This window comes from Lactuca serriola, chromosome 8 (genome assembly GCF_051521515.1).
Source record: "Lactuca serriola cultivar US96UC23 chromosome 8, Lser_US96UC23_V15, whole genome shotgun sequence".
In the NCBI taxonomy this organism is placed as follows: domain Eukaryota; kingdom Viridiplantae; phylum Streptophyta; class Magnoliopsida; order Asterales; family Asteraceae; genus Lactuca; species Lactuca serriola.
The window spans coordinates 193,944,308-194,016,396 of record NC_136415.1 but is presented as its reverse complement, the minus strand read 5'-3'; the positions used below and the strand labels follow the sequence as shown (position 1 = coordinate 194,016,396).

Sequence of the window (72,089 nt, the reverse complement as noted above, 5' to 3'; positions counted from 1 at the left end):
TACCCTGAGACCACAATCAAACAAGAACAGGAGACAGGGTAGACTAGCAGTCCTAAGCCCTTTCAATCCTACTTATATAACTATATCTATACAAATACACAGAATATAAGTTCAAAAGAGTTTAAGTAAAAGTATTTGACCAATAAAGGAGTTTGTGAGACAGTTTGAGGTAAAACAGTTTGATAAATAGTTTGGAAAGTAAGAAAAACCATTTGCTTGGTAGTTATTAATCACATGTGATTGATATAATAACTATAATTGTTCAACTTGTATTCCCCCATAAGAGCATTTAAAAACATTTCAAAGGTTAATTTAGGGGTATGAACTCACCTGTAGTGAGTGGTTCTGAAGAAAATGTTGGATCAGTTGCTAAGTGCCAAGTGTTGACTTGAGTACACACGCGAATCCTATTTAGCATATATTGATACATATATGAATATAATTAGTGTTATGAACAACTAATTAATGAGTTGTGACCACTTTAGGGACTGGTAAACACTTATTTTGAAGTGTTACAACCATAAATGATTCTACGAATGGTTATAAGGCTATACAAGAGAGTGTATGGCCAAAATACACACTATATGTGTGTGCGGCCATGTGTGCGGCCAGGTGTGCTACCAGCACCTGTGTGCGGCCTTGTGTGCTTCCAGAACATATGGTGTTCTTGGTGTTCTTTGTGTTCTTGGTGAAGGATGTTACCTTTCCAGATGATACTTGAGAGGATTTTCGAGTCCTAGCTTTGTAGAAGTGTAAGAATTGATCAAAATGACCAAGGATAGTATATATAGGAGGGTGTGTGCGGCTGGAGGGGTGTGTGTTTGGCCTGTGTGCGGCTGGCTGGCCTAATTTTTCGATGCTACAACCAAACTAACCCATCCTCCGACATGTATTTCAATTATACTAAGCTTTAAGCACTCTTTTAGACCTGAGACTTCATTATAAAATAGCAAAACGAAGCTAACTTTGATAAAAATGAAGAATGTAAACTAGAAATTTCGGGTTGTCACAGTTGTTAGGACCGAAGGATAGTCAGCACCCCAGAATGGCTTGACATGGGTAGGTCGGCACCCCAGAATGGCCGTACGGGTAGGTTGGCACCCCAGAAATGCCAGGCAGTATGTATGTGATATGATTGTATGGTATGTGGTACGATGGGAGGGGGGGGACTCACTAAGCTTTGTGCTTACAATTTTCAGTTTTGGTTTCAGGTACCTCTTCAGCGAAGGGGAAGGAGCTGGCGCGGTAGCGGCACATCATACACACACACATGGGATTTCCGCATTATGAGATGTTCTGGGATTGTCCTCTGACATTATTATTATTTTCATGTTTTGGGTTTTCAGACACGAATACGTTTTATGAAATGATATGATCGGATGATGTTTTACTATAAATATTTTACAAACCACTTATTTTAAATGAAATTTTTGGGCGTGAAAATTGGGTCGTTACACAACACAATAAGATGCAACAAGAAAAGGGGTGATGTTTTTGATGTTACCACGCCGTTATAGGCGGCCACATCAGCCTTAACGGCGTTGTGGTAACCCATACCACATGCTCTAAAACCAAGGTTTTCATTATTTGTTACTTCTTTTAACATAATTAATGTCTATTTGTTAACAAAAATCAATGACTATATGGTGTTTCAAACAAAATCAATGCTTTTGACTTTTGAGTAACAGCTAATAAAAAACAGAAGCTTATTTCACTTTCAGATCACTAATTTCTAGTTTATATGGCCCGCTACTATGATGGACCTTTTAATTGCTTTTCACATTATAATTTGATAGTTATGTTTTTAATCGCCTCTACCTCACATACATCCCTCTCACCTTCGGTGTCTCCACAACTCCAGTAAGCTCTTTCATCCCTGTTTTGGATCTGGATGTTAATTTTAGGGTAAATTACACCAATCGTCCCTCGTGCACATGCCAAAAAGCGTGTTTAGTCCCTATTTTTAAAAACTAACTTGGACAGTCCCTGGTTTGGTTAAAAGTTGCACATGTCATCCCTTGTTGGTTTTTATTAGCATGTTTAATCCCTTTCAAGACATGAAATGACTATTCTACCCTTTTTATTCTTTTTTTCATTTATTTTATTTTTCTTACTACTATTTATTATATACAAAATAAAATAAAAAACGCAACCCCACCCGTCTTATACCGCCTTCCCTTCTAAACCATCTTCCCCCCCCCCCCCCCCTAAATTCTTTGACAAAATCACCACCGTCGGGCCATCACCAATACCCACAACCATCAACCACCACCTATTTTTACTCGAATTAGCCTTCATCACTCAAAAAAAATTACACAACCACTGGCATCACTAAAGCCATCTCACCTGGAACTCATTAGCACCATAATCACCTTTATATCCATCCACCACCAACCACCATCAACACTATACATAACCCACTGCAAACCACCACCTTAATCGTCACACCCCCACCAACCCAGCACCTTATGCAAGTTAGTGATCACACAAAGAATTAAAAAACTAAATTAAAACTCCCCTGTTCGTCGATTTTATACTCCTTAACCTCCAATTCGTTGTCTTCTTCACCTCACTAGAAGAAAACAATATCCAAATTATAAAGGTGTGTTCCATTCTCGATCTTCACCTCACTAGAAAAAAACAATACCCAAATTATAAAGGTGTGTTCCATTCTCGATCTGTATCTAAAAGAAACAGGAAAGAAAGAGGTTGGTTCAACTTAAGTTCCAAACGAGAAACATATTCGAATAAATATGGCCATGGGTTTGAAATGTGTTGTCATCATCAAACAATCTACGCTTTGTCATCACCTGAATCAACATCGGTTGCACCACCTCGTACATCAAATCTAAGATGGTTGCTGCCTAAGTTTTCGACCCGCCACCTGTTTCATGACAAATTTTACTTCGGGGGTCTCAGATTGAACACCACCACCACCTGTAATCTATGCTTCCATCATGTGTCCCCACCGCAATTGGAGTTGGATCGACGATTTCAGGAGTTTGTACATGGTGTGTGTGACCGGTGTTTGTTAGACCAGTTTTAAGTCAACTCAAGAAGAGAATCGATGGTGAAACGGAGATGCTAAGTTGAGTTCGAAACAAGAATGGGGTGGAGGTGGAAAAGTCACCGGTGAATCGCCTAAGGGTATTGATCGGAGGTGGGGAGTTTTCTTTTAATTATTAAGAAATGGACATTGGGGAAAGGGAAGGAGAGAGTGGTTATGTGGAGAAATTTATTTATTTATTTTTTTTAAAAGTTAAAAAAGGATTAAAGAATAAAATAAAACTAAAAAAGAAAATATTAAGGGCAAAATAGACTTTTTATGTCAAGAGGGATGAAGTGTGCAACTTTTAAATAAATGAAGGACGATCCGAGTTAATTTTTAAAAATACACATGCTTTTGGGCACCTACCCTTAATTTTATTTCCGAGTCTAACATTTTAGTATTAGGGTTTTTTTGGTACTTTTCCGATTCGAAGTCAAATTCTTTGTTTTGGATGAGTACATTTTGGTACTTCGATTTACTTTACTTATCTTTTCACTATTTGGGGTTTCACAATTCCATTACGAAGGATTTTGGATGTTTTTTGATAATTAAATATCCAGTTTGAGCATGGTGGTAGTGGACTGGATTCCACAGCCATTGAATTTGCTAATGATCATTCTTTCTATATTCTGCAAGTAACATCCCAAAATCTCTCTTATGACTGTTACCTTACTAAGTTCTCTGTAGAGTTTCTTCTAGTTGTTTCACGTCGTGTTTGTATTTATTAGCAATATATACACATATATATTGAATTCATTTAGACAGAAATTACAATAAGTTAATCATTTACATTTAAAGAGGACAAAATTCTTGAAACAATTATTGAGATGAGTTTCTTCCTTCAAACTCCTAATCATCTGAAAATCGGAAGAAACAGTCGTTTCCTAGTTTTCACAGAACTCAACCACATAGGGCCTATTTCTGCATTATATTATAAAATTGATACATTGGACTTTTTCAGAGTTGGTGGATCGGTGGGACCATAACCCTATTTTGCAAACATAAACCCACCTAATTTTACCAGGAAAATTCAAAAAGGATCTAACCTACTCCTGCTCTTCACGAGAGGAATAAACAAGATGTATGCAGATGTGCAGATGTTCATGGGAAAGTTGCAGCAGCTGATAAACTGCAACGATAATGAATTGATCAACAACCAATCAATTTTATGTGAAAGGCCTCAATTCCATCTGCTTTATGAAGAACTTGGCTCCATGATCCAAACCCTTTTCAACCACGAAGACCAAGATCTACACAACTTTGAAGAAATGAGAAAACTGAAGAAAAGATTCAAAGCTGCAGCTGAAGAGGCAGAAGATATCGTCGATATCTTTCTATCCGCTGTCCACTGTAGAAACAACAGGTATTCACCTATATCTAATGTCTTTCAGCCCTATCTCCACCTTGGGTTGTTATGAGATCAATCGAGTCTATCAAGATAGAGTTTATGACCATGAACATCGATAACATGAAGATGGACTCTTCTCTGACAACTGACAGACTTCAAATGCAATCTTCTGGAACTTCCCGCAGTAGAAATTCAATCGGATCGAAGAAAGTAAAGAAAGAAATGGTTGTGGGGTTTGATCGTGATGCTGAGATAATACGGGACAAACTTGTTGAAGATGGAAAGCATCTGGATGTGGTCTCTATTGTTGGCATGGGTGGAATTGGTAAGTCAACCCTTGCTAACAAAGTGTTCACTGATCCTTTTGTTGTTTATCATTTTCATGTCCGTGGATGGGCAACTGTGTCGCAGACATATGACAAACGTGATCTACTGATTCAAGTTCTTTCATCCATTGATGATCGGTTAGAGCTTGAGGAAGCAACAGACTCTCAACTTCATCAAATCTTGCACAGGAGCCTATACTAGCCTATACTGTAAGAGATACTTAATTGTCATTGATGATATCTGGAGTACACAGACATGGGATAAGTTGAAGTTGTTTTTCCCTGATCATAGCAATGGAAGTCGGATTCTGCTTACTAGTCGCCTCACCGAAGTTGCTTGGCATGCAAAATCACATGGACTTATTCATCATTTACAACATTTGACAGAAGAAGAAAGTTGGAAGTTGCTGTGTGAGAAGGTGTTCAAAGGAGATGAATGTCCCAAATGGTTGATAAAACCTGGAAAGCAAATTACAAAAAACTGTCATGGATTGCCGCTTTCTGTGGTTATAATGGCAGGAGTTCTAGCAAAAGAACCAAGAAGAAAAGATGTATGGCTAAAAATTTCTTACAGTGTCCATTCGTACATGGCTAGTGACGAGAAAGGATGTCTGGAAACAATAGCATTAAGTTACCACCATCTACCTCTTCACTTGAGAGAGTGTTTTCTCTATCTGGGAGGGTTTCCAGAAGACTACAAGATCCATTCACCATGGTTGCTTTGGGTATGGATGGCTGAGGGATTTATACAAGAAGATGGAAGTCAAAGCTTGGAGGAAATTGCCAAGGGTTACCTGGTGGATCTAGTTGACAGAAATCTTGTAATTGTACAAAAACGATATCTTTCTGGTGATATCAGACGCTGTAAAGTCCATGATCTTGTGAGGCAGCTATCGGTGGAAAAGGGAAAAGAAGAAAGATTCTTCCTAAAAATAGAACCACCATCTATTGGTCTTTGTGATATCATAAGAAAACAAATCAACAAATTGAGAAATCAGAATAAGGTAATGACCACACGTAAGCATCGCCGTGTGGTCACAATTCAAGAAATCGACATTACGAGTTTGTCTCATCCGCCCACCCCAAGTATTCAATCTCTTTTGTGTTATCCTAAGAAAACAACCTTAACCGACAATATCACAGAGTTTTTCCGTTCCTTTTCACTTCGAAGGGTGTTAAATTTAGAAAAGTTTTATCGTTCCTTTGCACTTCTTAGGGTGTTACATCTAGATAAAAGTAAATTAATTGGTTTTCCCCCTGGTTTAGGATTACTAATTCACTTAAGGCACATTGAAATTTGGCTGCCATCATTCCCACAATCAATATGCAATTTATGGAACCTTCAAACCCTCTTTGTTAGCACAAGTTCTAGTTCTATGGTTTTACCTAGTAACATATCAAATTTGGTGAATCTGAGGCATTTAACCTGTAACGCAGAACTTTATCTTCCTTCTATTGAAAAACCAATGAAATTGGAAGTTACTACGAAAGTGGTGTTGGGAGATGGGGTAGATAATTTTCAAAAATGTTTTCCCTGGATCAAGAGACTTACATCTACTCTTTACTCTAGTGAGGAAAATGACTTTGAAGTACTCCATTACCTTCAAGTATTGATGTTAATTGGGTCAGGCTACAGCAGAAGGAATCACATTATTAGGTTCCCTGCAACACTGAAAGAACTTACACTTGTAAGGTGTGGTCTACTGTGGAGCGACATGTCGATCATTCAATCGTTACCTAATCTTGAGATTCTCATACTAAAAGACAATTGCTTTGAGGGAACCCTGTGGGAAACAGGTGAGGAGCCATTTCAAAAACTAAAATTCTTGTGTCTTGAAGAGTTTAATATCAAAAAATGGGAATCCTCAAGTATCAACTTTCCTTGTCTCAAAGAATTACAGGTGAGCAATTGTGTTGATCTTGAAGAGATACCCCTTGAGTTGGGGGATATTTCAACGCTTGAGTATATTTATGTTTTTGACTGTGGTGCTTCTCTTCTTGTATCTCTTCAAAAAGTACGACAGGAGCAAGATGATGTGGGAAACTATGAACTTGAGATCATAATTGATGGAAGGAAAATGCCCTCTTGTGTACCCAAGTGTGAAGATTAATACATTTTACTTGACACCATGAATGTTTAGTACATAAATAATTTGTCTAATTGCTACCTAGTACAATGTATTAATTGCTCAATGTGTTTTTTTTTTCTCTTAAATGGTTGAATCTTTGTTTAGTCAAGTCTTCTTAGCTGAGTTAAAGTGAAAGAATAAGGCAATCTGGTATTATTTGTCTTGTATGAGGGAAAAGATTTAATTACTCCAATCAAATGGATTAAGCATCATCAGGAGCACATGTTTCATTTAGCTGTTAGTTTATTATTGTTGACTGCATATGCTTCCTTCCATCATATAGATGACCTTTGTTATAGTGTTGATAAACTTAGTACCAAAGCAAGATAGTGTTCTTTTTTTAAAAATCATGAATGCAACTCTTTGATATGAAGAAATAAGATGCCATATAATGGAATTTCATTTTCAACACTTTTTAATTTACTGAAATTCATGATTCAACACTTAAATTCTGGTAATTTGTGGAAAAGCACATCTTCTACAAGTTTTATTACAATGTTGTATGCAAGAAATTGCAACGTACTTTCTTTGATTTGTTTATTATAACATCTTACTTCCATTTTTTACAATTACAACATTCTACTTTGAAAAATCTAACCCAATTATACCAATATCCAATAGAGCATCTTTCACTATTATAATTGGGTAAAATTTCAAAGTATAATGTCCTAATAAAAGAAAAATCAGAAGTAATTTTTAGAGTGCAACGTCTTAATAAGATTAAAAAAAAATGGATGTGTAATATTGTAATAAAAAGAAATAGAAGTAGGATGCTATAATACACAAATAAAATGAAAGTACATTGCTATTTCTTGCACTTGGCCCTAAACAATGCTAAAATCTTAATTTTGCTCATGTATTTCTAAACAATGCTATTGGTCTACCACTTGCTAAGAAGCATCTAGCTGCCAGATACAATTACACCCCATGTTGAGATCGTTTCAAATCTCTTTTCAGTTATTATAAAAACTCAATCTTTTGTACAAAATGTTTCTTCTTTATTTATTCAGATATTATATTCTTGGAGATTTTTGTTAAATGGAAGGGATTGCAAATGAAGCATGTTCACAGGTTGATTGCCTTTTATGACCATAACCACATCTCGATTATTAACTGAAGCTTGATTTGGTTTCCTTTGGGTTTGATTTGGATGTTTGATCCTAGTTTGTGAATTTTCTATAGAAAGGGTAGATATTAAAGTTGATTTGATTGTAAAAACTTTGAATTCTCTTCCTTTTGAAGAAAAATGCTTATATATCATTAGATTTTAGAACCTGTCAACTTTAAAACTTGTTGGATAGAAGGGTAAAATAGTCATTTTTATTATTCAGCACAACAATTTAGGACATATTTTCATTCAGAGCCTCTAAATCATACGAGCCTATCATTTAGAGGTTGCCAAACAACCCTTTAGTTTATACTCTTTTAACGTAAAAATTATTTATTTATATGTTTCTAATAGTATCCAATATATTAATATCAGCTGTGGAGATATATTAAAAATTGTTACAAGTCCATAGATTCTATTTATATTCTAAATTTATAAGTTTATATAAGGTAATAAAAGTATAAACTATTATTGGAAATGGAATGAAGAAAAAATAATTTAAAAGAAGACCTTGAAAAGTTTTTAAATGAAAATTAGTATGTGGTGTTCGGATTGGTGGGACCATAATCCCAGCAGACAAGAGCCAACCAATTTTTACAAAGAAAATTCAAAGGGTCCTAATAATCTGCAAAACTCATCTTAACTGTTTGGCTTAATTCAAAACTTCAATATAGACCACTACTGTTCTTCAAGAGAATAAGAAACAAGATGGCATACACAAGTGTCCAAATGTTCATGGGAAAGTTGAAGCAACTGATATACTCCAATGATCAACAACCCATCAATTTTATTTGAAAGGCCTCAATTCCAACTGCTTTACGAAGAGTTTGGTTCCTTGATCCAAACCATTTTTAACCATGAAGACCAAGATGTACGCAACTTTGAAGAAGTCAGAAAACTGAAGAAAAGATTCAAAGCTGCAACTGAATGTGGTCTCTATTGTGGGTATGAGTGGAATAGGTAAGACCACCCTGGCTAACAAAGTGTTCACTGATCCCTATGTTGTTTATCATTTTCACGTCCGTGGATGGGTCACTGTTTCCCAAACATGACAATTGGGATCTGTTGATTCAAGTTTTGTCATCCATAGATGATCAGTTAGAGCTTGAAAAAGCAACCGACTCTCAGCTTCATAAAATGTTGCACAAGAGCCTATACTGTCAGAGATATCTAATTGTCATGGATGATATTTGGAGTACAGAGGGATGGGATAAGTTGGAGTTGTTTTTCCCTGACCATAACAGTGGAAGTTGAATTCTGCTTACTAGTCGCCTCACTGAGGTTGCTTGGCATGCAAAATCACATGGACTAATTCATCATTTACAACATTTGACAGAAGACGAAAGTTGGAAGTTGTTGTGTGAGAAGGTATTTGAAGGATATGATTGTCCCAAATGGCTGATTGAACCTGGAAAGAAAATTGCAAAAAACTGTCATGGATTGTCGCTTTTTGGTGGTTGTGATGGCAGGAGTTCTAGCAAAAGAACCAAGGAGTAAACATCTGTGGCTACAAACTTCTTGTAGTGTCCGTTCACGAGGGTTGCTTTGGTTATGGATGGCTGAGGGATTTCTACAAGAAGATGGAAGTCGAAGCTTGGAGGAAACTGCCAAGGGCTACCTGATGGATCTAGTTGAGAGAAATCTTGTAATTGCAGAAAGAAGGTATATTACGGGTGATGTCAGTAGTTGTAAAGTCCATGATCTTGTGAGGCAGCTATGTATGGAAAAAGGAAAGGAAGAAAGATTCCTCCTGAGGATAGACTCGCCACCAACATCTAATCATCTTTGTGAGGTAGTTACCACTCATAAGCAACGCCGTGTGGTCATAAATCAAGAAAGCGACGTTATGAGTTTGTCTCATCCAACCACCCAAGTATTTGATCGTATTTGTGCTTTAATAGGAAAACAACGTTTACCGACAATATCTCAATGTTTTACTACACCTTTGCACTTGGAAGGGTGTTACATTTAGAAAAGTTTTTTCATTCCTTTGCACTTCTTAGGGTGTTAAATCTAGAAAGATATGAATTGATTGATTTCCCTCCTATTTAGCATTACTAGTTAACTTAGGTACCATTTGGCAGAAGAACTGGATTGGATTGGATTGGATTGGACTGAACTCCATTGGATTAGATTGAATTGAACTGAACTGGACTCGACTGAACAGAACAAATAATTTGTATAGTGTTTGGTAAGACTGAACAGATCAGAACAGAACAAGTTGTCTGAAATTGTTTGGTAACAATAGAACTGGACAGAACAAGATGTAAAAATAACCATATTACCCTTTTGCAAAAAATATTCATAATAACTCTATTTACCATACATAACTTCAAAATAAACATTTTTCTTAAAAAATTACTTAACATTCCCATATTAAAACAAGTTCAAATACCAAATAATCAAAATTGCTTCAAAATTAACAAAGTTCTAAACCAAAATGGTTTCCAAAATCCTTAATTTTAAATAAAAAAAATAACAAACTTCAAATGTCATCTTCCAATATAGTATTCGCAAAAAGTGGTTTGGTAGTTGCGTCAAGCTATTCCACATTGGTAACAAATTAAGAAAAAAACATACCTTCAAACAATTGGAATCAGATACCCCTACCCTTGATAAGAAATTGTCAACATTGTCAACAGAAAAGAAATTGTCAACAGAAGGAGAAGTAATCAGCACTAAATCGAGAATCAAGATCCAAGAATGATAATATTTTGTGATGGGAGAGGATGATTAATTGAAGAATAAGATAAATAGAGAAGATGATGGATAAGAAGTGAAAGCGAGAGAAGCGTTCCAAGGTTAATTTCGGCAGATGGAAACAAAAAAAGAATGTGTTCCACTTAGTTGCACCTATTTGGGTGGGACTATTTTATTTACTGAGTTGTCCCATTGGAATTGGTCAAAATTCCATTTAGTTCTTGTTCTAGTCTTGCCAAACACCTTCCAAAAAAATCAGTTATGTTCTGTGACTTCTGTCCCATTTAGTTCTTTTCACCAAACGGGGCCTTAACGCACCTTCACATTCGGCTGTCATCATTCCCACCATCAATATGCTATTTATGGAACCTTCAAACCCTCAATGTTTACACAAGATCTAGTTATATGGTTTTACCTAGGAACATATCAGATTTGGTGAATCTGAGGCATGTATACTGTGACGAGGATCTTTATCTTCCTTCTATTGGGAAACCGATGAAAGTGCAATATATTTCAAATGTGGTGTTGGGAGATGGGGTAGATAATTTTCACAAATGTTTTCCCGGGATCAAGCAACTTACATCTACTCTATACGCTGACAAGGAAACTGACTTTGAAGTACTCCGTTACCTTCAAGATTTGAGGTTGATTAGGTCAGGCTATAGCAGAAGGAGATCAGTTGAGCAAAAATTTCTGAGAGGTCAACCGAACTTGGGAAAGAATCACATTATTACGTTCCCTAATCAATTAAATGCCTTCTAGTGAACCCAAGCATGACAATTAAATTACATTTATTGTGGAGTCCCAATTGACACCATGAATGTTTAGTACGTAATTAGTTGGTCTATTTGCTACCTAGTACAGTGTGCTACTATTCTTTACCCAAAATTCCTATTCTTCAAGTATTATTTGTCTTGTATGAGGGACAAGATTCACTCCGATTGAATGAATTAAGCATCCCTCGGGAGAACATGTTTCATTTAGCTGTGAGTTTATTACTATTGAATGCATTCGTCCTTCCATCATTGGATCAATGACTTTTGTTTTTGTGTTGATACACTTGGTATCAAAGTAAACTTTTGATATGCAGAAACAAGATGATAAACAACATGATGCCACACTTGGATCAACACTTTATATTATTGAAAATCATGATTCAAAATTTAGGCAGACAACTCATGTACCAAAGGTCAGATTTATGCAATGGCAAATACCATCTTTTTAATAGCGCTTCTGTTTATTGAATCGGATTTTTAAAAGCTATAAACTAGTTTTAACGTAACCAAATAAGGTCGATTTAATTGTTTTTAGGTTATTCGGTTTGATTACCCAATTAAACAATTAAAATTTCTATTATAGATTTTCTAACTATGTATAATATGGGTGTGGGATAAACCGGAATACACCTAAGTTGTAACATTAGTTTAGTATCAAAAACACACCTGAAATTTGCAAAGTAAAATTATAGGTCCACTTTTACAACTTGCAGAAAGTTGTAACATTAGAGAAATTGCAAAGTACATTCCATACCTGTTTTTACATCTTATATATGATACGTTATAAACATTTTAATATTAAAGTAAATTGAAAAGTAAGTTTTATCTATATAAAAAATTAAAAAATATAAACATTAATCTACTTGCTTATTTGGTTTTGTTTATTTTATGACACCCATACAAAACATGACGATTAATAAGCACAGGAGATGTTGCTGCCTCTAATCACTCTTCTTTCACGTGTAAGGGTAATACTAGAACCAAACTCTGTGTTAATGTTGGGTCTCTGATTGAGGTTGTGGATACATGCATTGAGTTTGATCATAATGCTTTGGGGTGTGAAATGAATGGATGCAAAGATGATATGCAGAAGCTGATAAATAGAATGGGAGAATCGAAGAACATGGTATTAATTTAAACATTTGTGGTATTAGTGTTTTGGGAGTTCAAGAAACTAAAGTGACACAGTTAGATTTATTTAAAGATACTCTTTTTAGAGGATTATAATATTGCATGGAATCAAGTTTTAGGTTGGGTCTTTTAGTTGTTGCACATTTTATTTTCCTGTAGGTACCACTAAATAAAGTTTTAATGGAGAAAGAGATGGAATGTATATGGCATTATTACATTAAATAAAAAATTTTACTTCAGGTAGCTCAAATACATGAATTATAGTTCAAGTGATTATATACGAAAGACTCCCCCATAAGATCATTGCATGTTTCTCACCAGGGGTTATTTTTCGTTACATGTTGCACCGTCTTCTTCTTTTCCTGCTACACCTTCAACTTTTTTCGTTATTGGTGTTTCGTATGTAATTGATATTTTTTTTTGATTTTTTAATGAATTTTAGGGTATGACATCTACCATTTCACATATGTGAAGCTTTAATCCAGTTTCCTATTTCATTTAAGGAGGAATTCTCAAGATGAAAATGTAAGTCTGTATGTGTATCTATGATTTTTTTGTTAAATATTTCTAAAAAGGTATTTCAATTAACCTTCATTGTTGCATCCATGTAGGAATTCTTAATGATGTATGTTATGCATACTAGATTATGACTCGTGTTAAATGCGGGGAACACATAAATAAAATGCAAATTTATATAGATATTACAAAATAATTATAAAAAAAGTAGGGTTATTGGTATTATTGAAATGTGTAGAAATGACACTAAAATAGGTAAATATATATAACGTTAAAGGACCTCTTTATAGACAACATTTTTTGTTTTATTAGTTCAATGACCTTGTTTGTCACATATAAGTACCTTCAAACATTTTTTACTTGTGACACGGAAAACAACTATATATAGCCAACCATGCGTGAAAATGGGTCTACACAAGTATAATCCAACATTTAACAATGTACTTTCAAAATACATTGTTATTTTATGGCTATATTGCGAAATATAACTGTTTATTTCAAAAAATAGCAACTTATTTATGTTCCTTCAAAATGAACCACATAAAACCCTCCACAATATTAAATATAAAGAAACTATAACCAATAAATCTGCAACGAAGCTAATCATCTCCCTCCACTTCATCTCTAATATCATATCTTTTTTCCTTGATCTAAGTTATTGTCACTATCATCGACAATGTTAAGATTCATTGATGGCTTCTTTTTTATTTTAGGGATAATATGACAGAAATCATTTATCAGGTCCATCATTTATGTTTATATATTCGTTTTTTTTTTTGTTGATTTTGATATGCCTTCTTCGGTTTACCACTATCTTTTTTTAGGCTCCTTTTTTATGAAATAACATTTTTTTTCTGAAATTCTTTCTACGGTTTTGAGTATGTGCAGATATGTTCATTTTTTTTAAGTAAAGAAAGTAGGGTTTTTGTTCGATGTTGGTTCCTAGGTTTGGTTCTTATTTTTTGTGATTTCTCATAATCCATTGCGTTTTATTTTTCATCTTTATCTACAATCTTTATGTATAGAACACTTTATCCATATAGTTATTCACTATAGAGTTTAATGAAGGAAAAAAGAAACACCCCTTTAGTTTTATTTACTTTGCAAATTATCGAGCCTCCATGCAAAGCTTACAACATAATGAAAAAAAAAACAAAAAACCCTTATGAGGTAAATGCCAATTACGATTCTACCCATTTTCCTCTTGTAACAATTATCTCACTTCTAAACATCTACTTTTGTGTTTCAGCATATTATTGATAGCATGAAAGATCCAAGCATTGTTGCATTTTGGTTAATCACAATGCCTCAAATTATGGGAGGATTTAAATATGGTGATGAAGTCAAACATAAAATATGGTGGTAATACAAGGTTCTTCTATTTCTTATTTATTTATTTATTTATTTATTTTTTAATTCAACTTTATTACGAAATTAAATAGCTTCTTTTGTTGATAGTAGTGTTTCTTATTTAGAAAAATATGCGATATGATCAACTTCGTGATGCTATAGCAATGAGAAAACTTGGATGAGCAGGAAGTGAGATAAATTTATAATTTATTAACTTCAATGAGAAATTAATTAATTACAATTTTGTTATTGAATTTGAAATACAACACGTATTATATCAATGGATCCTGAACGTGCAAGAAATGATCCAGTGGTAGTAAAGAACATTCCTTACTATAAAGCAAAGAGCAAATTAGGGGCAGAAGTGATGAAGCTCAATCTACCACCATGACCTCAAAACGGGGGGGGGGGGGGGGGATCAGTATAAACAAAAGTTTTTTCATTTATTTTTAGTGATTTACATATTTGGTCCCTATGTTTAGTTGATTTTTTTGGTTTTGGACCCTAAAAGAATCAGGTTGAAGTTTTTGGACCTTGTTTCACTGTTTCATAAAACTTTTATGATTGCCTAAGTTAACAGTCTAGCTATTAGTTTTTTTTAAATCACCATTTTGCCTTTGAACAAAAACTAAAAAACATATAGCATAACAACAAAATTTATATATATATTTTTTTTTTACTTAAGTTTAGAGTAGATTACATTTTTCGTCCTTGAGTATACCTGATTTTTTTCAAAAGGTTCTGAGGGGCGGTTTTGGTATTTCAAGGTCAAATGTTGACTCTTGTTGAGTGCACACTTCTATTATACCGTGCATTATTACCTGCCCATGTATGGTACCGATTCTTTTTGAAAAAAAAAATACAGGAGCCTATTTTCATATTTCACAACATGCTTATATTTAACTCTAAAGCTCACATCAATTGTTGAGAATGTATATTTCTTATTCTTATTTTGTTACTACCGGAGACATAAAAAAAACTTTCTAATGAGGGCGTTCATGTCTTTTGTACAACCCGTCTGTTATATTATGTCATGTCATCTCTTGTCTTGTCTATTGATTTTTTACAAAGGTATACACACACATGCAACATCATAATTTCATTATATATAACATCTAATTTTAACATTGAGTTTACTGTTTTCGAAAATAGGATCATAGTTACCGATTAAAGAGATGGAACCAAGAACCGAACACAACATCAAATAAAAAATTCAAAAACAACATTATACATCCAAATAATAAGTATTCAACAAAGAACCATATGAATGAGTAAAACCATATAATTTCGAAAACAATATCAAACTTACAGATTAAAATGATTTAAGGAAGAAACACATACATTTATTCGACTAATCAGACTGATGGGAAGGTTGAAGTTTTTTTTGCATTTGTTTTCTACGTGGGAATTATGACATAATGTAACGTCCCAAAATTCAAGACTAAAAATTTCTTTTAATAAAACATTACTTTAAGAGAAGTCATCAATCCAAATCATAAACAAAGTATTAATTTCCAAAACACATGTTCGTTATCAGAGTAAACATTCCTAGGCTGTCTAATCTATGGTGTGTGCCATGCGATCATCCCGAGCTCTTTCCTCCGCTACCGGAAGTACCTGAAACCAAAACTGAAAACCGTAAGCACGAAGCTTAGTGAGTTCCCCACCCTACCACATACCATGCATAACCACATACTACACATACCGGGCCACGCCCGCTATCCTGGGCCTCGCCCCCTACCTCGGGCCTCGCCCACTACAACAGCCCCGCCGCCCCAGGCCCCACCTGGCTTCGAGTCCCGCTCGGATACATATCTGTTTCACTTAGGCCTCGCCTGTCACAGGGCCTCGCCCGCCAGCAAATAATAGCACATAAACATATCACCACATAAGCTAAACACATACGAACTGATCCTGTCCTAAGGCCTCGCCTATTCTGGGCCTCGCCCTTGTTCTGCTAGTGATGAGTCATGGAACCCCGTCCATGCTCCTATTGATTGTGAGATATGGGCCCAGCCCACACTCACTCTTTTCCTAACTCGGGCCTCGCCCCTAATTTGCTGCTAATGAGATGTGGAACACCATCCACACTCTGCTATTGGCGAGCTACGGGACCTCGCCCACACTCACCTCCCTACCAGGCACATACAAGTATCACACAGACAACAAGTATAAACTATCACATAAACCATTCCTTGGGCACCCGCCTGCTATCATTGGACCTCGTCCTGAATATCATACTAACATACTGTGCCTAGGGCTAACCCCGGGGTCTTCTACTCATAACTACATGGGCCGGCATTGTGGCCTTAGACCCATTCACACAAAGGGAAACTCACCTGCACCGGCTGAACTTGCTGATGATCCCACTAGCCGCTGCCCGGCAACTCTCTGAACTCCTGCTCCACTCGCTCCCCGAGCTCCAAATGCTCAAAAGTATCTTCCCAATCCCGGATCTATAGCCCCTTCTTGCACCTCCAAGGTCCTTCTTCCTTCTCCAAGCTTTAATGCACTCTTCAAGGCAACAATTGGCTCAATCAATGGATATGACGGCTAGGGTTTGGTGTTCTGGGTTAGAGAGGCAGTAAAGGAACCCTAGGGAAGAGAATGAGGCGCTTAAATAGGCTCCAAGTCCCGAATTTAGGGTTTTCTTCGCACAGACCAGACTCGCCCTCCTTGGCCGACTCGCCGAGTCGGTCACTTACTCCTCGACCCGGATCCCGCTCGGACTCACCGAGTTCCTCCTTGGACTCGCCGATTCGTCCCTTAAAATTAGGGTTTTCTTTCCTTTCTTGGCCTTTCAGACTTTGGGTGTTACAACTCTCCCCCACTTAAACTAAACTTCGTCCTTGAAGTTTGCTACGACCCACCGCCTGCGATCTGCGCCTAATACCCTACTAATTACCCCAACTCCAGCTGCCCACCTTCGTTGGCCTTCCTCCCGGTCATTCTGACTAACATCAATCCTTGCGGATAAAAATCTCGGGTCAACCCTGACCCGGAACATCCTGGAAACACAACTTTCTTAACCGACAATCATTCAGGTACTCTCCGAGTACTGCAACTGAATCCATAAGGGTTCACCCCCTATTTCCTTGTGCGATTTCCGCCCTTTCCAGGGCAACCTTCCATAACCAACTACTTCCTCTGCCACTGTGAAGATCCTATCTTCACCAAATCCATTACTCCCGCTACTTCCAGTACGGGTCATTATCGCCAGTATCCACTGGGCATTTCTTTCTACAATAATTTAGTGTCGAGCACCCCACGATCAACTAACTGAATTCCACCATACGCTGCATACTCGCACTACTACTGACTGGAAATTCTGCTATTCCTCATCTGACTTCCGGATGAACTGAGACCACCCTGGTCCTTACCAATCTACCAATATCTGGATTACCGGATCCCACCGGTAACTAGACCCAACACAACTCCTAGTCGCTCCCAGCGACTTTCGAAGAAACTTCAACCACCTATAACTGCTCAATCTATTCTGCCATACAGGCATTAAAATTCCTGGGATCCCCGATCCCCTATCTTGACACTAAGGTCCCTACTAGGTCCCACCTGTGCTGCTAAAACTCACGGGCCTCGCCCATGGGTCTCACCCGCCTCTATCCTTCTAGTCCTACTTGTCTAGCCATTCTCACTCGGGCCTCACCCACGGGTCTCACCCAACTATATCCTAGAGCGGCCTCTCCCAAGGTCTCACCTCTCTAGGGCTATACAGGCAAACTCCCTATCATTTTCATCCACTACCCATTCCTGATCCCTATCTGATCACTAGGAGATAAGGGCCTCGCCCTAACTCCGCCAACGAAGCTACTATGGAATGCTACGTCTTGCCCGCAGTCTTACATCACCTTCTATTACCGTCTGCTAGTGAATGCTACGGCTGCCATGTAGTATGACAACACTTCCCACCACTGACTGCTAGTGAATGCTACGGCTGCCCTGTAGTCTTACAACACTTTCCACTACTGACTGCTAGTGAATGCTACGGCTGCCCCGTAGTCTTACAACACTTTCCACTTCTGTCTGCTAGTGCGAAAGCACCCCATGCTATCAGTTCTCAAGATCTTCCTTCTGGCTCACCCGAGCCCTACAGGCGATCCCCCATTCTGAATTCCCAACCACATACTAACCATCACCAGTACACGCACTGGCTGAGGGGGAAGTTTCTCAAGCTCCCAACCCTGAACTTCTCAATCCATCAATGTTGTATCACTCCCTTTTCCTTCTCGGAGGATTCTCCCCCACTTCGATCCTGCTTAACCCTTGCTGCTCAACGCTCGAAAAGAAATCCCCATCCTTGCTACCAACCATTCCATAAACAACCTGCTGAGGAATCCCCAAGCTCACCATAGCTAGGGATCTAACCAATCCAATTCTAAAATCATATGGCTCCGAATTAGCGAGACATACCAAGTCCCTCCCAGGCATGCTACAGTCACTGCATCCTAAGCAACCTTCCCCAATAGAGCGCATCCCTTAACTACCATTCAAATATCCAAGATATGCAGATGGCATATAAATCAATCACAAACGAGCCGCACAACAAAAAAATACTCATACCGATAATGATGCAGAACCATAACCATATAATCATGCACGAATAAAAGAACTGAAAACGGAAATTGCATACCTGCAACGTCCGATGCTGCTCGCGCCTCCAAGGTAGTCATCTGAAAAGCCCTGCCTCCTACTGCAGGCGCCTCTGCACGGCCATGACGACCGTCTGTGATGCTCAAAGTTGAAAGGGCAGGTGTCATCACCCGTCCTGCTGAAAACAAACTGGGGCACTGGGCCTTCTTGTGGCCCCGCTGATTGCAATGAAAACATATCAAGTTTGATCCCTGTGTGGTGGTAGCAGTACAATCCCTGCTAAAATGACCAGACCGACCACACTTGAAGCAGCTAGACTCACCACCGCTACCACTCCTGCACGTGCCCCCGTGCGCCCTGCCATACTTCCCGTACCGGCTGCGGTCCTGATAATCCCTCGATCTCAAATCCGATCCCTTGTGCCTTTTGCCCGACCCTGAGGCTACCTGAACCTCATCCGGCTTCCTCTTCCGAATCTGCTCCAAGTCAATCTCCCTCTCTCTAGCCTGAGAGATCATATCTTCCAGCGTCTTACAACCGGACCTGCTCACGAACTCCCTAATGTCAGCCCTCAACATCTCGTGGTATCGGGCCTTCTTCGTCTCCTCATCCGCGACATACTGCGGAACAAGAAGGGCTCTCTCCCTGAACTTGGCGGTGATCTCCGCCACAGTCTCAGTGGTCTGCGTCAAATCCTGAAACTCTCGTGCCAACTGCTGCACCTCAATAATTGGCGAAAACTCCGCCCTGAACCTGACTGAAAAATCACTCCATTTCATCGCATCCAACGCGGCATCATCACCCAAAGCATGACCATTCTCTTCCCACCAATCCCTCGCTCTGTCCTTCAGAAGACAGGAAGCGAGTCTGACCTTGTCCCCCTCGGGACACCGGCTCGTACGGAATGCGTTGGCAACATCAGCCAACCATCTGCTGCTAGTGATGGGGTCCCTAGCCCCATGATACTCTGGTGCCCCGCAAGCCCTGAACTCTCGAAATGTCAAAGTACGTGCTCCCATCAATGCCATCATCTCAGTACGGAAGGCTCCCAGCCTCTCTTCCAAGATCTCTAGTATACCCTCCTTGACCGTGCCAAAGATCACAGGAGTCTGGTCTAGTATGTTGTGCGTAACCTCAGTCGATATCAACTCCCTCATTCGCTCCTCGAGCTGCTCGGCTCCTGAACCCGAGCCTGATCCCTCTCTGGCGCCTGATCCGCCCACTGGTCTCTCTTGCAACGTCACCGTGCTGAAACATATAACACAACCACTATCAAAATACTCATCACTGCTGCGAGACCAAACACATGCACTACCAGGTTCCCGGTCTTGTCTCGGCCTTTCCCGAATCGAGTACGGATCCTCTACTTTTAGTAGTACGGGCCCATACTACCTTCCACATCTATCCGTACTTTCCTCAACAACTGCTTTGACTCTACCAGATCCCTTTTCCACTACTACTGCTCCCAGCACTACCTCATCCTAGGCTTGCCCTAGGGAAACTTCTGACTCAAACCAAACCAGTCCTCAGCTGCTAAAGGACTCCTTGTGATGCCAATTAGCCATCACCTGGATACCATCACATGTGACGAGGCTCAGATAATCCATCGAGTAAAAGACTCGTCCCTACAACGGTTGGACTCAAACAAGAGCTGCACAATAGGACCAAATCCAACACTCTGAGATTATTCAACCCTGATCACATGTGACGTGTCGTATCCACCTAATGGCTAACTCCCATCACTCAGAATCCCACAATGCACAAAGCAAGCAGCATTCAGACAAGGGAAAATCTAACCATAACATACTCAAGCAATCATATCCACATAGCAAGAATCTGAACTAGCATGCAACACAAACTCATAGACTCACATGAACTCATAAACTCAGGCATAACCTAAACAGGCTATCCTACTACCGTCTAATCAGCACTATCATGCAACTCAAAAGCACATATAATAGGCACATAAGGCATCATCCCTAGATCCTTAGTCCTAATCTAGCATGCTGTTCTATTATCTGATAATCATAACATAAACTTGTATGGGTATTTTGGGGTACTTACTTGAGCTCGGTTGATTGCATGCACCACACCCTTTTCTCTTATCAAAATTCTTTTCTTTCCGAATTCTTTTTTGTTTTTCTAAAACTGTTTTCTTTCTCAAAACTCTCTTTTTACAATCTGTCTTTTCATTTTGAAAACTTTTATACCAATTCCTCAGTTTGAGTTCAGACACACCCGAGAGCATGTCCAAATCCCTCAAACCAAGGCTCTGATACCAACTTGTAACGTCCCAAAATTCAAGACTAAAAATTTCTTTTAATAAAACATTACATTAAGAAAAGTCATCAATCCAAATCATAAACAGAGTATTAATTTCCAAAACACATGTTCGTTATCAGAGTAAACATTCCTAGGCTGTCTAATCTATGGTGTGTGCCATGCGATCACCCCGAGCTCTTTCCTCCGCTACCGGAAGTACCTGAAACCAAAACTGAAAACCGTAAGCATGAAGCTTAGTGAGTTCCCTACCCTACCACATACCATGCATAACCACATACTGCACATACTGGGCCACACCCGCTATCCTGGGCCTCGCCCCTACCTCGGGCCTCCCCACTACAACGGCCCCGCCGCCCCAGGCCCCGCCGCCCCAGGCCCCGCCTGGCTTCGAGTCCCGCTCGGATACAGATCTGTTTCACTTAGGCCTCGCCTGTCACAGGGCCTCTCCCGCCAGCAAATAATAGCACATAAACATATCACCACATAAGCTAAACACATACGAACTGATCCTGTCCTAAGGCCTCGCCTATTCTGGGCCTCGCCCTTGTTCTGCTAGTGATGAGTCATGGAACCCCGTCCATGCTCCTATTGATTGTGAGATATGGGCCCAGCCCACACTCACTCTTTTCCTAACTCGGGCCTCGCCCCTAATTTGCTGCTAATGAGATGTGGAACACCATCCACACTCTACTATTGGCGAGCTACGGGACCTCGCCCACACTCACCTCCCTACCAGGCACATACAAGTATCACACAGACAACAAGTATAAACTATCACATAAACCATTCCTTGGGCACCCGCCTGCTATCATTGGACCTCGTCCTGAATATCATACTAACATACTGTGCCTAGGGCTAACCCCGGGGTCTTCTACTCATAACTACATGGGCCGGCATTGTGGCCTTAGACCCATTCACACAAAGGGAAACTTACCTGCACCGGCTGAACTTGCTGATGATCCCACTAGCCGCTGCCCGACAACTCTCTGAACTCCTGCTCCACTCGCTCCCCGAGCTCCAAATGCTCAGAAGTATCTTCCTAATCCCGGATCTATAGCCCCTTCTTGCACCTCCAAGATCCTTCTTCCTTCTCCAAGCTTTAATGCACTCTTCAAGGAAACAATTGGCTCAATCAATGGATATGACGGCTAGGGTTTGGTGTTCTGGGTTAGAGAGGCAGTAAAGGAACCCTAGGGAAGAGAATGAGGCGCTTAAATAGGCTCTAAGTCCTGAATTCAGGGTTTTCTTCGCACAGACCAGACTCGCCGAGTCTCCTTGGCCGACTCGCCGAGTCGGTCACTTACTCCTCGACCCGGATCCCGCTCGGACTCACCGAGTTCCTCCTTGGACTCGCCGATTCGTCCCTTAAAATTAGGGTTTTCTTTCCTTTCTTGGCCTTCCAGACTTTGGGTGTTACACATAATGTTTGTGTAAAATTAGGGTTTTCTTTCCTTTCTTGGCCTTCCATACATTTAATTTCCTAATATAGCGGATTGACTTCTTGTTTGATCAAGGTGACATAAGCAAATTGATCTAAGGGTGTAAAACCTATAAGAAAACCCAATCAACGATCTAGATTGTTTTAGATGATGTCATAAGGTTTCTCTTTTAATAACATTTAGAGATTTGTTTTCTACGTGCGAATTATGACATAATGTTTATGTAAATCGATTATTAAAACGGTTTGACATATATATACAAGTCAATATGATGAAAATTAGTAGGTAATCAATTGAAATCTTATTTAAACTTAAAACAGAAGATATCATGCTTGAAAGTGTATTGGTTCATAAAAATATCCGAAACTTTTGAAATTTGAAATTAATAGTTTCCGATATTTCAACATATAATATAATTTGGAAATCAATTTTGAATGGAAATAGAGCCTAAATTTAAGGTTTACATTAATAAGGAACCAATTTTGTAGTTGTAAGTTTGGAAAGAATTCAAGTATCATTTTCATTCAATTCTTACATTTAATTTCATAATATAACGGGTTGACTTCTTGTTTGATCAAGGTGACGTAAGGAAATTGATCTAAGGGTGTAAAACCTATAAAGAAAACACAATCAACGGTCCAGATTGTTTTAGATGATGTCATAAGGTTTCTTTTTTAGTAATATTTAGAGATATGACATATGGGAGCATATGAGCTACATGTGAGATAGGCGGAGAATGCTTTTTAATTGCTTACTATTTGATACTTTAGTTGTCATGCAACATCGAGCTGCTTTGTTGGATAATGTGAATGTGTATTACACAATAGAAACTGAATGAAATAGAAATGGTTTTGACTATTTTTACCCATATGAGGAATATACTTTGGTTTTTACATGTAATAGCAACTCCTTACCTATACTTGGTTGCTCTGTTTAAGGGAAAAGTAGTTGGAGGAATCGGTGAACATGTTCTTAAAATATTAATCTTTTGATGGAAATACCCTTTTTTTTGTTTAAAATGATGAATATGCCCTTCCTTTTTTAAGGTCGTATCCCTTAATAATTTAAGAGGTCTGCACCAAAATTTCAAGCTAAAACATTCAAGTCAATTCATTTTACACACCTAATTAGTGGCACTTATGAAAAAAAACTAAAAAAATCAAATGTTTATTTTATGGAAAAAAATTAATAGAACTTAACATAAATAACTCAAAGTGTATAAGTTTTCTTACATGATGGTTTAAAAATAAAAAATCACCCTCATTTCCTTGATCTCAATCACCATATCAAATTTTAAATATTAGAACCTTCCACCCTCTCATCCCAAAATTTTAAAACTCCACTTTACATTATATCAAATAGTTGTAATTAAAAATAAATGAATGTTCAGTTATAATTGTGATAAATAAGCAAATATTTCAACACACTAGCATCTTATTCACTTACAATGATTATCTCTTTTGCTATTTTTGTATAATGTCTACTTATTCTTTATTTCAATCGTATTCTGTTCAAACTTCATAAATGGTTCTGGGTTTTCCGGTTTTCGGTCCTACAAAATCCCCTTAACTGGTTCTGGGTTTTCCGGGGTCCAGGTCCATCCGGACCGGGTTTGGACCTGCTTTCATCCCTAACCACAACATTTGCACTAAAATTGTCTAAAACCGTTGGCACGTAATCATGTTATCATAAATAAATGAAGATAGTTAACATCCAGTCAAATCATGCATGGAATTGTTGTAATTTGTAGAAAAACACATCTTCTACAACTTTTATCACAGGGTTATATGCAAGAAATAGCAACGTATGTTCTTTGATTTGTTTATTATAACATTATGCTTCCATTTTTTACTATCACAACATTTATTCTGAAAATCTACCCAATTATACAAATATCCAAATACAGACCATCTTTCACTATTATAATCTCCTAATAAGAGAAAAATCATAAGTGTTTTTCAAAGTGCAACATCTTAATAAGAAATATATGAGAGTACACTATTGTAATATAAAAGAAATGGAAGCGGGATGCTATAATATACAAAAAATGAAAACAAGTTATTTCTTGCATTTGGCCCATTTTTTCATAGTAATTAACTATATATTATTCTAAAATACAAAGGAATGCTCTGTTACTTTATCCCTTTATGTCACTTATCATATTCGGTGTGAAAAGAAAATAAATTTTTGATTCTTGATCTTGTTTGATGCAGTACAAAATCAAGAAAAAATCCACATGATGATGAAAGAAAGAAAAAGAGGTAACCAAATAGAATGTAAAAAGAAGATACACACATAAGTTTCAATAAAATTCCATATGTTGCCCTTGTTTCCTTCACCAAAAATAAATTTTGTTTATGATGATGGATTTGGGAGGGACACCAACCAACTATATATACTTTATCTATACACATCATCCTCCACCCACTACCCAACTAGCCACCTCCATCGAGACCTGAAATTTGCAAACATGTATCATCAAACACCAAATATAGCAATGTTCTTTTATCTGTTTGGGTATTACATCATCCTACTTTCATATATCTCATTTTCCATTAAGTACAAACTTCCATATATTTCTATTTTACTATTGTAGTTTACAAAAGTTTCTTATTCAGGCATTGTACTTAGAAAAATATACCCAATTATAGCATTCCATTTCCAAGGTTTTCTTATTAAGGCATTTTTCTTTGAAAGGACTATCTAATTATAGCACTGTACATCTAGTGTTATCTTATTAAGGCATTGCATTTAAAAATCTACACAATTATGGTATTATACTTTTATTTTTAATTTTCTTATTAACACCTACTTTAAATTTTTCATCTAGTTATAGCATTGTAATTCAATCTTTTTGCTAATTATGGCGTTTTACTTTGAAAGTTCTACCCAATCATAGCATTGTGTTTTCGATGTTTCTTATCAAGGCGTTGTACTCTGAAAGATTTACCCATCTATAGCATTGTACTTTCCATTTTTTCTTAACAAGGAATTGTTTTTAAAACAATCTAACCAATATAGCATTGTACTTTCAAAGTTTTCTTGCTAAGGCATCATAGTGGTAACAAAAGAATTAGGGCACAAACTACTTGATTATAGCTGAAATATTACAAACTAACTACCATTCGAGAGGACAGACTCTCCCCTATTAATACTGTTGGAACACACAAGGAACAAAAAATGAAAGAAATACCCTTAGGCCTGTTAACACTTATTCTATATTCAAGAATTAGGGTTGAGAGTCATAAAGTTGTCGACTTTCATCAAAGACTAGATCCATAACATATAATACTCTTAGGATCCAGGAGAGTCATAAAGTTGTCGACTTTATGAGCCCATTCATTCCAAACTTGCTCAAACATGAGGAATAAGGGATAATATTCAAGATCTAACAACTAAATGACATAAAGCAAGGAACTTGGACACTTATAAAGGTCCAGAGAGAGATAATATGAGGTGATGATTATGTTGACTCCTTGCAAGCTCCACTAAAAGGTCACCTTCTTCCTATTATCTTCTTTTTCAAGCCAATAAAGCTCCAAAAAGACCAAGAATCAAGCAATGGATGAAGGCTAGGGTTTTTATAAGGTGAATGTGAAATCCCCAAACAATCAACCCAATTACCTATCCCCATTATCTTCTTTATTTCTGAAGGTTTTACCCTAAGAATCAACTATCCTTTATTCATTCGTTCCTAAGGATTGACCTAAGGAATTGGCACGAAGTTCATTGCTGCCAAAGTTTATGTATAAAGTACTAAATCCATAGCTATCAGGCGCTAACTCAATAGTCACCAAGGTTTACTCAACAAGAGCTAACTCCATAGTCGCCAAGGTTTACTCAATAAGTGCTAACTCCATAGTCGCCAAGGTTTACTCAACATGCGCTAACTCCATAGTCGCTAAGGTTTACTCAACATGGATCTTTCATCACACGTCAACTATTCCATCTACCCATGTTCCACCCAACATATTTGTAGATATCAAATATATATACAGGTCAACTCATTTAAAACCTATATAAAACATTCATTCCACCCATCTCAAATAAACAAACAATATATAAACACATAGCACGTATTTCATAGCAAATACTTCTTTTTTATGTGTTAGAAGAAAGTAACTACACACTCACTCATATCATATATCAAATACATTCATCAATACTTGTATTAAAATTGTGTATATGAAAGGGACTATACACTCACTTGATTAGACGATTCTCGGAAAACACTACGGCTCGTAAAGTAGTATTCTTTGGTAAAACTGAAAGATCTTCACACACCAGACTTCTCGCGGGCAGAGCTTTGGCTCGGAAACTCTTTTCTTCTCGGGATCTTCGAGGCTTCGGGACTTGCTTCGGGTCTCGGGATGATATCGGGGCTTCGAGGGTACTTCTTTGCACGAAAATCAAGGTAATATGGGTGAGAGAACGGTGAATTAGCAACCTTGGCTGGCTGCCCCTTCAAATCTATTTATAGGGCTAATTTCTCATTTTCCATGTCGTGGGTACTTTTTCCACGTCGTGGGCTTGGTTGTCACTGCATGCGTCATCGTAAGTTGGGTATGGCAGACTCCAGGAGGCGTCAGAAAACATGCCACGTCGTGGGCATTGTTTCCACGTCGTGGCCACTGACACAACTTTGGGGTTCGCGCCCCGAACTTCAGAAAGTCATAACTTTCGCATACGAACTCTGTTTTCAACGTTCTTTATATCGACGCGTAGGTGAGAATATGCTCTACAATTCTCGTTTAGACTTCGTTGGCAAATTCTGACTTTATTTTTAATATATTATAAATATATTGCTTTTATATTATTTTTAGTAGGTCGAGACAGGAAAACTCTATTTGAAATTCATAACTTCTTCATCCGACGTCCGTTTTCATCTGTCTTTTTACCGTTGGACTACTATCGACGAGATATTCGATTCTCGTTTAGATTGTTTCGGCTAAAAATCACTCGATCTCATATTCGAGTATTCGGGCTGCTTACCGCTAAGTCGAAACTTCGGAAAATCATAACTTCCTCATACGAAGTCAGATTTGGGCGTTCTTTTTATGCACGCTCTCAGTTTAACATATTCTACGACTTTCATTTAGATCACTAAGGCTAGATATCGTTCTATCTTAAATTCATATTTTACGTCATTCATCGTCGTACCGGTTCTGTCGCGAAACTTCGAGAGGTGATAACTTCTTCGTTATAACTTGGATTTCAGCGTTCTTTATATATTCGGAAACCTCATGACATATACTAAAACTTAGTTAAGATTAATCTTTCTAAATAATCTTCCATCAAAAGTCATTTTTGATGCTCATTATCTCTAAATTGACTAGCTCTGATCTACGGGCGTTACAATTATCTCCCCCTTAGGATGATTACGTCCCAGAATCATCAACGAAATAGGACTCGTATATTGACTCCATACGTTACCTCTCCATCCTAATAATAACCTTGATGCTCAATCCTTCACCTGCTCTTTGTACTATGTTGAATTTTCAATCGTAACTTTCGAGTTACAAAGCAACTCCTTATTGAGGACTCCTTCTTCTTCTTAGGATAAATACTTTCCTTTATCTATTGTAACAGACCGATGGGTCACGTTCTAATGACCTTTCATTATATAATACAATGCTTAGACTCAAGTCTCTTAGAGTCAAATTCTGAAATGGAATATACATTCCTTCATATTCTAATATGATATAATCACATCTTAACTTGTAGCATTTCTAGCTACGAACCTATTTAACAACGAGCGCGATGCTATCGGTCGCATTGATTTCAATCTTCTGACCTCAGTCAGATGCTACTTCGAACTTGGTTCTCGGAACCACGTAACAACTCATCGTAGTCGGACTCAATTTGATATGACCACTAGGGTCGGAATAAGAACAATCTTACTAGTCATTACCGAAACAATGGTAATGACATACTTGAATAAAACGGAATCAATTACTAGCTTCTTGGTAACTTTGTGACTTTCCCTGATCCAAGCGTGAGTCCTGTGCTTCCAATAGTATAGATCTCTACTACTATTCACACCTACTCATACTCGTCCCAAGTATTGTCTCGTAGTCCCCAAGTCCTAAAATCACAAAACAATTTAACACATAAGAATGTGTCCAACTAATCATAAACATTTTCCTAGACTCTACTAGGACTTCTTCCATGTACATCTTCACTCATCAATTCTACTTCAACTCGGTTGGTGATGGACATTCCAGACGATGGGACAACTTTAAGAATTACACCAATCGTTCTATCATCCCGCCAATCGAAGGTGTACTTCAGACGTACCGTACCCCTCTAAACGTTCCGTTATTTTATCAGACATATACTAAAGGCAAGATACCACCTTCGACATCTTCTGATAGGTGTCATTCACTATCATAAGCCTTTCATTTGCTCCATTTACTCACTTCTCTACGAGTCTTCACCATGACGTTATTTTCACAGAAGCATGCATTCATTGCATCGAGACGAAAATATAGATAGAGAAGATTTAGACGTGTAATACTCATTATTACTCCAAAAAGTTACATGCCAATTCTAATACCGTAATTAAACATTTAGAAATCTGAACACATAAAATTTCCAGATCCGGTCGGCAACAGACCATAGATCCAATCACATAACGCATATCACAAACCATTTAGCACACAAAAGCATGTTAGGCATTTTCCTAAATAAGCTAGTGCTCGTGTCTAAAATATGGTAGACACTCATCTCACAATCATTTCTTAGCATTCTAAGTTTAAGTCTAGAAATCCTACAAATTCCTAGTTCGCTTAAACTAATGCTCTGATACCAACTGTGGCATCCCCAAATTTCACGGCCAGAAAAGATCGATTTGTTTATGCTTTGTTTTATAAAATCAGAGTACTCTTTTGATTACAGAGTTGCGGAATTTGTTCCCAAAACAAAAATATGATAAAATTTATCAAAACGTTTCTCAAAGAGAATGTATTTTCATTATATAACAAAATCTCGGGATGTCATGTTCCGATACAGACAAGCATAAACAGAACTTACATTTATTTACACTAATGATTTACATATCCTTTAATCTCTCAGTGAAATGTGTCTTCGTATTGATACCTGTGATACAAAGAAAACTGAGTGGGTCAGGCTTGGGAGCCTGGTGAGCATATAGGGTTTTCAACCCACAATAATATAATTATTATATTTAATTATCAAACAATCAACCCAATTACCCATCCCCATTATCTTCTTTATTTCTTAAGCTTTTACCCTAAGAATCAACTATCATTTATTCATTCGTTCCTAAGGATTGACCTAAGGAATTGGCACGAAGTCCATTGCTGCCAAAGTTTATCTATAAGGTACTAAATCCATAGCTATCAGGCGCTAACTCCATAGTCACCAAGGTTAACTCAACAAGCGCTAACTCCATAGTCGCCAAGGTTTACTCTGTAACACTGTAAATTTTCAAACAAATTTTTCATTTTTAATTTCATAAAATACGTGTCATTTTAAATAAACACCATTTAATAGTCAACAAAGTTTTCAAAACATTATCAAAATCCAAGATCCCTATTCGTGACTCTTTTCTTTGGAGTGTACAATCGAGTCGCCGCCTTCCCGCGATCCTGATAAGAACCTGAAACACATAACACATAACACGGTAAGCAAGAAGCTTAGTGAGTTCCCCAAAATACCAAATACAACACATACGCCACTCGAGGCTACAGTATGACCCTTCGGTCGGTGTGTCTCAGCAGGACCCTCCAATCCAGTATCGTTAGGCCCTCCGGCCCGGTCTATGTCGTTGGACCCTTTGGTCCGGTCTATATCGTTGGACACTTCGGTCCGGTCTATATCGTTGGACCCTCGGTCCGGTCTATATCATATAGCATACATATATCATATTACACATAATCCCAATTAACACATAGCACATAAGACCCTCCGATCTGCTCATAGCTACCACTCTAGGTAATGTATAGTGAGAAGACTCGCCTCGAATGATGAACGGCTCCTACAAATGTCGCCGTTGCGCACCAGCCTCTACCTCTGAGCCATATATACAATGATCTCAAATTAGGATCTAAGTCCCAACCCTCATTCTCTAGGTCTAAAGGTAGTCCACTAACTAGTCCATAAATAACGCCAAAACCCATTGGGCCCACCGAGGCCCAATAATAAATGGACTCTATCGAGGCCCAACCCTCAAGTCCAAGAGGCAAGCCCAACTCAATGGCCCAAGGCACATATACATATTCCTTTGGTCCAAAACTCTAGCACAACAAGCCCAAACTCCAGGCCCAACACTTAAGGCCCAATATAAGACTTAGCCCAAAAAGTCCACAGTGGGGTTACGCGTGGCGTACCTCCCTTGGTACGCTCAGCGTACTCCATCGTACACGAATCCTGATCGGGGACACCAACCTAGTATGCGGGGAGTACTAGATTTACGCTCAGCATACGCCCAGATTTACTTTTTCAACCCTTTTGATCTTAATCGGTTAAGACCATAGCTATACTCTTAGATCTGGATTCCATAAAGGCTCACACTCAATAAAGCTCGTGACTTTAAGCATTTGCATGGCTGATCAAGTCCCAAAAACAAAAACTCTCACTCTTTACTACCCAAAATTCTCATATCTCATGCATGGTTTGATTCTAACATCCAAGGACTCATTTTTATGAATCCTTTCCACTAGAAACACTTAAAGGGACATATATTAGGCTATGGAGCTTAACAACTCATAAAGCTTCAATCTTTGGGACAAAAAACCCCAAAAATGGACCCAAAACAAAACTAGTACAACAATAAGCAAGTTTCAAACTTGATACCTCTGGAAGATGCACCAACAAGAGTAGATCATAGATCCAAAAGCTAGATGCTCAAGCTATTCTCTTTCAAAGCTCCTTCTTCTTCAAAGGCCAAACATAATAAGTCATCATCCCACTAGATCCATATGAGAAAACCACCAAGATTCAAACTTTATGCTTTCTGGAGCTAGATCAACATGATTAGGGCTTGGATCCACAAGCTCCAATCCAAGCAATGCTTCCTCAAGAAACTCCTTCCACAATATGCACCAAAAACCCACTAAATCACCAAAATGCTCAAGAATCACTCAAATGGAGGCTTAGGGTCGATTTCTAGGGTTTAGAGGGATGGAGGCTGAAGGTATTAGGGTTAGGTTATGAGATGAGGAGCTTACATAGGGTCCTAGACCCTAAAATAACATTCAGGTATGTTTGGCGTACGCCCAGCGTTCATATGGTACGCCCATCATACTCTGAAGAACATTCGCGACCCTCCCTGTTCAGTACGCCCAGCGTACTCCAAATTACGCCCAACGTACTGAGTACTCCTAGCGTACTCTAAATTACGCCCAGCGTACTCGGCTAGGCATGAAACCACAAAACTTCTGAAGGCCATAACTTCTTCGTTATAAGTCCGTTTCCCACGATCCTTATATCCACGGAAAGCTAACAAGAAGCCCTACAGTTCTATCAACTTTATTCCTCCTAAATACCACTCGAAATCTGATCCAAAATTCATGAAAAGCCCGAACCAGCGCCTTAACAATACATTTGGGCTCTAAATCACAAACCGAACTCTTTTATCACACAACCTACCTCACCCACATCCCAAAAGGGCATAACCTTTCTCTTTCAACGCCTCAAAACCTTCTCATACTCGGATTAAGGCCCACGGGCCTTAAATCTCAAAATAATCCTGAATAGGGTGTTACAATTCTCCCCCACTTGAAATAGATTTCGCCCTCGAAATCGATCCTTATCAACACATAGGTCGAACCCAATGATTCAGGAAGCACCATCGAAAGAACCCCATATCATACAACAATCTCTTCCAAAAACACCTAAACCCAACAGGAACTCCCGACCCTGATGAAGGACAGACCCTTCTGCCGCTGCGGTACTCGATCTACCTCTCCAGAACTTGAAAACTCTATTGGTTTGTCTCCCTGCCAGACAACCCTCGCAATATCATCATGTTAATCCCTCATCGAATAACATACTCTAAGAATACTCTACCAATTCTGATTCTCTATTTGATCCCGGTCACAACTCAAAAGGGATGGAAATGTCATATCCCACTAAGGACCCACTGCCTGAACAACTATCATAACTCTTCTGAAGGAATGATCCTCAAAACTCTATCCTCAGACACAAGAAAGCGGTCAATTCGGCTTGGAACGATCCTCTGGCACCCTGAATCATAAGCCCCAGTTCCCCTCAAATGTTCCATCGGAAAGTGAACACCAGGTCAACTCCTGACCTGACAGTTGGACCTTCAAGGGCTACCCACTGCACACCCAATAAAACGACTTACCGACTTCCTTCTCACAATAACTATCTCGGCCCATCGTGACACACAAGTCACAAAGTTCGCTTTACCCCAAGCGAATAATACAATCCCAACTGAAATCGTCTCACCCTCGACCCCTGTCGTCTACTACTCATTAGCTTCATACATCTCGTGTTCCGTCCCATACAAACGAATTGACCCACATAGGTCTAAAACATCAGATGACACACATTACCCCTCAGAAGGAATCCACCTCTAAGCTCGGAATCTCATCTTGCCTTCACATTACACCATTAGAGCCAAATCAAACTCAAGAGCCTAGCTCAACGCGAAATTGGAATCACTCGTCCCAATGAAGCTCTCAACTCATAACCCATGACTCGCAACTTTCGCGTACATCACTATATCCAATTCCTTTTGAATGCGATAACCACACCTTAACTCAGAATACAACAACTCCCGGCCATTAGGGAGACCCCAGTCTCGCCCATGTCTTGTCTACCAGATTCCCACAGACTCACTGATAAGGCTACCCAAGCCTAGGAACTCCTCTGCGTCATGCTCTGGCTAGTGAAAACTACGGCTCCCCGCAGTTCCATAACGCTCTCTCACTGACCAGTGAAAGCTACGGCTCCCCGCAGTTTCATAATGCTCCCTCACTGCTTGGAAAATACTACGGCTCCCCACAGTATCGCCACATCATCTCGCTGGCTGGTAGTTACTACGGCTCCCCACAGTATCACCACACTCTCTCGCTAACCAGTGAATACTGCGGCTCCCCGCAGTATCACGACACTCTCTTGCTAACTAGTGAGTACTTCGGCTCCCCGTAGTACCCTGATACCCTCTTCCACTCAAGCACTCGGAACCTCGAAATATTCCCATCTCACACATTGAAACACGGAGGAAATATCACTGACTGAAAACATGTTGACTAAATTCCAAAGCTGCATCCTCTACTGATCACCACCCAAGTGTAACTACTCATTCCGACTCTGAAATTGGTTGGCAAATCCATTGTTGCCCCTCCTGAAGTATAAATCACAATCTATACCTATACCCTCAAATCTCAGCTATTGCACCCTGAACTCATTGACCCATCCTCGAACTCAACATTTGCAAACCCGAAAAATCCCTAGCCACAATAAATTCTCTGACCAACGACCAACCGCCGTGGATTCACTCACCCTTTCGTAAGCACATACACATACATCATCTTGCATCGAACGTCACCTCTTTCACCAAATACCCAGGTTTCTTGTGTCCGCACCGCAAATCTTCATACCAATCCTATAACCGCACTTTGACGGATTGCTGGTCCTCTCAATAGAATACCCAGTTCTCCCCCACTCAGGGTTCGAACCATCACCAATTGGTATAACAACAATCTATTCCATAGACTGTTTCACCAGGTATATCACACTTGACTCTTGGAATGTGCCACGTAATCGCTTTAATGATCTTCCCGATGGAAACCAAGAAACTCCACATATCCCAACTTTGACCAAAAATCTCAGAATCCTCCCAACGTGACTGCCTTTATTCATCTCGAAGCCTCAAACCAACACATCGTCGGGTACCCCACTGCTTCGAATTAGATTTGACTCTCGGTCCGGAAATGATGCACACTCACACACCTCGACTCTGATTCCTCGACCCGTTTTCCCAAATCAGAAATACTCATAAAAGCAATAGACCTCACTCTCATTGTCGATACACAACGTAGACCACGGGGGCCACCGCCCCGATATACTCCTCTTAGCCACCAGGAACTACCAAAAAATAATACATCACCCTCAATAAAGTACCTCTTTGTTCTTATCCATCTTAGTCCCACTAATGACTCTCTCATGGGATAAGAATACCTCGCAGCAAACATACTACCCAAATACTCTGGTGAAAAGGTCACAACCCCTTGCTACCCCACTATGTCTACCTCCAACTCTAAAACCAGAAGCTCAATATCCCTCCTGCTTCTCACAGAAAGTAGCAAAACTTTGCTCACAGAAAGTGGCATATCAGCTATCGGCTGACTGCTCAGCTCAGACCGCAATCCTAAAAAAAACACCACTCTACTTATCCTTGCGTCTTGCGACTCCAAATGACATCTTACCAAAAATTCCTCGGGAACTAACTCGATTTCCCTCTGGCCTCATACCCTTTCATATCTGATCTATGTATAACCAAACATAACGAAATAACTGGTAGAACCAGGAACACTAACCACCCACCACGGTCATGGTACTCGAACCATGTGGCCACCTCTCGGTCTGATATAAATCATGGTGCTAGAACCATGTCATCTCTTCTCAATCCGCTACAAAGCATGGTACTCGAACCGTGACATCACTTATCAACCTGCTGCCAATCATGGTACTCGAACCATGACATCATTTCTCAATCTGCTACCAGTCATGGTACTCGAACCATGACTTCACCTCTTAATCTACTACTTAAAATCTCCAGAATACTCCCTGCATCAAGTATGGGTCCTTTGCTTTCAGTAGTACGGACCCATACTACCTGCCACATCTACCCATACTTTCCACATGGACCATCCCAGATTTCCTAAGTAGCTACTCAACTTTATCGTTCGTCCATCCCGTTACATGTCTTCTCTCCCTAGCGAAAAGCTCTACCCTGTCAGCGTACTCATCTGACCACGGTCACCCCCTAGGATCTTCCTAGGTGCTCACACTTCTCTGCCATCAGCTGCTGAAGAACTCCTAATGATGCCAGCTGTCTACCTCTTGAATATCATCATATTCACTTAGTAGCTGACTCCCATCATCGAGAGTTCCACAAAGCACGAAGCAATCAGCATTCGGGCATCGAATAATCTCTATCAACATGTATCACCACTCTAGGTTACAACTCCGCTTGTTACACTCATACTCAAAAGATATCACCGAGCTCAAGCAACTCCACCCCTCGCGGGTATCCGACTATCTTCTCAGTAGGCTCCTTAACTGCTCATCTAGGTATCTCTCCTAGATTACTCCTCTACTCAGATCCTTCTCTAAAAAGGATTCCTGCTGGATACTCATACTCCGCACATACTCAAAAGCAAATCACAGATAACAGTAACTCCTAGGCTAAGGCATCACAAATCAGGCCACTTTATCCCTAAAATATGAAGTACCTAGCCTAATCTCTAGCATGCATAACATATCACGTATCATTCATAACACACAACGTAATGGTATTTTGGGAAATCACCGTTCGGGCGCTGGCTGATTGTACACACTGCTCGTTTCCTCTTTCTCTTAAAAATTCTCTTACTCATTATTAGCAAAACCGTTCCTTTCGAAAACTTTTCTCAAATCCTCAGTTTGAGTCCAGACATACCCGAAGGTGTATCCGAATCCCTCAAACCAAGGCTCTGATACCAACTTGTAACACCGTAAATTTTCAAACAAATTTTTCATTTTTAATTTCATAAAACACATGTCATTTTAAATAAACACCATTTAATAGTCAACAAAGTTTTCAAAACATTATCAAAATCCAGGATCTCCATTCGTGAGTCTTTTCTCTGGAGTGTACAATTGAGTCGCCGCCTTCCCGCGATCCTGATAAGAACCTAAAACACATAACACATAACACATAACACAGTAAGCACGAAGCTAAGTGAGTTCCCCAAAATACCACATACAACACATACGCCATTTGAGGCTATAGTGTGACCCTTCGGTCGGTGTGTCTCAGCAGGACCCTCCAGTCTCGTATCGTTAGGCCCTCCGACCCGATCTATATCATTGGACCCTCCAGTCCGGTCTATATCGTTGGACCCTCCGGTCCAGTCTATATCGTTGGACCCTTCGGTCCGGTCTATATCATATAGCATAAATATATCACAATACACATAATCTCAATTAACACATAGCACATAAGACCCTCCGGTCTGCTCATAACTACCACTCTAGGTAATGTATAGTGAGAAGACTCACCTCGAATGATGAACGGCTCCTACAAATGTCGTCGTTGCGCACCAGCCTCTACCTCTGAGCCATATATACAATGATCTCAAATTAGGATCTAAGTCCCAACCCTCATTCTCTAGGCCTAAAGGTAGTCCACTAACTAGTCCATAAATAACCCCAAAACCCATTGGTCCTACCGAGGCCCAATAATAAATGGACTCTATCGAGGCCCAACCCTCAAGTCCAAGAGGCAAGCCCAACTCAATGGCCCAAGGCACATATACATATTCCTTTGGTCCAAAACTCTAGCACAACAAGCCCAAACTCCAGGCCCAACACTTAAGGCCCAATATAAGACTTAGCCCAAAAAGTCCACAGTGGGGTTACGCGTGGCGTACCTCCCTTGGTACGCTCAGCGTACTCCATCGTACACGAATCCTGATCGGGGACACCAACCTAGTATGCGGGGAGTACTAGATTTACGCTCAGCATACGCCCAGATTTACTTTTTCAACCCTTTTGATCTTAATCGGTTAAGACCATAGCTATACTCTTAGATCTGGATTCCATAAAGGCTCACACTCAATAAAGCTCGTGACTTTAAGCATTTGCATGGGTGATCAAGTCTCAAACACAAAAACTCTCACTCTTTACTACCCAAAATTCTCATATCTCATGCATGGTTTGATTCCAACATCCAAGGACTCATTTTTATGAATCCTTTCCACTAGAAACACTTAAAGGGACATATATTAGGCTATGGAGCTTAACAACTCATAAAGCTTCAATCTTTGGGACAAAAAACCCCAAAAATGGACCCAAAACAAAACTAGTACAACAATAAGCAAGTTTCAAACTTGATACCTCTGGAAGATGCACCAACAAGAGTAGATCATAGATCCAAAAGCTAGATGCTCAAGCTATTCTCTTTCAAAGCTCCTTCTTCTTCAAAGGCCAAACATAATAAGTCATCATCCCACTAGATCCATATGAGAAAACCACCAAGATTCAAACTTTATGCTTTCTGGAGCTAGATCAACATGATTAGGGCTTGGATCCACAAGCTCCAAGCCAAGCAATGCTTCCTCAAGAAACTCCTTCCACAATATGCACCAAAAACCCACTAAATCACCAAAATGCTCAAGAATCACTCAAATGGAGGCTTAGGGTCGATTTCTAGGGTTTAGAGGGATGGAGGCTGAAGGTATTAGGGTTAGGTTATGAGATGAGGAGCTTAAATAGGGTCCAAGACCCTAAAATAACATTCAGGTCTGTTTGGCATACGCCCAACATTCATATGGTACGCCCAGCATACTCTGAAGAACATTCGCGACCCTCCCTGGTCAGTACGCCCAACGTACTCCAAATTACGCCCAACGTACTGAGTACGCCTAGCGTACTCTAAATTACGCCCAGCGTACTCGGCTAGGCCTGAAACCACAAAACTTCTGAAGGCCATAACTTCTTCGTTATAAGTCGTTTCCCACGATCCTTATATCTGCATCCTCCTGAATCCCACTCGAACTCCGATCCAAAATTCATGAAAAGCCCGAACTAGCGCCTTTACAATACATTTGGGCTCTAAAGCACAAACCGAACTCTTTTATCACACAACCTACCTCACCCACATCCCAAAAGGGCATAACCTTTCTCTTTCAACACCTCAAAACCTTCTCATACTCGGATTAAGGCCCATGGGCCTTAAATCACAAAATAATCCAGAACAGGGTGTTACATACTCAATAAGCGCTAACTCCATAGTCGTCAAGGTTTACTCAACATGCGCTAACTCCATAGTCGCCAAGGTTTACTCAACATGGATCTTTCATCACACATCAACTATTCCATATACCCATGTTCTACCCAAAGAGTCATGGGCTTAGGCCTGGAGAACTGTCATGCCGTGGTGGTCCATAAATACGCAATCAGACAATTATTGCCATGTCGTGACCTCCTTGGCCACGTCGTGGCACAGAGTTTCCTCTAAAAACTCCCTCATCATCTTTGATACAAGTAAGCTTAACCAATCCGGAACACGGGTGTTACAGTATGCCTCATGAATATTGTCACGACTTTTATGTTACAAACTCTAAAGTAAATAACCAAATAACCCCTAAACATTGCAATTTCATGAGACATATATATTATATACATATGAAATGAGCATAAAATATGACATCACCTGGTGTTTTTTGAACCTGCCTGGCCCAAGGTGGATCCTATCTTCTACGATAAAATAAGTGTTAAGGTCATAACAAAAAGATCAAGGTACGCCCATTGACCCACTAACTTTATTCTACTAAGTACTAATCCTTAAATCATAAATAGCTGGAAATGGGTTGATCAAACAAAGAAATTTCTAGGCTTTGGGCTTCCTGCTCCTCCTGTTGTAGACTAGCAAGTTTGGGGGCCTATCAACAATGTTAGCCCAAAATTTTACCTTATCCTTAAGATTAAAATCTAGGTAAAGCTGGTTAAGTTTGTTGAATTCTTCCCAAGTAGCCTCCGAATATGTCAACACCTGCCACAGAACCAAGACTTCCTTCTCATCAGGCCTTCCTCCTTGTTTTGGTCTAACCCCACGAATGTCCTCAAGTTCTACTACTAGTTATATGTATTGAGTTGGGTTGGTAGTTAAGTAGGGTATGAGGAACCCCATAGGATGCTCTTAATTGTGAAACATGAAAAACGGGGTGTATTGATGCCTCCGGGGGTAATTCCAATTTGTAAGCTACATTCCCAATTCTCTGACTGGTTTTATAAGGACCATAAAAGTGTGCTGCTAACTTCTCGACCAACCATCTATTTTTAATAAGTCTACGCAATAATGAGGATCTATATTTTTCTTATTTCTGGTCCTGTTGAGAAAGCATAAGTTAGTAACTTACTTTTCAAACAACAAAGTAAGACATTTACAACAAATTATCATGTCCCTTGAGATTCCCACGAACTGCAAGATGAGAAGATATCCACATCATGAGTAAAAACAGGTTCTATCGAATCAAAGAAAACTTATTTAAATTGAATGAAGAATCTCTTTATGATGTGTTTGTTGGTAGGCAGACCAAAAGAAGAAAGTGAATGAAAATTCACACATAAGAACTTAAGCTTGAAGGGACACATAAATGATTAATCCAAAATATTAGTCCTTTCATCAGGAATAGTTTCTCATAAAGCAATAATTAGTCTTTGTGACTATATTATACACAAACTACCTAACAAACTTCAATTCCACTTCTTTTAACCAATTCTATGAGGTATATCCTAAGTTTACAGATCAACCTAACCATAGGCAAGCATAAACGAAAATTATAGTATTTCAAAGAAGCAAAAATGATTATACACAAACTACCTCTTGATATTTAGAGGAGTTGAACCGATTACTAACAAAAGCCAAAAAGGAATATTGAACAGCTCAATTTCATCATGTTCGTTCATAACATCGAATAGAGTGATTTATTCTATAAACTTCTTAGCATATTGAACTACAAAAGCGTTGAATTATGCTTAAAACTTACCAAAGAAAACGAAATCCGTACCAAATTCTAGAAGAAAAAAAATGCGATGCAATCCGATCGGGTGAACTCTAGGCTCGGCATAACTTTGACGGTACCATTAATTTGTTTGCGAGAAAATGACAAAAATAGCCAATTAACTAATTGCATTACAAAAATAGCCAAAAAAAATCGAAATTACAAAAATAGCCTCCCATTTCGTAGATGAGAAGGTCCCATCTGCGAAATGGGCTTCTCATCTGCGAAAGTACAAGTACCTAAAGCACAGTTGTGCTTTAGGTACTTGTACTTTCGCAGATGAGAAGCCCCATCTGCGAAATTACAACCGCATCTGCGAAATGCCCTCTTTTTAGGTATAAAAACGTTTTTTTTTTTTTTTCATTTTTCACCATTCTCTACACAAAAACTCTCTCTAACTTTGGGCTTCTCTCGGAATTTTGGCTAGTTTTTGAAGAAAATGGAGGATTATGTCAACAATCCCGCAAATATGGTTAGATTTTAACTCTTTTAATGTTTAAAGTTATTTTTTATTTTATCATTTGTTGTATTATTTAGTGTTAAAAAAGGGTAATTTTGTTGTGTTTGATAGTTTTAATATATTTTTAGTATACTTGAAGTTTAAATGCAAGTAGAGACAAGTAGAGACTGCGTAGATAATGTTTACAATTTGTTATTTTTGTAGTTTTTTTAGTTGTTGTATAACCTGAAATCTTGTAAATTCTTATCCTATAATTGTTTATATAAAGTGCAAAATAGTCGTTTGTATATATATTTGTCGTATAAGTATAACATTTGTATTAGTTGAAAATTTGTCATATATATATTGTTAGAAATTGTTTGTGTTTGTCGTATAAGTATAACATTTGTATAAGTTGAAAATTAGTCGTATATATATTGTTAGAAATTGTTTTTATTTGTCGTATAAGTTGAAATTTTGTATATAGTTGCCGTATAACTTGCAAAATTGTTAGTTTGGTTGTCGTTTTATTTTTAAATTTTTTTGTTTATATGGTTATATAATGTTAGTTTTAATTAGAAAGATAAAAATTGTTTATATATTTGTCGTTTAAGTTGAAAATTTGTTTAAGTTGAAAATATGTTTAAGTTGAAAATATTTATATAATTATGTATGATATTGTTTTCTATCGTAAATATATTTGTTGTATAACTTGGAAAATTGTTTATATATGTGTATGTTATTGTTTTTTATCGAAAATATATATATTAGTAATTAAGAAAGTATTTGCAGTTCGTAATCATATATTTAAAAAAAAAAAAAATTTAGTTATCTAATTTGTTTTTGTGTTTTTTTTGCAGCATCATTTTAGTTTAATGAATACGAAAGCCTTTGCGAACCTAAAAGGCTCTGGCGGTAACATATGGGAAGTCTTTGAAGTTTTAGATGATGTTCGACGTGCTATTTTCAGAGATACCGTCTTTGGCTATTTTATTGATGTCCCTCGTTTACAAGGGGACGCGTTATTGTTTCATAAAATGTTCCTTCATCAGATCCGGCCAGACCCTGTTTTATCTCTAGATGGAATAAAACGTTTATATTTTCGAGTAGGCAATACGAAAATGGTTTATGGGCCGGAAGAGTTTTGTTTGATTACCGGCTTCAATTTTGGGGAGTATCCAAAAAACATTGGGAGAAAATGTTCGGAAAAATTAATAAGCAGTAAAAAAAGATGTTTACTGCGTGAACGGCTATTTCCGGACCATACTAATAGTTCGGTGAAAATCGGCGACCTGAAAAGTTTAATTTTAAATCAAACATTCCTAGCACTTGACGACTTTGATGCAGTTAGAGTATGTTTGATATACATTTTGTGTGAAGGTTTTTTGGGCAAAGAAGTTAACGATCGGGTGCCACAAGATTGGTTTTATTTGGCTGAGAATTTGGATCTCTGGAATAGGTATATTTTCTTTACGTTAAAAGTTATATTTTATTAAAGTTATAATTTATATAATAATCAATTTTGTTTTTTTGTTTTGTTAGCTTCGCTTGGGGTAGCTATCTCTGGGATTTTACTTATGTTGACCTTGAGGATACATGGAATAAGATACATAATCATTTATCACTTCCTCAGCGTGGTCAAATTTTAAAGTATTCCGTCTCAGGATTTACGGCTCCAATAAGGGTATAAAAATTTTCTTATATTTAAATTCTTTTATTGTTATGTTTTTTATTTTAATTTTAGCTTTTATTACTGTAATTGTAAAAAATTGTAGATATGGATATATGAGATGATTCCAGCTGTTCGTGCATGTGGATTTGCATCGAGAAAAAATAAAGACTTGCCTCGGATGAAAAGATGGAGTGGAACAAAAAAATTGAAATGGGTTGACGTGAACAAGATTTGGTCAAAGATGCAGGTTTAAAAATATTTCGTTTATTATTAATAAAGTTGATTATTATAGTTTTATATGCATTTTTAATATGTTTAATTTTTTAGGAGGGGCTACCACCAAGACAAAACATGTTACCGGGTGATGGTGAGATGACATCTTTTTATTATATGTCATTTCAAGAGTATGTATATGGTGAAGGGAAAACAGTTCCATCCCCAGTACGGGACCATTTTAGGAGACAAGACGAATCTTCGTCTAGTATGTCGTCCAGTGGTCGCTCTCATGGTAGAGGTCGGGGCAGTGGGAAACAGAAGCTAGACGAGGTGTTGAAACGACTACATGCACTGGAGCAGCATGTGTTTATGAACCGACAACCTACAGAGGTTTTTGTTGAAGAAGTGAATAATGATCAATTTTGGAACGACATTTTTTTTGATGATACGACAGTGTCACAAAGAAATTATGATGAACAGGTTAGTTACACGCTACATTATTTATTAAATTTTATTAACATATATGAATACCTGTGTTCATATTTTATATTTGAAAATATAGGTTGTACAAGATGAAGTGATGAATAAAAACAATACAACTCAAAATGTTTTTGGTGATACTCAAGACGAAAAGGTTGGTATAGATGTTACCTTTACGATTTTAATAATTACTTTTTAATAAAGTGTCTTTCGTTATTAAGTAAAAAGTTATATTTTTAATGTAGGTGTTGCAGGAGAGGAATGAGTATGCGGGGAACAAATTTGATGATGATGTGTTTGATGTAAACGATTATAGTGAAGTTAAAGAGGTTATTATAGTTACATTAATATAAATATTTTGTTTATTTAGATATTATTGCTTATTAAATTATGTGTATTTCGTTATTAAGTATAAAGTATTATTTTTAATGTAGGAGTGGGAGGAGAGGAATGACAATGCGGGGAACAAATTTGATGATGATGTGCCGGACGAAGACGAACTAATAATAACGGGAAATGTAGATTATTTTCATGATGATGATGATGACAAAGAAGTTACACCCGATAAACCGAGGAGTCGAAAACCATCACAATATGTGTGCCCTCTTTACACCGAGGTATTCGTTTTATTTATAAACTGATGATTTTATGTTTATGTGCATTATCTGAAAGATATACATTTAAACATTTGAATATTGTTTTTAGTTGCACACGACACCGAAGCAAAAAAGAAGAACAAAAAAGAAGGTTGATATGAAATCAACAAGCCCCGTTCCTCCTCCAGTTTTTGGTGTTGCTCATGACTTCTCCATGTTGCGCCTGCAACCTTACGTAGCAGGCGGTGAGGATGTCATCCAAAATTATGTATTGCATTCATACGATGTGCAGCATCGTTTGTTTAATTTCGTGTTAGATAGAGATTTTTGGAGCTCATTGTTTGGGCATACACACGACGGATGGTTGGAGTCAGCGGTAAATAAATTGTTAATTAATTCTTTTAAAAGTTAATTGTTTTTTAGTCAATAACAAAAGTATCATGTGTGCAGCATATAACCATTTGGTACCGACTTTTGATGGAGAGGCGGTTTGAGAGCGACCGACATACAATAATGCCTCCAAATATTTTGTTTCTCATGCTTTGGAAGAAGGACAGGACTGGAGGGCGTTTATGGCTGGTATTGCTACATACCCCAACTTCATGGTTGCTTGGTGGGATGTTGATACGGTAAACTTAATAGTTTATATTGAAAATAATATCGTTTTTTTGTTATGTTTTTGTATTGTGATGTAAATAAACAAAATTTTATTTTCTGATCCTTATACAGGTCTTATTGCCGATTCATTCATCCCCTAATCATTGACTATTTGGGGAACTACGATTAGCGTCAATGGAAGTGCATATTTATGACAATCTTGGTAGAGGTGCTTATGAAAAATTCCAATCCGAAGGAATCTTTTCCAAATTTGAACGTCGGGTGACAAATTATTTGGACAATATTAAGTATTGGGCCCGGAGGAACATCCCAAGGATTCCATTGAATATGCAATTCATTTATGAAGAAAACGTTCCCCAACAAAGTAGTCATTTGGGAGATTGCGGTGTTTTTATTTGTATGTTTATGGAGCAATTGGTTTCAGGTCAACCAATACGTGTTCTTATTGACCCAAAGAACGCAGCTTTAGAGTTCCGTCTCCGGATGGCAAAAATTATTTGGGGGTCTAGTCTTGCTCCTCTGTAGTGGGATTATATAAATGTATATACAAATTAATGTTGGATTTCATTATTAGTTTATCTTTAGAGTTTACTCAACGGATGACAAAAAATATAACATTACGACAATTACAACAATTTAATGACCTACTAATTACTTATCAATACATACAACATAAGAACGACTACAACATTTGTTTTAACAAATACAACAATTTATTGACCTAACAACTTCAAAACCATAAAAACAATATTGAAAAGCTTACAACTTGTAAACAAGAACTGCCAAGAACAACACCCAACTACAAACCAACGCTATCTTTAACTTCTTATTTTCTGATTGAAAGAGCTTATTAGAGTTAGCTACTTTAGCTATTACCATAGAAGATTGGTCCTTCTCTTCATCAACCCAACTGATAAACCCGCATTTTGGTCCCTGTTAAATTTAATATCCACAGTAAGAAAATAAATTTGTGTGATGTAAACACGAGGGTTTAAATTTGAATGACGGTAAGAACATGATACCAAATACGGGCAAGCGTAAAACAATCTTCCTGGGTTTTTAGTTGTACCCGAAATCCTAAGGATACGTTCTCCTCCGCAATTGCAGTATGCCATTAGCCTTTTTATTCTTTTAAATCGGAGTTACTTTCTCAGTTAAATTTTTTTCATAATGAGTGACACCCATTTATAGAATAAATCATATTACGGACAATTCTTTTTGACTATGAAATGAACAGGTTTGACTATGAATTCAAAAGGTTCAACTATGAAATGCAGACAAGTACATTCTGTAGTATTGTCATGTCGGTCAGTGAAATTTGACTATGAAATGAACTGGTTTGACTATGAATTCAAAAATTTCAACTATGAAATGCAGACAAGTACATTCCGTAGTATTGTCATGTCGGTCAGTGAAATTTGACTATGAAATGAACTGGTTTGACTATGAATTCAAAAAGGTCAACTATGAAATGCAGACAAGTACATTCTGTAGTATTGTCATGTCGGTCAGTGAAATTTGACTATGAAATGAACTGGTTTGACTATGAATTTAAAAGGTTAAACTATGAATTTTGATCAATAGAGATACAATATTTTCTATTTATAATTCCATTTGTGTGATCATTGTAGAGCACAATTATTGGTATTGAAAATGAGTAGTTACAGCAAAAGAACCTTTTCTCAACTACCAATTTTCTTGCATAACCTTCAAAGAACAAATCCTAATACCTTCACAGCCATTAAGAAAACCGATAGCAACCGCTTTCAATTCTGTTTTGTGGCTTTAGGTTGCGTGGTATAACATACTTCTTTTATTGAGTTATATAATATTTCATGGTAATGTATGTCGATTAGTTCTTACATAACACTAATATGTGTTCGTTTTTATGTAGATTCGTACCTTCCTTAGGTGCATGATACCGCTGATATATGTGGGTTATTTACCCCTTCTTGGGAGCTTTCTGACAACAATGTACTTCGCAGTGGCTTTAGATGGAAATCATGAACCACTACTCTTAGCACTTGGTTTGGGAACCTTACAGTGTGAAGAATCATGGAGATGGTTCATGATGAGGTTAAGAGATTGTTTAGGTGAGGACATAGAGGTTGGTTTCATAAGCAACCTGTGTGATAACATAGACTTTGGTGTTGACAGTCCCTACCCGGATTCCTATCATGGATATTGTCCTAAAGATATAGCTCGAAAGATACGTGAGTCTATCGGACATAACAATACGGAAGTCGAATCGTTGTTTTGGAAGTCATGCAATGCATATAGCGTTGATGATTTTTACTTGTGTTTCGAAAGGTTGCAAAGTACATGTAGGCAACCACCTTTCTGCACCTTGCTTATGAGTCCAATTTACTGGCTTGACGATATACCGATTTCAAAATGGACAAGAGCATTTTTCCCAAAAATACGTTACAATGTTAAATCGATTGACGTCCCTGAAATTTTGCAAATTATATCCTCACGTGAGTTTCCTATAACAACGATAATTGAGTTAACCACCACGTCGATACAATCAAAGTATGCTGAACGGGCCGAACTGGCTGGTAAGGGAGATTGTTATATTTTGTTTTTTTTTATTGTGCTACTATTTTTATTAAAATATCAAATTTTACAGGGAGGTTGTCTGGTGGGTTGACCCCTTACGTTGAGAGTAAGGTTCAAAAAAGTCTCAACAAGTCTTATAATTGTAATGCAAGACGTTTGTATGGGGATACATTTGAAGTCGATGACACTTTTACCACCAACAACGTACAACTTGAACGAAGGGTATGTAGTTGTGGTAAATGGCAAAAAAGCGGTATACCATGTGGCCACGCTATAGCATGTCTAAGAACCCGTACATCTGAGTCCATTCAGAGAATGGTTGATTACAAGTTCACTAATTATGTGTATCGACTTGCATATGGATCTGAGTTGGTGAATGCTATACCATCACATGAGCATTGGGAAATACCAAATGAAACGGTGGTCCTGTTACCTCCCTCAATGCAGTAGTTATTCATGTAGCACATTTATGTTTTATGTAGTATTATGTATTAGTTTTTTATGTACCCCGTTTTTATTTTAGTGTTGTGTTACGTATTAGTTATCCATGTACCCAGTTTATTTTTTATGTCGTATTATGTGTTAGTTATTTATGTACCCCATTTATATTTTATTGCGTTCTAAATATTTGCTATTGAGGTAATAACATACATTAAAAGAAATGGACGTTTATTAAATAGTAACGACTAGACACATACAACAACAAGCAACTTAAATAACGAAAAACAATTAACTTAACCAACATGCATATTAAAAATAAGGGACATTCTTTAAAACATTCCATGCATCTAAGTGGGTAAACTCGCTACCATCGTATTGAAAATGGTATAGTTCCAAAGCCACCTGCCGTAGAATGTCTTCATCCGTATTTGCATGTTCGTTATCCAACTCGTTATAAATACGTTGAAATTGTTTCACCTTCATTTTCATATCCAGAAACTTCGCTTTGACATCTCTTCTTCTTCGATATTGAGTGCGGTTCATTAAATGGTGAAACAAATGACAGACACGAGACCAAAATGATCCAGCACGAACTTGTGGGGGACCCGGTGGAAAATCCACCTCTACAGTTGTAATCCAAGCTTGAACCAAAGCGACCTCCTCTGCGTTCCTCCATATACGTGGTGAGTCCATAATTGCAAGGAGGGAAGTAATAGAATACAATTACAACGGATATTGAAATCTATTTATAACGACTCCTTACTTTCCTGGTGCAATGACTTGTCAACTCAAACAGCAATGTATTGTGTTGTCATTCAACCGGGGATGAATTGTCAACTCGAACAGTGATCTGTTGTGTTATAAGTATAGTACACTGCATTCGCAGTTAATTTTGACTATGAATTGCAGACATATTAGAAGATTGGACTGCGATTTTGTGTAGAAACTACTATAAATTGACCCTAAGTTACATGCAATACTTTATTAAATTAACCAATATAGTTGTTCAAATATTGTTTTTTAGATTCTACTCTCTTTGTTTCAATCCAAATGACTTCTATATCATGGAGCAATGAAGAGTTCTTGGTTCTTACACATGCTTATATTCATGTGTACGAGACAAGCAAGTTGAACGATCCAATGTTTTGGAGCCGTTTAACAAATATTTTCAATGCTGAAAACCGAATGGCTACAAGAAACGATCGTGACGAACTAGACATCTTAGCAAGATGGTATGAAATGAAAACCGAAGTTCTATTATTCAACGATCTTTATACCAAAATTGACGACACCCGTTTAAATGCTACTGAGGATGTCATCTTGGAAGCTGCTAAGGAGGAATACAAGTCATTAAGTAACGGGTTGGAATTCCAGTTTGAAGCCCCTTGGAATATTTTGAAATATATCCCGTTTGTTTAAAATCTATTTTAGTTTATTATTTGAGTACTAGGTTATTTTCATGTACTAGGTTATTTTCATGTATTTCTTATGTATTTCGTTTGTTTAAAATCTATTTTAGTTTATTATGTGAGTACTAGGTTATTTTCATGTATTTCGTATGTAATTCGTATGTATTTCATATGTTTAAAATATATTTTAGTTTAGTATGTGAGAAACTCGTATGATTAACTTGAGTTAATATATTTTAGTTTATTATGTGAGAAACTCGTATGATTAACTTGAGTTAATAAATGGCCATTGCATTAGTTATCAAAATATATTAGAATACATTAGTAACAAGATTCCATGAACCATTAAAACATCACAACAATTACATGAAAAACAACGACATAATACGAACAAAGCATTAACGTAAAACACAAGTCCATGGCTTATTCTTAACACAAATTAGAGCGGTCTACTTGAAATACTGTTTATCTCTAACAACCTTCCAAACTTCCTCATATTCGAAGTCTCTGCCGTCATGCTCAAAGATGTAAAACTCTGTAACAACTTCCAAGAACTCTTCTTCGTCACGACAACGAACATTGTTACGTTTCGCATAACTAAATGCTCGATTGAACCATGTCACTTCTTCCTTTACATCCGTCCACTTAGTAACAACATCTGGTTTTTCTCTTTTTTGCCCTTCTCCCATCTCATGGTTAAACAAAGATGTGATGCGACTCCATTCATCACCAATTAGGCAATGCGGGGGAGCAAGTAACGGTTCACCATCCTTAACACTTAGCCAGCACCGTGTTAGAACTAACACCTCGTTTGTCGTCCATGGCCTTTCAGAATTGGAACCAGGTACTTCATTCGAAGAACTTGCTGCATTCGACGACATTTCTAATAATGGGAATTCGTTTCGTTTAGGTGATTTGGGTGTTTGGTTTATAGATCTTAAACATCTATTTATATAAATAAATAGACTATGAAATAATACTTTGACTACGAAATGGTTATATTTGGACTACGAATTTCAGCTTTATGCAATGTTTTGTCATGTCAAACTGTCATTTATCTCTTGTCACTTAAGGGACCCACTGGGATGTGCAGGTTACTACAGTGACTTGTCATTACTGTCTAGTCATTTCAAAGTTGGACTTCTCATTACTGTCTAGTATGTATAAATACCACTTATTGCTCCAGTTTAATACAATATCGATTTTATTATGAGTTCCTCACACAAATTTGAAATTTGCTCATGCAACGAAGTAGATTGTTACTACTGTGATTCGGTAGACCCTTTTTTTACACCCTCTTCAGCCGGGTCATATATGTCACATGAAAATTTTGAAGAATTAAAGAAGGCTGAAGCACAACAAGAAGAGGACAAAGAGTCATCCCGACTTCTCACTCAACTTGCTAATGATATAGGTTCGGAATGCAAACAAGCTGAAGAATGGATTGACCTCAATAAAAACAAAATCAAAGATCATAAAGATTGGATAAAAAAGAGTAAGAAGGCAATCAAAACGACTGAAAAACAGCTTGCTGAGAAGGATGAGCAGTTGATACACATTATGGTAAAAAATGATCGTTTCGAAGACAAAATGAGAATTAGGGATGACTATATAACAATGGAGAAAGAGAAGTACCCGTTGCAGTTCCCTGAATTTAAAAATTAGTTATAAAGTTGTTGTAATATTATCATGAAACAGATTAGGTTGCCAAAGGATCGTTTGTTGTTTTTTTAAATAACATGTTGTAACTGTTAAAATAAATCTGCAAACTATATTTTATAATATAAAGGCTTCATTCATTGTTATAATCAACAAACTTAACTAAAATATGAAAGCATAGCAATGTCTTGTAAGAGTTAATAAAAATATTACAATACATAATAAGCTAACAACTCGTCATTACTCTAAATTTCAAGGTTGTTTTATATCAAAATCAGCGTTATGGGTTTGTGAGCAACCCGCTGAACCACCAATATTATATGCCATTTCTGCAGTAGAAATTATGTGACCTGCTCTGCTACCAGACGCCCTTCCAGTACAATTATTTCTCGTGTGTCCTAGTTGACCACATGTAGAACACTCTTTTATAATTGGACCATCGCCTTGGGATGGAATGCGGTCTGTGTTTCTTGGCCTGTCTGGCTGACGTTTATCCATTATAGGTGGCTTAACAATCATCAAATCATCGGAGATCTCCCATTCGGATGGCTTCGGCAGAGGGTTTATTGATTCCTCATTCCTCAGTGTTTCGGTAAGGTAAGCATTTAATGCAAACCTCGAGCAGTCTTGGTAATTGTTCACTGTTAAACATCTTATGACATGACCACAAGGTATCCCATCAAGTTGCCAATGCCTACATGTACATGTCATATGTTGAAAATCAACAATCACATTTTGTGCCCCCTTTTTGACCTCGCATTTCGTATTTGAGATCATGCGAACATCCCATTTGGTAAAAGTTTTCTTGTTTTCTTTTACAACTTCATCCGCCCAAGGGGTAAGTGTTGTTGTTGCTTCCGCTAAAAAAACAGCCAAAATGAAGAAGTTAAAATCAATAACATCGAAACTAATAAAACATTAATATTACAAATTTACGTAATACCTGCAAAGTTACGTCTTTGAAACCACCATTGTTGCATTGTAGCACGAAAAAAATCAATCAACATAAGTATTGGCACCTTACGTGCGTGTCTAGATAATGCATTTATAGACTCCGCACTGTTGGACGACATAAGATTGTATCGGTTCCCTTTAAAATGTGCCCTTGACCAGGTTTCTGGATTTATACTTTTTAAGTACTCCCATACTGGTTCTTTTGTCTTTTTCATAACATCCATGGCAGCATCAAAAGCATCAACTGTGTACGCCCTACACGCCTCCCAAAAAATTCCTTTAACCGTCTTACTCTTGCCGAATCTAGATACTATGTTGAAATACAAATGGACACCACATATTCCATGATGAGCGTGAGGAAAAATGTTGGCAACGGATGTTGCTATAGATGGAGACCTATCAGATATAATTGTAAGCTCCTGCATATTTCCTATGCAATCACGTAGTTTTTGAAAAAACCATGTCCAAGAATCAGTACACTCATTTTTGCATATACCATATGCAACCGGTAATATTTGATTTTGTCCGTCCTTAGTAACTGCAAGTAGCATGGTACCTTTGAACTCGCCATTTAGGTGAGCTCCATCTACTACTAGGGTCGGCTTACAAAAATTGACAAAAGCTCGTACCTACAATACATTGTATATCTATTCAAATACACCAAAATAAATATTAAAAAAAAATTAGGACATGATAATACTAACCGAGCAACCGAGTGCGACGTACAAAAACTCAAACCAATCATCAGCATCTGTTTTAATATGTGTGACAGTACCCGGATTATGTTTGGCCAAGTTGTGACAATACGCCGGAAGTTTGGTAAAAGAATCCTCTTTCGTACCCCTTAACGACAACAATGCATATTGCTTCGCACGCCATGCCTGATGGTATGAGATATTGATATTCAATTGAGCATTCATATCATTAACAATTTCTTTTCCCCGATAAACTCTACTATAGTCTTCAGCCAAAACATCAGCAACATATTCACCCAAAACATATTTGTTTGCTTGTCGATGATTAGGTTGCAACAATGTTGAAGAACATGTGTGTACATCAACAAATTTATTCACTTGGAAAAGTCCATCAGTATTTTTAATTGCTTTTGCTCTTAGTAACCAAGAACAATTTTTCGAAACACACACAGCTTCATACCTTGATTTGGTGGATCTACTTGTCCTCGTCTGGAAACCTTCTCGAAGACATTTTTTTACCAATACACCGCTTTAAAAGTTCTTTGTTTTTAAATATACTCTCACATTGAATCTTTTAAAGATTAATGTCTACCATCTGTGTTGGGATATCTTCATTAATATCAACTGGCCATGCTGGTACAGGGGGCATACCGTGAAAAAGGTTATCGGGATACTTAGCTTTAACTTCATCACCCAACTCATCTCTATCGGAATTACTTTGTAGCTCGGTTATATCTAAACATACATCACCAACATCAACATAATGCCCGTAAACATGATTTTTTTCATTTTTTTGAGTTGAATTTTTTTTCTTTTTAGTTTTATCTACCACACGCCTATTCATAAGTTTAACTTCTTGTTCGGCAACATCATCACAACGACCACCCACATGATTAAGATATGTACCAACATCATCATCACCAACATACTTGTAATTCTCGGGATCCACATAGTGAATAGGTGAATAACTAACATTAACATTTTCAGCAACACTGTGAAACTGAGGTACACTAGGAGTATTGAAAGTACCTATCGGATCGTTGCTCCCTTTATAACTGCATAAATTACCAACAACTTGGTTTCCAATTTCACCGCCCCCATTAACCTCCTCAACTTCATCAACCACCACAAACACTTTCACAGCCCTTCCTCCACTACATTTGATTACGTTTATCAACATTCTAACATCCACGTCTTCAACTATAGCTATATAATAATTTAATTCAGGATGGTGGAAACGAAGACTAATTCTATATTTGTCTAACAAACCAATTTTGCTTCTTACCAAAGATACAAAATCACTATAACTAATATACTCAGAAAATATCAAAGCAAGTTCAGAAATACCTCCCTGTGGACATATGTATTCCAGATTAGTTCCATTAATTTGCCATCTCCCACCGGTTACAAGACAAATATTCAATCATTTTTTGAGCAAATTGTAGAGAGTATTTCTTTACAAGACAAACAAATAACAACCAAAATGATATTTTTTCTACAAAAGTTTTTATATAGCAAAGCCCATTTCGTAGTCAAACCAATTCATTTCATAGTCAAACTTAAAAAAAAATTAAAAAAATTAAAAAAATTAAAAAAATTACACCATTTCGCAGATAGGCTCAGAGGATTTCGCAGATGGACCTATTCCATCTGCGAAATTAACCCTATTTATACAGAAAAAAATTTCAAAAAAAAAAAAATTCTCATCTGCGAAAGTACAAGTACCTAAAGCACAACTGTGCTTTAGGTACTTGTACTTTCGCAGATGAGAAGCCCATTTCGCAGATGGGACCTTCTCATCTGCGAAATGGGAGGCTATTTTTGTAATTTCGATTTTTTTTGTCTATTTTTGTAATGCAATTAGTGTAATTGGCTATTTTTGTCATTTTCTCTTTGTTTGCTTGGTAACTTGACTAACTTCAATTTTGGGCTTATAAATCGGGCTTATAACGTCATATATTTAAATGTTATTAAAATACTGATAAAAAAATAATAATAATAAGTTATCTTATATTAATTTTTTACTTTGTTCAGTCGTAACAGAAATCCTACTATCCGTATTTTATACATTAGCGTTTTTCTAGTATTATTACATTACATTAGCGTTTTTCTGGTAGTGACGATTTAACTATTTGATAGCCCACACACCACATGATTGGAATCATCCAAAAACAACTTCGTTATAGCTACTACCGATCTGCAGGAGAGGAAGAAACAAGATGGCATATGCAGATGTGCAGATGTTCATGAAAAAGTTGAAGCAGCTCATATACTCCAACGATATCCCAATCATCAAAATACCATCAATTGTACGCGAAGGGCCTCAATTCCAAATGCTTTATGAAGAGCTTGGCTCCATGATCCAAACCCTTTTCATCCACCAAGACCCTGGCCTAGAAAACTTTGAAAAAGTCACAAATCTGAGGAAAAGATTCAAAGCTGTAGCAGAAGAAGCAGAAGATATCGTCGATCTCTTTCTATCCACTGTCCACTTTGGAAACTACGGCTATTTCCCTAGATCTGATGTCTTTCACCCGTCCCTGAACCTTGAAGCTGTTATGAGATCAATCGATTCTATCAAGATGGAATTCATGACTATGAGCATCGATAACATGAAGATGGACGCTTCTCAGAGACCTGGCACTCTGCAAATGCAATCTGCTGGAACTTCCCGCACTAGAAATTCACTCCGGTCGAGGAAAGTATTGGAAGAAATCGTTGTGGGGATTGATCGTGATGTTGAGATAATACGGGACAAGCTTGCTGAAGATGGAAAGCATCTAGATGTGGTCTCTATTGTTGGTATGGGTGGAATTGGTAAGTCAACCCTTGCAAACAAAGTCTTCTCTGATCCTTTTGTTGTTTATCATTTTCATATCCGTGGATGGGTCACTGTTTCCCAAACATATAACAAGCGGGATCTGTTGATTCAAGTTCTGTCATCCATAGATGATCAGTTAGAACTTGAGAAAGCAACGGATTCTCAACTTCATGAAAAGCTGCACAGGAGCCTATACTGTAAGAGATATTTGATTGTCATTGATGATATCTGGAGTACAGAGGCATGGGATAAGATGAAGTTGTTTTTCCCTGATCATAACATTGGAAGTCGAATTCTTCTTACTAGTCGCCTCACTGAAGTTGCTGCACATGCAAAATCACATGGACTCATTCATCATTTACAACATTTGACAGAAGAAGAGAGTTGGAAGTTGTTGTGTCAGAAGGTGTTCCAAGGAGATGAATGTCCTGAATGGTTGATTGAACCTGGAATGCAAATTGCAAAAAACTGCCATGGATTGCCGCTTTCTGTGGTTGTGATGGCAGGAGTTCTTGTAAAAGAAGCAAGGAATAAAGATCTGTGGGTAAAAATTTCTTGCAGTGTCCATTCGTACATTGCTAGCGACGAGAAAGGATGTCTGGAAACAATAGCATTAAGTTACGACCATCTGCCTCTTCACTTGAGAGACTGCTTTCTCTATCTGGGAGGGTTTCCAGAAGACTTCTTGATCAATTCACCATGGTTGCTTTGGTTATGGATGGCTGAGGGATTTATACAAGAAGATAGAAGTCGAAGCATGGAGAAAATTGCTAATGGTTACCTGGTGGATCTTGTTGACAGAAATCTTCTTATTTTAGAAAAATGGAATACGATGGGTGATGTCCTTTGGTGTAAAGTCCATGATCTTGTGAGGCAGGTATGTGTGGAAAAAGGAAAAAAGGAAAGATTCTTCTTGAAAATAGACTCACCGCCATCTAATCATCTCTATGAGGTAATGACTACACATAAGCAACGTTGTGTGGTCATAAATTCGTGTGGTCATAAATCAAGAAATCGACATTATGAGTTTGCCTAGTCCGCCCACCCCAAGTATTCGATCGCTTTTGTGCAATCATGTGGACACAACCTTAACCGACAATATCTCAAAGTTTTTCTATTCCTTTGCACTTCTTAGGGTGTTAGATCTAGAAAAATGTGAAACGATAGATTTTTCCTCCTATTTAACATTACTAGTTCACTTAAGGCACCTTAACATTTGGCTGTCATCATTCCCAACATCAATATGCAATTTATGGAACCTTCAAACCCTCATTGTTAGAACAAGTTCTAGTTCTATAGTTTTACCTAGTAACATATCAGATTTGGTGAATCTGAGGCATTTAGCCAGTAATGCAAATCTTTATCTCCCTTCTATTGAAAAACCGATGAACTTGGAAGTTCTTTCGAATGTGGAGTTGGGAGAAGGGGTAGATAATTTTCAGAAATGTTTTCCCAGGATCAGGTATCTTTCAACTACTCTTTACTCTGACGAGGAAAATGATTTTGAAGTACTCCATCACCTTAAAAATTTGATGTTAATTGGGTCGGGCTACAGCGGAAGGAGATCAGTTGAGCAAGAACTTCTTAGAGGTGAACAAAACTTGGAAAAGAATCACATTATTAGGTTCCCTGCAACACTGAAACAACTTACACTTGAAAGGTGTGGTCTACCGTGGAGTGACATGTCGATCATTCAACCGTTGCCTAATCTTGAGGTTCTTGCAATAAAAGGCAATGGATTTGATGGAACCCTTTGGGAAACAGGTGATGAGCAGTTTCAACGACTAAAATTCTTGAAACTTAAAAAGTTAAATATCAAACAATGGAAAGTCTCAAGTATCAACTTTCCATGTCTCGAACGATTAGAGGTGCTGAATTGCATTGATCTTGAAGAGATACCCCTTGAATTAGGGGACATCTCAACGCTTGAACGTATTCACATTGAGAATTGTGGTGCTTCTCTTCTCGTATCCCTTCAAAAAATACGACAGGAGCAAGATGATGTGGGAAACTATGAACTGAAGATCAAAGTTGATGGAAGGTATATACCTTCTTATGTACCACAGCATGACGACTAATACATTTTACATGTGGAGTAAGCAACTGACAGCATGAATGTTTAGTACATAATTAGATGGTGTATTTGCTACATAGAACTAGTACAATGTCTGTTGATTTTCTTTACCCAAAAGTTGTTATTGTTCAATGTGATATTTTCTCTTTTTTTTGTCTTTACCCAAAATTTGTTATTGTTCAATGTGATATTTTCTCTTTTTTTTGTCGGCCGCATTAATATTAAGAAAACTAGCAAACAACAGATAATTACATAGCAAGAGTTTAAAAAGAAGGGTTTTTCACCCAATCCACCCACTTATCATAAAACTTTGGATTCCTAGCACTAATCCAAAAAAAAAAAAACGACCTTATTGAATTGAATCCAAAAGCAACGCCTTGAGGGGTTTGTGATTGTAACCCCCGTAGATCCGGGCTAATCAAATTAGAGACGATAAGCATCAAAAATGACTTTTTGATGGAAGATTATTTAGAAGGATTAATTTTAACCAAGTTGTATTATATGTCACAAGGTTTCCGTGCATATAAAGAACGTCAAAATCCGAGTTATAACGAAGAAGTTAGGACTTGTCGAAGTTTCGCGACAGAACCGGCACGACACAACGTGACGTAAATAGTGAATTTACGTTAGAGCGATATTTATCCAAAACAATCTAAATGAGAATTGAAGATCTCATCGATAGTAGTCCAACGATAAAAAGACAGACGAAAACGGAGTTCAGATGAAGGAGTTATGAGTTTATAACGGAGTTTTCCTGTCCCGGTCTACTAAAAATAATATATAAGTAATATAATTATAATATATTAAAAATAAAGTCAAAATTAGCCAATGGAGTCTAAACGAGAGTTGTAGAGCATGATCTCACCTTCCCGTCGATATAAAGAACGTCGAAAACGGAGTTCATATGCGAAAGTTATGAATTTCTGAAGTTCGGGGCGCGAAACCCCAAAACTGTCAGAGACTACGATGTGGCAAGCAGTGCCACGACGTAGCAAGTCTCCTGACACCTCCGGGAGTCCCCCAGATGCAACTTGGGATGACGCATGCAGTGACGATCAAGCCCACAACGTGGAAAAAGGTTCCACGACGTGGCAAGGGCCAGTTTTGCCCTATAAATAGATTTGAAGGGCCAGCCAAGTTTTGTTGCTCATTCTCTCATCTCTCGCCCATATTACCTCGATTTACGTGCAAAGAAGTACCCCCGAAGCCCCGGTATCAACCCTGAGACCCGAAGCAAGTTCCGAAGTCCGAAGATCCCAAGAAGAAAAGAGTTTCCGAGCCGAAACTCTGCCCGCGAGAAACCCGGAGTGTGAAGTGATCCCGGTTTCACCAAAGAATACTACTTCTACAAGTCGTAGTGCTGTCCGATCGTCTTCTGATCAAGTGAGTGTATAGTCACTTTCATCTTACACATAGATATGAAGTATTTTATACAATACGTGCTATGTGTATATATATTGTTGTTTATACGTGTGAGTATGTGATCACTTTCTTCTAACATATATATATTAAGTATTTGCTATGAAATACGTGCTATGTGTTTATATATTGTTGTTTATTTGAGATGAGTATGGAATGGATGTTTTATATAGGTGTTAAATGAGTTAATATGTATATGTATCTTATATCTACAAATATGTTGGGTAGAACATGGGTAGATGAATTAGATGATGTGTGATGATAATTAGGTAATGAGAAATAGGTGATGATAATTAGGTGATGAGAAATAGGTGATGATAGATAGGTGATGATAAATAGGTGATGTGAGATGAGAGGAGATACCATAACCTTGACCGGCGATGTGGCAATTTGGCGATGTAGTCATCTACCAGAGTATAGATGGCGACCACGGACTATTCTAGATGACCCCGTGGAAACACCAGCAGGCTCATAACCTGTAGGTGATGAATTACGAGTCCAGGCGATGTTGTGGCTACGTATTCATGCGATGATACTCTAACCCTTACTATGAATTACGAGTCCAAGCGATGTTGTGGCTACGTATTCATGCGATGATAGACTAACCCTTACTATGAATTACGAGTCCAGGCGATGTTGTGGCTACGTATTCATGCGATGATAGTCTAACTCTTATTATGATTTACGAGTCCAGGCGATGTTGTGGCTGCGTAATCATGCGATGATACCCTAACCCTTACTAGACATATTGAGGGAGTGATCCCCGAATTAGTATTGTCTATGCAATGTAGGCGATGATCCTTAGGAACAAGCATATAAGGATATAAGATGTAAGGAGATGAGCAGTAAATATGATATAGGAGATGACCCTTAGGATAATATCTTTAGGGAAGATTAAAAAAAGATAATGGGGATGGGTAATTGGGTTGATTGTTTGATGATTGAATATAATAATTATATTATTGTGGGTTGAAAACCCTATATGCTCACCAGGCTCCCAAGCCTGACCCACTTAGTTTAATTGTATCACAGGTATCGATACGAAGCTGCTTTGCACTGAGAGATTAAAGGAGATGTAAATCACTAGAGTAAATGAGTGTATGTTCTGTTTATGCTTATGTGTCTGTATCGGAACATGACATCCTGAGGTTTTATTATTTAATGAAAATACATTCTCTTTGAGAAATGTTTTGATAAGTTTTTATCATATCTTGTTTTGGGAACAAATTTCGCAACCGTTTTCTTTAAACGATTACTCTGATTTATAAAACAAAGCATAAACAAATCGGTCTTTTCTAGCCGAGAAATTGGGGATGTCACAGTGATGGCTGGCTAAACAATAATTTATTCCGAAAAGACCAAATCAACCGAAACATAGTCAAGCAAGCTGCATCCAAACATTTCCTTGCTTTGTCAGGAGGCATCTGAGCATGATCAAGCCAAGATAACCACTTTGATATAGGCGAGAAAACAGGTAAATCCAATTCCCACCATCTCGCAAAGGGGCCCGCAAATCCGATGCCATGTTGTAGGAAAAGAAAATGTGACTAACCGTCTTAATATCAAGATCACATACAGGGCACATGAGCGAACCAATATCAATCGCTCTCCTATCCAGATTCACTTTAGAAGGGATTTTATTCAAAGTCAATCGCCAAAAAAACACATTAACCTTGGATGGTACAAAGCGATTCCACCTTGGTAGGAAATGTGGCAACCTCAAATATTTTGGAATTAATAAGAGATCTCACCGAAGCCACGGTAAAACTCGAACACATCTATAGTCCAAACCCAAGTATCCTATTGGGAATTGAAGAGCCTCCACGCTTCCTCTCGGAGGTCTTCTAAAAGCCGAGAGCTAATCTAAACACTGCAACCGATCCGAAACATCCCAAAAACTCATGCTAAATTTTTCATTTTTAAAATAACATAATAACATCCATTTTTGATAAAGTTACATTCAGGATAAATTAATTGTTCATAAACCATTATTCAGAAATCACAGTTATAATGAAGACAATGCAGAATCTCGAATCATAAAGTTGTTAATGTGTGTGTACAATCACACCTTTACAATCTGAAAAGCACTTGCAAAATATTTAATATACAACTATAAGCACAAAGCTTAGTGAATTCTCCAAATATCTCATACAACACATCACATAACAACAGCCTTGAAACTATCAGCAATTCCAAATATCACATACAACACACAATATAACAGCTATGAGTTTTCAACAGCCATGGGGACTATCAACGAGTCCCAATGGGCTAATAGCACGCCCTATGAATTAACAACACACCTTATAGGTTATCAGCAACCCTAGGGAGTATCAGCAGTCTCATGGACTTACAACAACTCGGAGTTATCAGCAACTCAATTCACATACATCAATAATCAACAGTTAAGATCCAGCTAGTCAACATATACTACCATATAGACAAGTATAGTGAGATAACTCGCCTCGTAATTAACAGCTAAACACCACAACTCTCACCTGGAAAAGACTGATCCTACACGACACCTAACAGCAATAAAGAGTACAATCTCAGTCTACACCCCAAAACCCTTAGTTTAACCAAAAGTCAACTGTGGTCAAAAAGTCAACTGTGGTCAAAATCAAAGTTTACTTTGACTTCAAACAACCGCCACGTCGTGGCCCTCCTACGATCGAACAGACGGGCATTTCCTAGACACGCTGTGGTTGATCTGCACCATCATCACCAGATCATTGCTAATCTAAACCATCATCGCCATCACATACATAACAACAATTAGAATCACTTTTTTCTTTCTTCTCATATTGATTTGTTTCTTTCCCATATGGATTTGTGGTTTATTTTTTGTTAGGATTTATGAATTTGATTTTTGGTTTGAAAGGATTTATGGTTTTAGTGGGTTTGATGGGATGTTCTTTTCGGTGGCAAAGGTGGGGTGTTTTTTCCAGTGGAAAATGTGGTGATGATTTTCATATAACCTCATAATCTCATACGTTTATTATTTGGAACAAGTTGCAACATGATTTGGCAAAATAGTTCCTCTCGTTCTCACTTAAAATGCTCTCTAGTAGTAGTCTAGGTTATATGTATAATTCACTTTGTATGAACCTCTTTGATTAGGAACACCTAAAAGATGTAGATGCCATGATTTTTAAAAGTGTTATGAAATAATCAAGCTAATAATGTATTATAAGCCAACTAAATAATAAAAGAATGTAACAAATAAACACCTAAATTTTGGCATTTGTGTATTAGCTATGAGATGAATACAAGATCTTCATCTGGTTCCCAGATCTTCATGTTGTTCAGATGGTAGTGGTGATATTCCATTCTTCTGAAAATCAGAGGGAGAGAGAGAGAGAGAGAGAGAGAGAGAGAGAGAGAGAGAGAGAGCAGTGGGTGGTGGGGGATAATTTTTTTCTTTATTTTATTTTTTAATTAAAATACTATTAGAATAATTATAAAAAATAAAAATAATAATAAACATAAAAAGACATAATCATCATTTCAAGTTTTTTTGGACCAAAATCATAAAAATGTTTTGATTTTAGACCTTCCATGCAAGTGGGAACGTTTTTGGATCTCATTCAAAGTTTTTTGAATACCACAGGGACCAATCTTGCAGTTTTGTTTTTTTTTTTTTTTTTTCTAATCATAATCTTATATTTTGAAAAATCTATCCAATTATAAGAGTGAAATTCGTTTGTATTTAGAGGACATTGCTATAATGGATATATTTTTTTTTAAGTAGAATGTTGAAATAGGAAGAAATGAAAGTAAAATGTAATAATTAACAAATTACTAACTTACATTGTTATTTCTTGCATTCAACCCTAGATTTTTAGTAGAGTTTGTTTGTGTTTTAAATGCAACAATCAGCATTTTACCCTTAAAATGGCTAAATGCAAGGCATATTAATGTGCTTTCATTAATTTGTCTATTATAAGTTATAACATCCTACTTTCATTTATTTTACTTCCAATTTTTTATTGTAGTTTAGATTATCCATCCAATTATATTATTGTACCACAATTTTTTTCTTATCAAGACATTTTACTTTTGAAAATCTACTCGATCATAGCATTTAAAATTGTTTTGTATTTGGACAACATTGCTTTAATTCGAGTAGATTTTTCAAAATACACTTTATCCTAATAGGAAGAAATGAGAGTAAGATGCTATAATAAACCAACCAATGAAAGTACAATGCTATCCTATTTGGCAAATTATCCTCCATGATTTTATTGCAAAAATAAAGGTGCTAAAATTACAAACATTCCAGGTTTCTTAAAGATACAGTAGGAATCATGGTTTATTTTCCAAATAGAATCATGCCTGAATTTTTACACAATTCTAACACACACAACCCATCTTTTACAACTCATCTCTCAAAGTATCTTTCCCATTTTTACCCTCAACAAAAGATGCAAAAGCTTTGAGAATCGACTCATACACCTCAATCCCTTTCAAGTATTCTTCTTTGTTCAAAAACTACAACAACAAAAACACAAATTAATACGATTAGTGATGTCCAAAATTGTCCAAAAAAAAAATTGTACAAAAGTTTCACCTCATTATGGTCATGAAGAAGGATAGGAGTGTTTGCCATGGGAGAAAATCCAATTGCAGGAACACCCTTCATCCTGAAGTATCGTGCATCAGTTGAAGCAGGAAATATTTCTGGTTTTCCAATTTTGCCCTTGGCTTTAACTATAGCTTCTTCAATTAGAGACCACCATGGATTTGAACTATCATAGGCTGTCAAAATTGGCTTCCCATTTGCACCATGCACAGAAACCTTCTGCTTATACTGTTTAAGATGATAAATAGTTAAAAAGACTAAATGCAATAAATATCATCCTACTTTGGTTGTTTTTTCTTATTAAGACATTGTGATTGTACTTTGAAAATTCTTATGAATTATAGTTTTGTACTTTGAACTTTTTCCTTATATGGACATTATATTGGAAATATCTAATGCAAATTACTGCTATAACCAGGAAGGTTTACAAAATACAATGTTAGAAATAGAATAGGAAGATATAGAAAAAAAAGGATGCTATAAATATAAATCAATGAAAAGAGTCAATCTTTATAAGGAATCCAAAACAGATGCAAGTATGGAAAGCATGAAAGATAAAAATAGAAACAAGGGTTTATTTCTTACCTCAAATGTCATGTTACGTGAAGCTGGGGCCCATTCTTCTGCAATTCGTCTCTCCAACGATGCCTGATCAGCAATTGGTGGCACCCGAATATCAAAACCAGCATGTGCTTCAGATGGTTGCAGATTCATCACAAAACCCTAATCCACAAAACAATTCCATTAGATTTCTTACAATCGAGAGAGAAAGGGAGATATGGAATCATGGATTTAGATGTTATACATACAGTAGGAGATGGGGTTCCGGCTTTAAGAAACACCATGTTCACAGAGACAACCTCGCCTTCCTCCTTGAGGCCAGCCTTCACCATATCAAGCTGAGATGCTCTGAATCTCCTCACACTCTCGATACTCTTCAACAAATTCTCCATCGCAGTGTTATCATACAGCTTAGCCCCATGCCCAGGAGCTCCGGTAGCTTTTATCACCAACCACATCGGACACCTCTCTGCATAGAACAGCCTATAATAATCCTCCGGTGACGCCAATCCTTCATCCAACACAATCCCAACGTTCATCTCATCAAAAATTTCCGAATTGGCAAACTTCTCGGCCCCATCGTGTCCACCGATTTCCTCATCGGGAACAAACACGACATAGATTGTCCGCAACGGCTCGAATTTCGATTCCTTGAGCTTCCGAATCGCTTCCAGATACTGCAACCCGACGCACTTCATATCCTGTGAGCCTCTAGCGTAGATGTTTCCGTTCTCATGATCGATTGCAGCATCGAATGGAGGGTGGGACCATTTGTGGGGTTCGACGGGGACGACATCGGTGTGGGAGTTGAGGAGAATGGAAGGGAGATCGGGGTTTTTGCCAGTCCATTTTAGAAGGATTAAAGGCTTGTTTTTGACGAATTCAATGGTGCGGGATTCGAGGGAGAGGGATTTAGCTTGGGAGATAATGAAATCGGCGGCTTTGTGGTAGTTGGGTGATGGGTGAGCTGTGTCGATTTGAAGGTACTGTTGGAATCTTGAGAGGATTGAATCGTTGGCGATGGTGGATGTGGTTAGTAGCAGAAGGGCGACGGCGATGAAGTAAAAGAGACCATTGAAGCTCATCGTGATTTTGATGCCTGGTTCTTCTCATCTGGTAAATTCTATAAAAAAGCCGTTTCACAGAACTAGGTTCCGGGTTTGTTTTTGTCTTTGGGCATCGAATCTTTATCATACATATTATTAAAGAGATAATCTACAAAAATCTACAATTAAATTGATATTTTCTTTAAGATATCATTAAAATGACAAATAATAATCTTGCAATGGTCAATTACGACTTGCTAATCCCAAAATACCAAAGACTATAGTTCCTCGTATTTAAATGCGTGTATCTCAAAAAATAATTCAAAACTCTATCATGTTTTACAGCTCGAAAAACTGTTAGGAAACTCACATTTTCACCATTTTTTCTTTCTTAAATTTATATATAAACGTTATATATTACTTTAAAAGTACTAGATTTATTTTAGAATTGGACTAAAACATAGGTTAAACCAGTAAAATAAGTTTTTGAATTTTTTTACACCATGTTCTTGAGTTTTTTTTTTTTAGGAAGGGTAAAAGAGGATAGGGTATTCAATGGAAGGGAAATATTAGTTACTAATGTTCTTGAGTTTGAGGGGAATATAATGGAATGGAAGGGGAATCATGTTCTTGAGTTGGAAGAAAAATTATAAAATCCACACTTATGTTTTTGCCCTTAATTTTTTGTATTAATTAAAACACACTTACAACAACACTTGGTTTATTGGACCATCTTTGTTTAGCTATGTTATTTTTTGTATTACCAATTGAACTCGTTGAAAAAAGAAAAGACGATAACATAAACATTACTTAAATCTTGACAATAATGAAACATTAAACATTGAACATTAATGAAGTTTCAAAGTCAAATAGTACGAAACATGTGTAATAAGCTAAATAGACGTATTAAATATTCACTCTACATTTTGTTTGATATTGAATCTTATTTGTTCCCCTCTCTCGTCCATGTATTTAACACCTCACATGTCACTTCTTCAAGTTCTATATCACGATCTTCAAGCAAAAAATTATGTAGTATGCAATAGGCCAAAAATATTTGTGATTGAGTTTCACCGAGTAAAATGGCTCAATTGAGTTTCTAATTATAGGAAATCTTCACTTCAAGACACCAAAAGCTTGTAGTAAATGCACTAGAGGGTTTAATTGCCTACAAATCTACATCCGTTTTTATAGCTCATCTCCCAAAGAATCTTCCCCATTTTTAGCTTCAACAAAAGATGCAAAAGCTTTGAGAATCGACTCATACACCTCAATCCCTTTCAAGTATTCTTCCTTGTTCAAAAACTGCATCAACAACAAAAACACAAATTCATAAGATTATTGAATAGTGAGTCGGAAAATTTGTCCAAAAGATTGTAAAAGATAATGTTCACCTCATTATGATCATGGAGAAGGATAGGAGTGTTTGCCATGGGAGAAAACCCAATTGCATGAACACCGTTCATCCTGAAGTATCGAGCATCGGTTGAAGCAGGAAATATCTCTGGTTTTCCAATTTTGCCCTTGGCTTTAACTATGGCTTCTTCAATTAGAGTCCACCATGGATTTGAACTGTCACAGGCTGTCAAAATTGGCTTCCCAGAATCCTTCTGCTTAAACTGCCGAATCTGATGAACAGCTCAAAAGGACTTAATGTAGGAAAATCAAAAAAAAAAAAAAAAAACAGGGTTTATTTCTGACCTCAAATGTCATGTTTCGTGAAGCTGGGGCCCACTCTTCTGCAATTCGTCTCTCCAACGATGCTTGATCGTGATCGGCAATTGGTGGCACTCGAATATCAAAACCAGCTTGCGCTTCCGATGGCTGTAAATTCATCACGAAACCCTAATCCACAAAACAGTTATATCATATTCCTTACAATCAAAACAAAAAGGAGATGGATTAATCATGGAGTTATAGGATCAGACTTACAGTAGGAGAAGGAGTTCCAGCTTTGAGGAAGACCATGTTTACAGAGATGACCTCGCCTTCAGCCTTGACGCCTGCCTTCACCAAATCAAACTGAGATGCTCTGAACCTCCTCACACTCTCGATACTCTTCAATAAATTCTCCATTGCCGTGTTATCATACATCTTAGCCCCATGCCCAGGGGCTCCGATAGCTTTTATCACCAACGACATCGCACGTCTCTCCGCATAAAACAACCTGTATTTATCCTCCGGCGACGCCAATCCTTCATCCAACACAATCCCGACGTTCATCTCATCAAATATCTTCGAATTCGCAAACCTCTTCGCCCCATCGAGTCCACCGATTTCCTCATCAGGAACAAACGAGACATAGATTGTCCTCAATGGCTCGAATTTCGAATCCTTGAGCTTCCGAATTGCTTCTAGATACTGCAAACCGACGCACTTCATATCCTGTGAGCCTCTAGCGTAGATGTTGCCGTTTTCAGGGTCGATTGTGGCGTCGAAGGGAGGATGGGACCATTTGTGGGGTTCGACGGGGACGACGTCGGTGTGGGAGTTGAGAAGAATGGAAGGGAGGTCGGGGTTTTTGCCGGGCCATTTTAGAAGGATCAAGGGTTTGTTTTTGACGAATTCAATGGTGCGGGATTCGAGGGAGAGGGATTTAGCTTGGGAGAGGATGAAATCTGCAGCTTGATGGTAGTTGGGTGATGGGTGAGATGTATTGATTTGAAGATATTGTTGGAATCTGGAGAGGATTGAATCTCCGGCGATGGCGGATGGTGGTTGTAACAGAAGTGCGATGGAGATGATGTAATAGAGACGATGGAATCCATTGAAGCTCATCGTCATCTTGATGTCTGGTTTTCATTTCGGGATTCTATAGTTTTACAGAACTACCTAATATCTGAATTTGCATCCAATCACTTGTTTTCTTGCTTCTGCAAGTCAACATTAAGAAATAAATTATAGAAAAAGTTAAAGATTTCAGTAGCAGGACTTCGTCTAAATCGCATGTAAGCCGAGTAGGTAAAGACGACCATAAGTTTGTTGATTCAAATAAACTAAGAATTAATGCACTTCATGACAAGAGAATAGAAGATGGTATGAAAAACAAGAGCAATTCCAATGTGTTCGATTATATGCAAAAAAATAATGAAGGAAGAAGTAAGAAAAGAACATAATCATGTTAATATGAATTTGAAATTGGCGATAAAGAATGTTAATCTAATTGAGTCACCGTAACATTTACTTAACACCCTCCTCCTGCTCCTGAGTTCATTAAGCCAAAGGAAATAAAAGAAAAGAAAAGAAAGGAAGAAGGGAAAAGAAAAGAAAGGGAAGGGAAAAGGATAAAGTATTATATTCGATTATATTCTGAGTATTCCGTGCTCCCTAGTTCAAAAGAAAGGAAAATAAAGTATTCATTTTAGGTGCTTCCGAGTTGAAAGGAAAATAAAAAAATAAAAAAAAACAATTATATCCTTCATGTTATTAAATAAATATTTACAACCTCACATCCATTCTAACCCCACCTCCCCCCCCCCCCTCCCCCCAAAAAAAAAAAAAATTAATAATAATAATAACCAACTCTCCCCTCATTCCCGTCTACTTAAAACATTAACAAAACAACTTTTTTTAAAAAGGAAAACTGCATGTTATTCAATTGTTTTCAAGATGCAAAACAAAAACCACAAACAACTTTAAAAAAAAAAACCAAAATCATAAACGCATAAGATCAATCCAGTAACAATCACTCAAGGTTATTCAATCACGTGCACCCATCATATCTTTGAGGACACTCATAAGTATCTGAAGGGGACAATTGAACAATGTCCTAGCTTTTGCTTGATTTGCTGCCAAAAAATTTAGAGCCTTCCGGTAATTCATGGGGTTCCAAACCCACCAACTCTAATTCTCTATAAATTTCGTCCCCTGTATACTCCCGAGGATAAGCTCTATCAAATATTACATTACCCTCCCTGATAGCACCAGCCACATTATCAACCGATTTCATTATCTTTGAGTTAAAATCTTCTTCTTCTTCTTCAAATTTCCTCTTTTTACTCTTACACTTCTTTGCACCTGAAGACTGCCCTTGTGAAAACGGAGTTGGAATAACACCCTGAATGTCATCATCAAGATCAACATATTCGTTCTCCAAATGAATTTCATTGTTAGCTAACAAGTCGTCAACTTCTTTAATTGTTTCAACTTGAATTTTTTTCATTTTTATTTAATCGGTCATTTCTTTCTTTCGCCGTTTCAGCATGTGCACCAGATGCCCTATCCCTTGCAAATAATACCGACATATCATCAAAGTTTGCAATCTTTTTTGTCCTTAACAACGCAGCCTCAGGTTTTGACTGTTTAACAACACAAAAGTAATTCATATCGCAAACGATAACATAAAATATTTAAAAAAATAATAATAACATAGACATAAAAGGAACACTTACATTTATTAAATTATCCCATACTTCTTCCCCCGCTTCTATTAGTTGAGTAGTTGAATTCCAAGAGAACCCACTCAATGAAATTCCCCTAAACAAATCGTACCATTGCGAAAAATGTTTTTTTAAGATTTTGTAGCGATTCTTCAAATGACTTTTGGTAATATTCATTTGATGCTCTGTGTTCAACTCCTCAACCATTTGAGCATATGCAGTTGGTGTGAAACTACCATTCACCCTATTGCCTATCTCTTGTTGTTTAATCATCGCTTTGATGTACGCATAATCCATCTTATCTGACCATTTAACTTGTTCCTTTTCACTACCACTAGCTTCTTGTTTGCTCATGATGACTTTGCACATAGGAATAAAAATTAAAGAATCATACATTGTTAGACCACAATACAAAGCATAATACTAATGAAAAATATGAAGGGTAAAACACATAATTAATCTCAAAAACCAATCCTCAATAAAATGTGAAATTGAAAACAAAATGCATCAATATGAAACTAGTTTTACATATTAATTTAATTGTTTGAATGTGCCAAATAATTTGCCCACATTTCATTTGCAATTGAATTCCTTAGTTGATCTGCCCTACTATTATCCTCATCTGTTTCTGTTGAATTACAACGATCTTGCTCTTGTGGTCCGTTTAAGATCTCCTGCATCACCTCATCTTCAAGATTTATGTCGCGGTCTTCATCTAATAAAAAGTTGTGTAGAATACAACGTGCCAAAAATATGGCAGACTGTGTTTCACAAGAGTAAAATGGTTTCGTTGTACTTCGAATGATAGGAAACCTTCTTTTAAGGACACCAAAAGCTCGCTCAATGGCGTTACGTAAGGAAGCATGACGAAGATTAAACAACTCTTTAGAATTTTGTGGACCACGCATGGAGTACTTTTTTAAATGATATCTAACACCTCTATATGGCGCCATTAGTTTATTCGTATGAGGCAAACCCCCATCTACTAAACAATATCTACCTATAAAGAGCTTAATCAATATTATTGAAAAATATTAGATATTGAAATTACATTGGTTTAATAAATTTCCTGATGGAATTAGTAGTTTATCATCTTTAGTAAATGTGTTCTTTATTATTTTCGAGTCTGATGCAGTACCCTCCCAACCCGTTAACACATACGTAAACTTCAAATCAAATGTACAAGCAGCTAATACATTTATTGTCGGGTATCCCTTACGACCACGGTATCTAGGGGCATCTCTGTTAGGCATATGGACACGAACATGTGTTCCATCTATTGCCCCTATACAATCCTTGAAAAAAGGATAAAATCTCCTACTTTCTTGAATTTCTCTCGGGACAACATCACATGTAGGTTGCTGAATATAAAGACCTTCTATTGCTATAATCGATTGTAATACTCTATGGAAGCACCTACTCGTTGTTGATCTAGAGCGACGATACATCCACGAGGTAAACCGAGTTCGCAAATCATTACTTACAATATGCAAAAATCTAGCAACATGTTCCTCAACGGACATGCGTTGCGTACGTCGTAGACCACCTACAGTATGTAAGATTTCACACAATCTCCTAAAAGCATTTTCACTCATACGAATAAGGTCACAACATTGACCACCTTCTAAAAGATCGTGTAGCAACTCTTCCCGTACAGCTTGTCTTTCTAAAATAACTTTTCTAGTGGGTAACCTAACCTGCTTTTTGTTGGCCATATTACGTTGTGTAATAAAAGTCAACAACAAGCAAATCAAGTTAACGACTTGCAATTGTCGGGCTCTTAAAGCATGAGCAGGGTTGAGTACCGGAGTATCCATAAGGACTATATATGAACTAATCCCTTTTTCTGATACATGATCAAATAGTTTGAGTTAAATTTAAACAACATCGATAAAAATAACATGTAATTATAAAGAGTTGATTTATTAATTATAATTAATAAACTTTTTTTGTTATAAAAGTTAAATGTAATCTAGGGGCAAAACAGTCATTCTGATTTATTGAATGTAGTCTAGGCACAAAACAGTCATTCTGATTTATTGAATGTAATCCAGGGGCAAAACAGTCATTCTGATAAAAATAACATGTAATTAGCTTCAAAAAAAATAACATGTAATTAGCTTCAAAAAAACAGTAATTATATAATTTACCAATAATTAATAAATTTTTTTTGTTATAAAAGTTAAATGTAATCTAGGGGCAAAACAGTCATTCTTATTTATTAAATGTAGTCCAGGGGCAAAACAGTCATTATGATTTATTAAATGTAATCCAGGGGCAAAACAGTCATTCTGATAAAAATAACATGTAATTAGCTTCAAAAAAAATAACATGTAATTAGCTTCAAAAAAACCGTAATAGACATTCATTATAACATACTCACATTCTTTTAATTCTTAAACAATAATGACATTAACATTAAACTTGTAAGCAGTTTGAACATTTCAAGTTAAGGGTATTACCTGTACAAACAGGTATAAATTCTCTGCTATTATGAACAAAAGATGGACAAAATATTACAATTTTTAGGAGGGACAAAATATTACAATTTTTGGTCCCATTGATAATTTTTTTTGTAAGCAGTTTGAACATTTCAATTGTAGTTTCAACTGTAACGACCCAATTTTCACGTCCAAAAATTTTGTTTTTAAAAACATTACTTTAGAAAACGTTAATAATTGAAAACATTGTTTGATCAAACCACATCACAACGTAGACCATGTCTAAAAGCCAAATCATACAACCATTTGAAATATCAGAGTATAAATCCCAGAGAAATCTAGTAATGCGGAAACCAGTGTGTGTGTGTGTGATGTGCCGCTACCGCACCATCTCCTTCCCCTTTGATGAAGAGGTACCTGAAACCAAAACTGTAAACTGTAAGCACAAAGCTTAGTGAGTTCCCCCATCGTACCACATACCATACAAACACATAACATACATA

At 37.4% G+C, this 72,089-nt stretch overlaps 3 protein-coding genes and 4 pseudogenes across 3 annotated transcripts; 3 read left to right on the top strand and 4 right to left on the bottom strand.

The window, feature by feature from the left end:
* Positions 1-4,017: 4,017 nt before the first annotated feature.
* LOC145069344 (putative late blight resistance protein homolog R1A-10) lies at positions 4,018-7,061 on the top strand (annotated as a pseudogene).
* A 172-nt stretch (positions 7,062-7,233) lies between these two features.
* LOC145067722 (putative late blight resistance protein homolog R1A-3) lies at positions 7,234-10,120 on the top strand (annotated as a pseudogene).
* Positions 10,121-45,011: 34,891 nt separating this feature from the next.
* On the bottom strand, positions 45,012-52,166 carry LOC145067721 (uncharacterized). Its single transcript, XM_079014793.1, has 3 exons — positions 51,558-52,166; positions 51,128-51,474; positions 45,012-45,065 (listed from the first exon to the last, which is right to left on the bottom strand). Exons 1-3 carry the CDS (start codon positions 52,117-52,119, stop codon positions 45,012-45,014), a joined length of 963 nt encoding a protein of 320 aa, XP_078870919.1. The 5' UTR covers positions 52,120-52,166.
* A 2,211-nt stretch (positions 52,167-54,377) lies between these two features.
* On the top strand, positions 54,378-57,315 carry LOC145068607 (putative late blight resistance protein homolog R1A-3; annotated as a pseudogene).
* Positions 57,316-62,794: 5,479 nt separating this feature from the next.
* AQI (Peptidase M20/M25/M40 family protein) lies at positions 62,795-64,888 on the bottom strand. Its single transcript, XM_079013882.1, has 4 exons — positions 63,969-64,888; positions 63,745-63,882; positions 63,148-63,387; positions 62,795-63,068 (listed from the first exon to the last, which is right to left on the bottom strand). The coding sequence occupies exons 1-4, from the start codon at positions 64,803-64,805 to the stop codon at positions 62,952-62,954; spliced, it is 1,332 nt and encodes a 443-aa protein (XP_078870008.1). The 5' UTR covers positions 64,806-64,888; the 3' UTR covers positions 62,795-62,951.
* Positions 64,889-65,583: 695 nt separating this feature from the next.
* On the bottom strand, positions 65,584-68,008 carry LOC145068349 (uncharacterized). The gene is made up of 4 exons (XM_079015306.1): positions 66,699-68,008; positions 66,468-66,611; positions 66,161-66,394; positions 65,584-66,071 (listed from the first exon to the last, which is right to left on the bottom strand). Exons 1-4 carry the CDS (start codon positions 67,548-67,550, stop codon positions 65,955-65,957), a joined length of 1,347 nt encoding a protein of 448 aa, XP_078871432.1. The 5' UTR covers positions 67,551-68,008; the 3' UTR covers positions 65,584-65,954.
* Positions 68,009-68,465: 457 nt separating this feature from the next.
* On the bottom strand, positions 68,466-69,352 carry LOC145065555 (uncharacterized; annotated as a pseudogene).
* Between the last annotated feature and the right edge of the window lie 2,737 nt (positions 69,353-72,089).

Coding starts and splice junctions, on each gene's coding strand:
- LOC145067721 (XM_079014793.1), bottom strand. CDS start 52,119: ATGCTACTTGCAGTTACTAAGGACGGACAAAATCAAATATTACCGGTT. Junction 51,475..51,557: donor TCAAAGACGTAACTTTGCAG/GTATTACGTAAA, acceptor CTGTTTTTTTAG/CGGAAGCAACAACAACACTT. Junction 45,066..51,127: donor TCTCCGATGATTTGATGATT/GTTAAGCCACCT, acceptor ATCCCACTACAG/AGGAGCAAGACTAGACCCCC.
- AQI (XM_079013882.1), bottom strand. CDS start 64,805: ATGAGCTTCAATGGTCTCTTTTACTTCATCGCCGTCGCCCTTCTGCTA. Junction 63,883..63,968: donor CCGGAACCCCATCTCCTACT/GTATGTATAACA, acceptor TTTGTGGATTAG/GGTTTTGTGATGAATCTGCA. Junction 63,388..63,744: donor CACGTAACATGACATTTGAG/GTAAGAAATAAA, acceptor CATCTTAAACAG/TATAAGCAGAAGGTTTCTGT.
- LOC145068349 (XM_079015306.1), bottom strand. CDS start 67,550: ATGACGATGAGCTTCAATGGATTCCATCGTCTCTATTACATCATCTCC. Junction 66,612..66,698: donor CTGGAACTCCTTCTCCTACT/GTAAGTCTGATC, acceptor TTTGTGGATTAG/GGTTTCGTGATGAATTTACA. Junction 66,072..66,160: donor TTCTCCATGATCATAATGAG/GTGAACATTATC, acceptor TTGTTGATGCAG/TTTTTGAACAAGGAAGAATA.